This window comes from Porites lutea, chromosome 5 (assembly GCF_958299795.1).
Source record: "Porites lutea chromosome 5, jaPorLute2.1, whole genome shotgun sequence".
Classification (NCBI taxonomy): domain Eukaryota; kingdom Metazoa; phylum Cnidaria; class Anthozoa; order Scleractinia; family Poritidae; genus Porites; species Porites lutea.
Genome location: NC_133205.1, coordinates 4,286,789 through 4,348,251, shown reverse-complemented (window position 1 = coordinate 4,348,251; position 61,463 = coordinate 4,286,789). Strand labels below are relative to the sequence as shown.

At 39.5% G+C, this 61,463-nt stretch overlaps 5 protein-coding genes across 5 annotated transcripts in view; 3 read left to right on the top strand and 2 right to left on the bottom strand.

The window, feature by feature from the left end:
- Positions 1 to 1,552: 1,552 nt before the first annotated feature.
- Positions 1,553 to 9,935, bottom strand: LOC140936419 (protein mono-ADP-ribosyltransferase TIPARP-like). Its single transcript, XM_073385885.1, has 6 exons — positions 9,130 to 9,935; positions 7,296 to 7,518; positions 6,938 to 7,118; positions 5,958 to 6,175; positions 4,179 to 4,406; positions 1,553 to 2,468 (listed from the first exon to the last, which is right to left on the bottom strand). The coding sequence occupies exons 1-6, from the start codon at positions 9,878 to 9,880 to the stop codon at positions 2,048 to 2,050; spliced, it is 2,022 nt and encodes a 673-aa protein (XP_073241986.1). The 5' UTR covers positions 9,881 to 9,935; the 3' UTR covers positions 1,553 to 2,047.
- A 3,942-nt stretch (positions 9,936 to 13,877) lies between these two features.
- Positions 13,878 to 36,271, top strand: LOC140936870 (uncharacterized). Its single transcript, XM_073386376.1, has 8 exons — positions 13,878 to 15,966; positions 17,121 to 18,009; positions 23,154 to 24,801; positions 25,344 to 25,599; positions 29,756 to 29,909; positions 30,633 to 30,838; positions 31,645 to 31,875; positions 34,172 to 36,271. The coding sequence occupies exons 1-8, from the start codon at positions 14,006 to 14,008 to the stop codon at positions 35,889 to 35,891; spliced, it is 7,065 nt and encodes a 2,354-aa protein (XP_073242477.1). The 5' UTR covers positions 13,878 to 14,005; the 3' UTR covers positions 35,892 to 36,271.
- A 7,492-nt stretch (positions 36,272 to 43,763) lies between these two features.
- Positions 43,764 to 54,332, top strand: LOC140936415 (uncharacterized). Its single transcript, XM_073385882.1, has 6 exons — positions 43,764 to 46,937; positions 47,527 to 47,779; positions 48,465 to 48,678; positions 49,370 to 49,575; positions 50,194 to 50,424; positions 52,714 to 54,332. The coding sequence occupies exons 1-6, from the start codon at positions 43,829 to 43,831 to the stop codon at positions 53,522 to 53,524; spliced, it is 4,824 nt and encodes a 1,607-aa protein (XP_073241983.1). The 5' UTR covers positions 43,764 to 43,828; the 3' UTR covers positions 53,525 to 54,332.
- A 581-nt stretch (positions 54,333 to 54,913) lies between these two features.
- On the top strand, positions 54,914 to 56,936 carry LOC140936421 (transmembrane protein 163a-like). Its single transcript, XM_073385887.1, has one exon. The coding sequence runs from the start codon at positions 55,059 to 55,061 to the stop codon at positions 55,962 to 55,964; it is 906 nt and encodes a 301-aa protein (XP_073241988.1). The 5' UTR covers positions 54,914 to 55,058; the 3' UTR covers positions 55,965 to 56,936.
- Positions 56,937 to 60,207: 3,271 nt separating this feature from the next.
- Positions 60,208 to 61,463, bottom strand: part of LOC140936416 (uncharacterized) — a 12,013-nt gene continuing 10,757 nt past the window's right edge. The window contains exon 6 of the mRNA XM_073385883.1: positions 60,208 to 61,463. This exon is cut by the window's right edge and continues 469 nt beyond it. The gene's annotated coding sequence lies outside the window, so the exon portion shown is untranslated.

Genomic DNA, 61,463 nt, shown 5'->3' with positions numbered 1-61,463 from the left:
ATACCATCATGTTTCTGGACATCTGAGCCACTAAGGCTATAAAATTCTGAAGCACTTTCAGCACGGTTCTAAAGGGGTACATCACGTGAAAGTCAGCTTATCATCATAATAGAGGACATAGCCAGAGCGCTAGATAATCAAGCACAAGTCGATCTACTGGTCCTGGATTTTTTCAAGGTTTTTGACACGGTGCAACACAGGAGGTTGTTAAGGGCAGTATGGGGTTAAAGGTCAAGTTTATGACTGGATTGCTGCATGGCTAACTGCTCAGCCCCAGCCAAGGTTTCTTCTGATGTCCCGCAAGGGACCGTTCTGGGCCCTCTGATGTTCTTAATCTACATCATTGACATCGGAGATGGTATATATTCTAATTTAAGGTTATTTGCGCATGACAGCCTTCTCTATTTGGCAATTGAAACACCAAATGATGCTGCTCAGCGACAAAACAACTTCAGGACAAACTGTCACAGTGGGCAGCCAAGTGGCAGACTGTCGTTTAACCCCGATAAGTGTAAGGTATTGACAGTCAGACTAGGAAATAGAACCCAATTCAGCATCCAATACGAAATCAATAGCAAGACACTTGAAGCACTGGAAAGTCATCCGTACCTCGGTGTGGAGTTAACAAGCAGTCTCAGCTTGAACAAGCATGTCGAAAACGTAATAGTCAAGGCTGATAGATCATTTGGGTTTGTCAAGAGAAATCTAAGGCGGTGTCCAGACCGAGTGAAAGCCCAAGCATACAGCTCTCTGGTCCGTCCACATCTAGAATACGCCAGTTCTGTATGGTCGCCACATCAAAAGTACCAGATCAATAGTATAGAGGCTGTACAGCGCAAGGAGGCCCACTTCTGCAAGAACTGCTCGAATGGAAAACCGAGGACAGCGACTCTTTTGATCCAGGCACTTAACCGAGAGCCTTTACAGATGACACGAGAAACAGGAAGGCTGATGCTGTTCTTCAAGATATCCAGGGATATGATAACTATCCCAATGCCATGATATGTCCAGCCACCACATTACAGCAGAACCCGTCAGTAATATACCATCCTGCGAGATACGTTGCTGTGAACTGGCACTAACGAGTACAAAGGGATAAACTTGTGGAACAGCCTACCTCCTAAATTAATTACTCAGCCAAAACGCCGGCCTGGAAACATTTTTAAATGAATTGATTTGTTAATTTAATTTATCAATTTATTTAGCACGTTCTTGTTTATTTTGTATTTTTATTATTTTTGTTTCTTATATCCATGTGATGGCTGTGCTTTTGTGGATTATTTGAATAAATAAACGTAAAGGCCTATTGATTTTTTTTATCTTTGAAACTGCTATTTTTTCTAGGTGGACCGGGATTTGGTTCAGAACTGTGTGAACCATGAATCAATTTGTTTTCCATGGGAATTGCATACTGACTGTGTCTTCAGGGTTTTGTTTTAATTTTTTTCGTTCAATGCGACTATAAACCATGATTCTTTAGTCCTTCCAAGAAATTTTCTGGTGAGCGTTTGAAAACAAGACTATTTGTGGTGAATTCATGATCGTGACCAGTGTATAACTATGACTATCACTCTGGACCCTGGTCACTCTACTCACATAAGTTTTGCTCTTAGGTTTTTTAGTGATCATGGTGAAAAATAGTTGTCTGACTTCACCTCATATCACAGTCTTATTTTTTCGTGAAATGGCCATTTCAGTTTTCCTTCATCAACCTCGTATGCATAATGGAGTGGTTCAGTATTGAGAACCGCGAAAAACTGAACCTTGAAATGTATAAAGGCCGGCGATTGGAGCTTTGATAAAATGTATATATATGCACACCCTCTGGCCGGTTTGAACTTAACTCTCACAACGCATATAAATTCAGGTTTTTTGTCTTCTTCAGTGATAGATACCATAGAAAATAACATCTGACCAGTAATGGTAAGCTTGCAGAACCAACCGACCTATCGGAAAGTCAGAAACTTGTGTTACTTCAAAATATAGCAAGGATATATGAGACGGCAAACCAAAAGAAGTTCCATATTGTACTTGTTGGTTAAACTCTTTAAATAATGTCATATGTTATGAGATAGGCAGGATAACACTGTTCGTCATTAAAAATGACAAAAATCGATGGGCTTGATTCATTATCAACGCATGAATCATAGAGATCACTCGCGGGATTGCCAGGGTCTTTTAAAGGAGGTCGATGGAGTGATTCATCTCCTTGCTTAAACTCTCCGGTTAACACTCGAGCAAGGAACATAAATCTTGTCATTCCACTGCAGTAGTTGTTACTATATGAGGCTTTGACAGCAAAGTAGCTTCCTTTACCGTATTTTGTGCCGTTTTTGCCGTGACACCTGTGGTCAAAATTGTGCTTGCAGATGGCGTCAATGACATCTGAACTGGTGCCGTGGAAAAGGAGCCTCTCCACATTATCGTTGTCGGAGACTTTAAGTATATTCTTGATTTGGTCTCTCTTCCTGAAAATACATCCACCGTATACAATTTGTAAATGGAACGAACTCATTACAGTTAAATTCAGTTGAATTTAATGAAATTGCGGAATAAACTGTGGGGTTTTGGAGAGGACTAAGGGCTATACATATACATTTGCATGACTTTAATTGCCGCATTCAGAAATGTTTCAGGATTTATTACATTTTAGATATTCAGACACACATCAGCTAATCCAGGAACGGTTATTCGGTTGAAGTATTCCGACATTTAAGATTCCGGCTTCAAAGTTCCTGGAAACGCGTTCAAACGGTTTTTATTTCGTATTCATGCATCTGCATCTAGCAGCAAAACGAATCCAGACACCAAAAGATAGTTTAAAAAATTTAAAAAATCTTCTCTAGTGGATACCTCGTCTGGTACTCAAGGGAGACTTTCAAGGCCGAAAGACATGAAAAATAAACGTTTTGACCAAGGAAAAACTGAAATTAAGTGGTAAGAAAGTGCCTTTATAGCTTTCAAGGACCACGTGGTGGAAGTGGATTGCAACTTTTTTATTTCATAAGTAGGTTAAGTATGATTTGGATATAATCGTCAGATATGTCGCAAAGTCAGACACTGCGACATTTATTACGTATTCTACAGACTACTATCAACGACTCACTTTAGAAAGCTGGTTTCCTAACTTAGAGCAAACGCCACTGAATCGTAGTTACCAGCACCGTACAAACGACTTATTAACGGAATCAAGCAAAACTAACTTCGAGAGAACGACTGAACAACTAACGATTTGACCTACAATAAACGACTGTTTAACTGTGAAAATAGACAAACTATTTGAAACGCACCAATGGTATTACGAGTCTTCATTAATGGAGAATAACATCACGGCTTAACTGACAGACTACCAATAACATCACGACTTAATTTACCAATGAGGGGTCAATTTAATAAAACCTTTACAGTCGTAATTTACAAGTGTAGCTATTGTTTTAGGGTCCTAAAACAATAGCTAAACCAGTAAATTACACTTGTAAAAGTTTTATTAAATTGATCCCAGGTCAATAACCAAAGTTTAATACCATCAACTGACGTGATACAACTCACTTTGACTTTGAAGATGACTACCACACAGGTTGTGGAACCTGTGAAAACGTCAGTCACTGTCAACAACAACAGTCCTATTCAGGACCTTGTTCGCCTGGACAATATACTTAACCTACTTATAAAATGAATCCAGGGTTCAAACCTTTCACAACTTGTTTACTTGTTATCAAAAAGGAATTAGGCCACCATTTCAAGTTCAACTTTTGTGCCGTCGAAAAATCTCTTTTTAATTTTCTTTCAGAGTTTATAATGATAAAAAATGATGAGTGAGGATAGCTAGCTCTTATTTCAGCTCACTCTTGACCGAATTAATAAATGTGAATTGACTTTGACAATAGTCCGTACGGTAAAAGACCCAAGCTACAATTGTACGTGATAATGGACGCAACAACTCCCAACAATGTTGCGTCCCTTTTGCACGGGGCTGAAAGTTTGACCGGAGGTTTTAAACTTTGCGCAACAACTCCCAACAACACGAAACAACAGTCATGCAACAGGATGTGCAAACGGACGCAATATGTAACATTTTTGATCCAACAATGTTTAGAGTTGTTGGCCTACAATGTTGCATCCGATTGCCTGGGGCTTAAGAATATAGAACTTAAGTCTTGTTTATACATTTACTATACCTTTTGTATCTCTCATTTAAGAAAGCATTCTTTATTTTCTCGATCACAGTTATCTTTGCCTTGGTTTTTAAGACTGTTTTATGAAACTGCGTTTCCACCTTTTTGAACTCTTCACTGTCTGCTGGCAGGGGGATTCGTTTGAAGGTATTGTCATGGCCCATGAGACGTCTGCTGATGGCTTGAACAATGTTAGAGACCCTGGGAAATGAGTTAAATAGGCTGAAAAAACTGCAAAATGGAAGAAAAAAACCGCAAGGTTATTACTTTGTTTGCCTTAATTGTATCAAGCGTCAGTATTTTATAGGGTGGTCAGTTTTGGACATCGAAAAACACGAACTGCATGGGAGTTGACTACACTGGTGCCATAAAAACTGCGTGTATTCAGTCAACGGTTTCTTTTGAAAACGAGATGTCCGTCTTTTAGAGGCAATTAAAGGAGTAAAGAAAGGCAGGGACCAACTCTAGGTGTCCTTTTTGGCGACGTGTCCGTCTCATAGATAGTCACCTTAAACAACTAAACAAAGGCAGGGACCAGTTCTAGGTGCCCGTTTCATCGAGATGTCCGCCTTTATATGAGAGTCAACTAAACGGAGTAAAGAAAGGCAGGCAGTCTAGATGTCATAGCGAGATATCCGTTGAAAAAAAGTTGACTGTATCTGTCACTCTTCCAACAATCAATATGATCTGGACTATTTAATTTGGTAAAAATATGGAGGTAAAATAAAAAAAACTCATCAATTTTCAATAACCCATTTGCAGCCGTACATCAGCTAGCCTCCCACGCAGACGTTCTTAAGGTTTCGTGGGATGAGAGAAACAGACAGCTCAGGCATCATCGTAAATCGAAATTCTCAATTTAAATGATATACCATATAATAGGTAGGCTACGAGTAGTCCCCCATTTTTTTTCAGGGATAGTAGAGCAAGCGAAACGCGAGCGCGCGTGAAAATCACCCCACGCGAGAAAAGGCGACACACGGCGGCGTGTCGCCTTTTCTCGCGTGGGGTGATTTTCACGCGCGCTCGAGTTTCGCTCGCCCTACTATCCCTGAGGAAAAATGGGGGACTACTCGTAGCCTATGTAATAGGAAATTAACGATGCACGTTGACAATGTGAAGAAAATTTACGTTACACAAAATCAACGCGAATTTTCCAAAAGTTTGGTTTATATACATCAGTGAATTAACGCGAAATTTTCGAAAACGATGTGCGCCTAACTTAATTGATCAATTATTTTACGCGAATTTGCTGCAATACAAACTTCTCAACATACATATCTAAAGGAAAAAACAGCAGCATTTCCAGTCATTGTTGTCTCATTGTTATCATGTTATTTCTCCGTAATTGGATCTAGAGAGGGATTGCTCCCTTGGATCCTGGCATTTTCCTATGCCTCGGAAGGAAGAACTGTCAAATAGTGACTCCGAGGCGTTGATAGAGAAACTATTAGCAGAGGAGGTTTTGTTATTGAAAAGGTGCTGTAAAACAACAATGATGTAGAATAGTGTGATTTAAATTAACATCGACGTAAATTAAAATGCATTAAATTAACGCCATTTAAACAAAAATCGCGTTAATAAAGTGCATCGTTAATTTCCTACACTGAATAATGTAATTTCCTGGTTTGTGCTATTCCAGCGCATTCCTTACTCTCCAGCTATTGTTCTACGTGACATAGCCATACAAGCACATACCAGCAGAGCTTAACTAACGAAGTTCCGCATCCCCTTCCGGCCCATGGATTTAAAAATGGAAATAACAAACCTACGGAACCTGACCTTGTACGGGAATGATCAGGAAGCTCTGACTCAGCAACAAACTGTGGTCTTCTTCTGACACTTCTCTCGGTCCGGTAACTGGGATCCATATTCCTTTGACGCATCGACTTCTCATAGAATGTTATCATGTATTTGCGCCCGTTTATGTGGAAGAAGTAAAATCGTTCTTCGTTAAGATAGTCAGCCTCTATGTTTTCTTGTGCCATCTCACGTGAGATCTAAAAGCACAACACAAAATTTGCGTTATGATATTAAAAAGAATTTTGCGTCCAGACCTAATTTGTAAGTGTAATTCTTGACACGAATGGCGGACAGAAATAAAATCTTCCGCCAGGGGTTTTCTCTCCTTTATCCTACTTTCAAGAATATTTTTAAAAAATTTAAATAAGTGAAACGAAATAACACATTGATAAAAGGATCAGCACTATCCAAAGTCTTGTGTAAAACATGAAGTGAAATTAAACCGTTTAGCTGTTCTTTGTATGATAACTATTTTTTTGGCCACACCGATGACGATTTTAAATAGCCACCATAATAGATCCACCTTTTCCTTGAAAAATGTCAATCAAAATTTATATCGAAACAATGGAGAATATAACAATTGATTCGTGATAATGAACCCAAAATGTTACGAAATAGTTGTTGTCAATTTAATGTCAGTTTAATCCTAGAGCTTAAAAGATAGCAAACATGCCTTTTTAAAGCAGACAGGGTGCTTCCTCCTCATGACAAGGAGAAATAAACTGGGAAGAAAAATGTTATCAGATCAATTCTGGCAAGTCACGTGACCCACCTGACAAGTTAAGTGGGTAACGTTGTTACTCACCCCTTGCACTCCCAGATCTGAATACTAGATGAGATGAGAAGTAGAATAATAGAATAAGGTTGCTACTTCACACTTCATTAAATAGCAACCATGTTATTTAAACTGCCAGTTTCGTACCAACAATAGATATTGAAAAAAGTTCGACAGAACTTACTTTTCCATCGTATTCTTTCCATCCATTATCGTCTTTCCAGTACCAAATCCATTTCGTGGCCAATCTTTTACCAGGCGCCTGGATGTAAGACGGCGTGGACAGCCGGCGGAGTGAACCCGTGGCAGATTCGTACTGGATAGTCATGTTTTCAAAGTTTATTGTAACACTAACTTCTCCCTGGCTTTGATTTAAAAGAAAGTGCAAACTAAGTTTCTTGTGAAATTAAGTCAAAACGGGTCAGAAAAATCGACATTTACGGACAATGTGGGGCAAGCAAAACATCCAATTAACGCGCCTGCACTCATATTATGTGCTAACGGTTTACTATGACTGTATTCCTCAACAGACAACACCTTACCCTGGCGTGAAATCAACCAGTCGCACCTCCAGTTTTTCCACGTCACAATAATACTTTTCAATGCCAACATTAACTTCAGGACTTAGGCTTGTCCAGGCATCGGTGGTTGACTTTCGAAACTGCCAACAGTAAGGCAACGGACAGTGCTTGTACAAGCAATTGGCACGCATTGTACATTTACCAAGAGGAGCGTCGGGGCAGATTATTGTTTCCGCCTTATTTCCTTAAATGAAAAAAAAAAAGACATTTGGTTGATGGCTAAGTAGGTGTAGGTCTCCACGGTTAAATCTCTGAAGCCTCACCAATACTGAGTTTAATTCTTAACCCTTTTCGACCCTAGCTAGAAACGAGAAAAAAAAAACTCTAAAGCAATATTTTTTTATAACACTTTTTCCAAAGTGTCCACCTTAGTAATCCCGAAAGGTCTAAACCAGTTGTGGAGTTAAAAACGGTTTTGCATTAAAATCGATTGGAGCAAATAGCCTTCGCTCTCTGACGCAGGTAATAAATAAAAATTAAGGAAGTCAACTAAGGAAACTAAGTAGGTGTGCCGACGAAGTCTTTGAGCCCTACCTTCTCATGACCCTGCTTCATTTTATTTGGCACATTGAATAAAGTATTTGTCATCAAAGTATTAGGTTGTTTTAAAGAAATTAACGCATGGAGACCGAGCAGCGCCAACGTTCATACCCTGTTCGAGGTTTCTGGACTAGAAAACGCCCTAGCCAAGACATCAAAGTGTGAAATTGTACCCTATTCAATCTGTATTCAAGACTTTTTGAGGATAAATAAGGATGTGCGCCCCTTGCACCGGGTTTAGCAGTCTATTACCCAACCCTGAGCACCCAGGCAAATCTCTAGCCTCGGCCCCAGTTGATCAAAAGGTGGATAGTGCTGATTTATCCAGTGGATAGCGCAATCCAGCGTCTGAACAACTGGGGCCAGGACTTTTGCTGTGGGATCCCCTTTACTCGTTGATAGCTTCTATCAGCGCTTGCGACACCCTCCATCGCCGATCACTCGATTGAGTGATCAGAAAACGATTTTTTTTAATTATCCGCCGTGGGGCCTCAGTAGATTGGTTATGAAAGGCAAGAAAGAGCGAATGAAAAAGGATAGTATATACCAGGTCTTTAAACAAACATCTGAACCAACAAAGGGTGGTCTTATATAGCTATCAATGTTATGCCCGGGGGGGGGGGGGGGGCACGGGATCGTGCTTTCCATCTTCTTAAATTGGTTCCTTTAACAACCATCGTTCCTCTTTATTGATGTGATTGTAAACAAATACTTTCACATCAATCTGCAGCAAGAGGAACAATAATAACTTCAAGACAAGAACCAAGATCAACTTTGACACTGTCGAAATTGAAATGAAATCAGTCTCGATTCTTTGAAAATCTGGAACGCTTGTACATGTCAGAGTGGTAATATTTTCAGGTTTGTGAATTCATCACCCGAGTTCAAGTTATTAAAGAAAACAAAATCAAATTGAAGCTTGTTTTGGAGGTTTTATGAGTAAAGTAAATTTATTTAAAGAGAGGAGAGCTCGCCACTACCGTGGACCGGTGCAGCGCCAGCTATGATCCCGGGTATGATGCAAGCACATATTCTTTACCTCATTCGGATTGAAATTCCCGCTCTGTTGGGTAACTTTGAACTCAAAACCTTATTCTGAGATGGGGAACTTTGAATTGAAATCTTATCCCAAGGGTTGGGAAGTTTGACCCCAAATATTTGTTTTTGACTGATCAAAGTTCCCCACCCTATCCCGTAGTCCCCCGGCCCCTTTGCTCGGGCATAACATTGATAGCTGCAAGCATTACATACAAACCGGCTGTTAAGTTTTTGGAGTTAAATCCCAGCTTAGCCTGTTTACGACGACGCCAAGCCAGAATAACCAGAAAAAAGGACGCAGCTCCAACAATGAGTGCAATTACGCCACGTACGGGAGATTGCGAGTTGCTCCTGATGAGTGCAGAGGCAGGGAGTGAATCTGATGTGGCAACACGAAATCCATTCAGTACGGAGGAAGCACTACTGACGAACAACCAAGAGACGAAAGAAACAGCTGAACTTGCCTTTGAGGCAACCAACACAAGAAAGAGACATGTCAAGCGCACTCCAGCGAAAAAAACGGAAATCAGCCAAAAACAAAGGAAAATTAGATTGTGCATTAAGATCATCCCTTGCTTGAAAACTAGCCACAGACCAAGCCGCGTCACAGAGTAAATTATCATCATTATTCTCCAGTAGTAAGGTCGAAAGTGATAGGCGAATTCAATTGCTAACGTGGTCATCAGCAACATCACTGCAGCATTGAAGCCCACTACCAAAGCATACCCGACTGAAGAATGAGCACTCCAGCGATCCAAAACGTCTTGAATGGACTTTTTACGCTCTAAGTAACCCTTGCGGAGCGAAACAGAGGATCCATTAATCTTTTCGTAGGCAAAGTTCACAACCGCGATGACCTTGAAATATTGCTGCTTCCAAATGAACAAAATTGGAGCTGCAATTGAATGGACAATGTTTAGTGATTTCCTCCAAACGCTTAAAGTAGAGGAACTGTAATTCTTAGTCATGGCTCTGGCCGTGTGAGGGCTCAGAACTTCTTCCGCAAATGCTTTGCTTTTCTCTGTTCACCTAGCTCGGGTGCTGGATGGCCGTATGCTCGATGGCGTGACGCGAAAACTGTTTCTCAGAATTCCGGAAACGGAAATGTGCCTTGCAGAAGCGGAAGTGACAGGTTCCTGTGGAAATTCTTATTTTTAAATTGGCTTTACAACGACGCCGTTTATACAAGCGCCCCCATTCGGATTAACGCTCCCCTTTTGGCATAAAATATAAAACTAGTGATAATTGCAAATTAGGAGAGTATGTGTGATTGGGAGGGTGGGTGGGGGTAGTGGGTAGAAGTTGTTAGGGGGTGCAAAACTTGATGAGCTGGTAAGATTGAGAAATCAAAAGCAAGCATTTTTATCAGTATGAATATCAGCAGCTCTCTTTATCAGTGTTATTGCTTATCATCCTACTTTACAATTCGTTATTATTCAATTTTTCCTCAAAAATGCAAGAGCGTCCTGTATTTTTTGACACTAACTTTACTTACTGACTATGATCCAGACATTCTTTTGCACAGCAGAATGTTCAATAAAATTGGCTAAAAATTGGGCTACGGAAAATTAAAATAATCTGAAAAGTTCATCGATTAAGGTGTCAAAGCGCCGTCGTGTATGACTTTAAACCCCAGTTGCGTGACACTGCACTAACACAACCTAATTACCTACTCAGCACTGTTGTTCAAATACACTGACGCACCCGAAATTGGACTTCTTGTATAATTTTCAAAAATGGTGACCACAAAAAGCGAATACAACGCTGTAAATAGCTTTTAAAAGCGAAAAAATGTATTAAATTACAAATACAGTGTGCAGAACACATTGTTCACATAATATCTACATATCCGATTATCTTAGGATGGAGCTTTTCCTATTAAAAAAAATAAACTTTAAAATTGAAAACAGTGGGAGCAACGATCCCGAGGGGGTACTCATGGGAATTCTTGGTGGGGCTGTGCCGCCCGGTTCTCCAAATCCTAACCCTAGCTATTTCAGACCATGTAATTTTCCACACCCGTTTTCAGACCTGGCCTTTGGACAGAAATTATGTTATCATTACTTAGATTAGAGCGCAAACAAAAAATTCTTCAAATCCGGTTCCAATTCGCATATTTCTCTTTCTTTCTTACTCATTTGGAATTGAAACGATAAATACGTTCATACACTCCCGTAGTTCCCTCGAAAACCATACCCGACTCCAGACCAAAATGGGCAAAGTGTATACTCGTTTTCAGACCAAAACGGCGCAAAAACCCTACCCGATGGGACGACGCATGGGAGTAACCACCCCGGGAAAACGACAAAAAAAAACCCTGTAAAAAACACAAACTCGTCAATGTTTCATCTGTGAACGAGTGTCACAAAATAGATACCTGTTCCGTCAGTTCCTGGGCGAGAAAAACTAAACACATGCAGGAGCCCATCACATGAGATCGAGGCAAAATGAGCCAGCCAGCCAGCCAGTCCAAGATGGCACCCAAACTGTGAAATCGAATGGCATCCAGAACGCTACCCACGGGATCTCCCATGGAACTAGAATAGTAAGCGTTCTCCTTCGTCGTCGTCGAACACAATAAACACCCGCTTTAGAACTAGACGTAATCTTAGATTAGTGGTTGCGTTTACATTTTTGTTATAATAGTAGCTTAATCTGAGCTTAATACCTCCAAAAATTAAGGACGCGTGGCCAAATTCAGAATTTAAAATGCCAGTATTCATCCCCCCCCCTTTCAAGTAAGCCGCAGAAAGCTTTATTTGTTGACAAATAGAAGCTTTCACCTCTCGCGTAACTCAGCGTAACTGCGTCGACAAAGGAGACGCTTCCTAATTGAGTCGTTGGCTGTTCTGTGTGTTCGTAGGCGGCCTGTGCAGTTCCATGCGCAAGAATCGAGAAAAGAGGTTGTCGGAGTGTCGGTTCCAAATCTGCGCCATTTTGAAACGTCAAAATAGCATGTCATCCAGCATGCCGAGCGCCCCATGCGTCATTTGCTATGTTTGCGTTATAAATGAAATTTCTGCCGAAGAGGTTTCATTTGAATGGAAAAACTAGAGGATTTCTTTCAAAAGTAATTTCGTGTGAGAAACCAACTACGGCACATAACTCAGTGTAGGACGAAACGGATTAAGATGCTTTAGGGGAATCGGCGACGAACTATAATCTAGGATTACTGCGATTAAGGGTGTGTTCCTTTCGGTAAATCCAAAAACGGATTTTAGATCTAAGAACGGATTTCGCGTTCCTTTCGACAAATCCAAATCCGGATTTTTGATCTGGTGAATCCTTTTTGAAAAAGGATTCATTGGATTTGAAATCCGAAGAATCCAAATCCAGATTAACGGATTAGTGATCTACGCTGTTCCATTCACAGTGGATCCGAAATTAGTCAGATGATCCAGCGGTATTTCCAGTTGAAGTATTCCGATAGAGGCCGTAGAGTTTCCTCGTTGCTGTCATTTGCCGCAAAACATCTGAAAACACGAGACGACTGTTCCTGGTACGTTAAAATATCCATATATATACTAACCATTTGTCTCTAAAGATTGCTTGAAATCAGAAATAAGTTAAAGTAACAAATGAACTGCTATCTGACTACAAACTCGCTTGTAGACGCGACAGGCACTCGATCGTGTTACATAAAAAAATCCGAGCTACGGAACTGGATCAAACTGGCCGACATTCTTTAGATAATTTTCAATTTTAATGCGCTTCTTTCTTTGTCTGTTTTATATGTTCCATCGTCGCTATTCGAACTGTCGACCACTAAACTCTGCACAGTATAATCCCATAATTTAATATTTATTTTCGTGCGTACATCTTCAAAATCCCACGGTACGCCCCTGAGCACGTCATTTCTTGAGAGGCTGTCATGCATATTGCACGCGTTGGTGAAAGGTCACCAAGGTTACAAATCCAATTTCGGATTTCACGTTCCTTTCGACCGCAAAATCTGGCAAATCTAGGATCAAAAATCCGTTTTTGGATTCGCCGAAAGGAACACACCCTAAATCTACGATTAAACAGAGCCTTCCCGTGGCCGAGAATATGATCACATGAGATCGAGGCCAAATGTGCCAGCCAGTCCAAGATGGCGTCCAAACTGTGAAATCCAGGGGACAGGAATAGTATGCGTTTCCCTTCGTCAAACGCAATAATTATGACATAATACCAAATCTTGTCAATTCTCCTTTCTGAATATACGCCAACAGTACATTTATGCTGAAAGATAAGTTCTTCTTTTTCAGTTTTTGTTTTTAATGTTGAAGCTTTCGTTTATTTGAAACTAAGGTATCTGGTTGAGGCTGGAATTCTGAAGAATAAAATGAGCGCCCCCGTTCAACACTGCGACTAACGCTCCCGAATTAACCTATAACTCTCCCCTCCCATGTGGCAAAAAAAAATAAATTAGCGTCCTGGGTGCTACTGATTCGAGCAATTACCGTAATGAAATTTAACCCGACGGTCATCAGAACTTTGCTAACGTAATAACTAATGTTTTAGTCTTAAAAATAAATTAATGAAAACGAAATTAAGTTATCAAATCGACCCGAAATGTAAATTACATCGGAAATCAGCTGATTCTCTTCCCGAACAAATATTTAAAAAAGTGAAAAATTTTCACTTTTTCATACCACGGGAACAAAAAAGCGCCAATGCGTACCACCCCTACGTAGGCAATTGATCACCTCGGAGCAACTTGAATTTACGTTAACTGAAAAGATCGCAAAATACCGCTTGCCAATAGGCCTGTTCGATGTTTTTATTCATTGATTTTAATACACTTGCTGTAAAATGTAAAACTGAAAAAAAAAAAAAAAGAATAAATATCACCTGATGTTGACACGAACAGCACGTGCTTGGTGAGTGCAGACAAAACAAATTTTGCATTCGGAGCCGGACACGCCAAATCAAGTTACGATTGTTAGGTAAGGAGACTGGCCGACCGTTTAATACCCTTTCAGAAGGTAAAGGCTGAATTTTTTGCTGTTCATGACAACCTTTTACGAGCTTTTTCGACGTAATTCCTCTTAAGACTAAATAAATTCAGGACATTTCACAACCAAGGAAATTTTCGTTACGGCCGGGACGAGATGGCGGCGGATGTTTTGGTGGAGGACGTGTTCAACTTTATCTGCGCTAGTGGAGGTTTTGTGGAGTTATCTGTTCTTTTAAAGCAGTCCTCGCCCTTGGGAAGTAGAAAATCAAAGGTAGAAGCGAAAAACTGGCTGACGAGTCAAGATGATCCGCGTTTAATCGTCGTGAAAGATTTCAATGGCGAGATAGCAGGTGTGCGAATTGATTTAAGAAGAAAAATATGTCGACAATATCACGACAAAGGTTCTTGTCGAAGTGCTCAGGGGAAGTGTAAGTTCTGGCATATTTGTAAAGGATTCATCGAACAAAACTGCCATGGCAAATGCAATCGCTTGCACAATTTCTTTGACCCAGAAAACAACGAGAAGATATTAAAAGAATTGGGATTGGCTAAATATTCGAACGGGACTATCAAAAATATTGTTGCGTGGAGCTTACCACAGGTTTGTGAGCTGTATACAAAAGGCAAATGTACGTCGGATTCATGTCTATACCTTCATTTTTGTTCTCAAGCTGTCCGAAGTTCAGCGTGTTCTTGTTCTTTGTCACACGACCTCACGGATTCTCACAACCTGAAGATTCTCAAAGAGTATGATCTGGTACCGCATCAGTCAATGTCAACAGATTTTGTTCGTTGCAATACTTTGGTTCCGAAGGAGCAGCGAGTTCTTTACAAAGTTTGTGAATCTTCCCCCGAAGTTTGCAATGCAGATACGAAAACGTTAGATACGGCGCTGGCAGTCAAACAAGGTACTAAACCATCGCCGAAAGTTTCCGCATCACTAAAGCACGCTACAAAATCTCAGTGTGATACCGTGCAACAAAGCTCCTTCAATAATCTGCCTAATAGCTCTGTTCAAGAATGTGCACCCTCCAAAAAGGCTGTTTTCGATTGCATTGTGAAAGAATACGATGGCACGGTGTCCTTTGAACTCATTTCGAAACGACAAGATTTGTTTCCTAACATTTGTGCGGATATTGCCAAGTGGTTTGAGGCAAGAAAACAAAGCTTTTTAGTCAGAAAAAAGAAAGGAACAATTTTCCAAGTTAGTGTTCTCTGTCGAAAGGCAAGGTTTTGTTTCAAGAGAAAGTGTTCTCAAAATGATTGTCCTTACTTCCATGTATGCAGGGAATACATCGCAGGATTCTGCAGACGTGGTGGTAGATGTCAAAGAAATCACAGTTTTCAATATGACAAAGATCGAAAATTAATCTCGGAACTCAATTTGGATGGTTTGACTGAAGAACACCTCCGCAAGGTTTTTCAGCTTTCATTGCCTCAAGTATGTTTGGACTATAACAATGGATGTTGCACAAAAGGTTTGTCTTGCAGTCAGGTGCACATTTGCAAGGACTATGTCAGAGAGAGCTGTGAAGGTGAGGAAGCGGGTTGTGGCCTTCGTCACGAGAGTGCGTTTGCCAACGCTCACACCGTTTCCATACTTCAGAACTTTGGCTTAAGAATTATAAGAGGCAAAGTTGATTCAGTACGTCGAACGCTTTTGGTATGCGAGAGCATTTCGAGTGGTTTAAAAGATCTCAGGGGCAGCATCGCCGCAAAGGGCGTGACTGGTAAAGTAAGCGGGGACGATCAGGACATGAAATCTAAAGAAGGCGTTGCTGTAAGTTCTAGTGAGCCGTCCAAGGTAAAAGTCCTTGAATACCTCGCTGAACAGTATGATTGCTCTGCTTCCCTACAGGTGATTTCCAAACGAAAAGATTTGTCTCCTTATGAATTTCAGGACGTGGAGCGCGAGAGAAATGCAACAAGACTTTATATACCAGGCCACTGGTCGCAAATGCCATATATGACGCGTTATCAGCGTGTTTGCTTATCACCATATTCTGACGAATTTGAACTTGTGGAGGAGCTCTTTAGAAACTCGATCGAGCAAAGCGTGACAATCATTAGCATTGAACGAGTGCAAAACCCTTTCATGTGGGAAAAGTATCAAAGGTGCGTGAGTGCGTTTACAATAGGGTATACCCTATTAATCGCGACCCGGCATGTACGCGAATCTTTCCTGACGTCAATGTTTTCATTTTTCCTCATTAGCATACGACTTAACTCATAGAAGCCGTGGCCGTATATACGAACTAAATTCAAAAGCTGAAATAGCTAATTATTTTGAGCAATTTGTACAATTTTCAGCTCTATGCAAGCAATACTGAAGGAAATATCAGCTATAAAAAAACTGCGAAATCGCTGAGTGGCCAAAAAGTTAATGAGCCATAAATTGTTTGTAAAATTTCGAGTATTTAAAAGAGAATCTCTCTGAGATCATTCGGTCTATTGAGCTCAAATTTTCAGACTGAGATAACTGAATTTGTTATTTTCTTTGAATTATCCAGAGATTTTAGCCTTTAAGTTAATAGCTTCCTCAGATAATGATAAACATACCGTAAAATTCCGAAAATAAGCCCCTCCAAATATAAGCCCCCAAACTCTTAACCCAAAAAACCCTCAGTTAAATCGTCCCTCCAAATATAAGCCCCCCGGGGGCTTGTACTTGGAAATTGCCCTCAAATACAAAGTAAAACATAGCAAAACCGGTAAATTTCCTTCCAACTTTAAGACTAGCCCAATCGATTTTGAAACGCAAATTTCCCTCCATAGATAAGCCCCTCCAGAAATAAGCCCCGCAAAAAGAGCCTTTGGAAAATATAAGGCCAGGGACTTCTTTTCGGAATTTTACGGTATGTTAATGAGGCAAAAAATGTAAAGTAACAAAGATTCACCTATTTGTTGAAGGTATCCATAACCAGTTATAATATCGATGATACTTGAGTTTCTCAGCGTGTTATTTCCTTTCTCGTAAAATGGTGGTTTCGTCTTCATTAGGAGACGTAAAAATATATGTGGAGTCGTCAATGGTCCTTTTCGTGCTAAATACATTCAAGCAGTAGTTTTTCTGACGGTGACGTCAGTGTCATTTATACTGATTTCATCCGCCTGAACACCACACAATATACTGTCATTAAAAACAAATTAAAACAGTATACGGACGCAAAATTATGTTCTACATATAGCAGCCTGTGGCTTCAGATTCCTTAAAAGGTGTGGAAATCATAATCATTTTATTAAGAATTGTGTGCTGTATTTTGTTTTAGGAAAAAAGAAAACATGTTATCTTCTAGGACTGCGGGTTACACTACGATCCAGTCCGTGAACGAGAAGCAGTTGTTTCATGGAACCAATCCTGAGAACGTGGAAGGAATCTGCAAAGACAACTTTGATTGGCGTTTGTATGGGAAGAACGCAACGGTCTATGGAGCAGGAAGCTACTTCGCCGTAAGTGCTTCTTATAGCGACAATTACGCGGAGAGAGACTTAAAAGGGTCCAAGTTCATGTTCGTGGCCAAGGTTCTTGCTGGCTCTTACACTACTGGTCATCCCAGCTATCGACGGCCACCAGCAAAGAACCCTGTAAATCAAGCGAGCGATCTGTACGACTCTTGTGTAAATTGCGTGTCATTCCCAACCATTTTCGTGGTCTTTGATATTGATCAGTGCTACCCAGAGTACATCATCGAATACTCGACAGCTCAAGTCGGATATAGCTTTCAGCAACCTACAGCTACAAGAGGGATACCTTTTCCCACGTCTCCTTCCACTAACCGCCAAGAAGGACCTTCTTGGCCGTTAGTGGCGGGAGCCGCGGTGGCAGCAATTGCAGCGGTAGGAGCAATAGCAGTCGGAGTTTCTAAAGCGCTTGACAACAAGAACAGGTCACCAACCACACGTCGTCAGCAGAGAAGCTCGAGTGCTTGCGTATCTAGAGGTAGAGGTGGTTACCCTTCCCCATCTCGGGCATCATACAATACGTCAACTACGTCTTACCCAAACAGGCGAACCAAAGGGTCAACCGCGTACCGTGGTGGGCGTCCGTCAAGCCGTTTTTCAGGAGCCCGTTCATCGACACTGTCAACCAGTACTTCGAACAAATTCAATACTCAGCACGAGAGCTCCTCTGAAGATGAGAGCGAATGCTCAGTTATGTGATTAGTTCAGTTATTTAAGGAGAGAGAGAATTGTTATCATTGCGTCTCTGGTGAGTCAAACGGCACGAGTTAGTGCTCTCCATCAAAAGCCTTTGGGAACACAGACTGAAACAGTGTGAAGCATAGTGTGGCAAAGAGTTAAAACAATTAATATCAGTAATTCTAAGAATCAAAGATTTTGAAAGGGATTTAAGGATAAAAATAAGTGATACCAAATTAGTTGCCCGTCGCTTGGATGTCTCCCTGTTATATTGTCAAATGCAAATTGTGACAAAATTTACTGCCATTAAGCTTTTGATTTTTGGGAATGAATGAATGAATGAATGACTCTAAACACACAGTAGTAAAGCAGGAAAGCTGCTGGAGGGGTCGTGTATACTAGTCTATAATAAAACAGGAACGTATTATACATTCCAAATATCTAACTAATCTTTAAATTTAAGATAAGGAAAATATTAATTAAAAAACGTACATGAAATTCCAAAGGTTAAATTCAAAATTTAATCGTAAAAGATGAGGAAACTGAAAAAAAGAAAGCACATGAAATTCCATAAGTCAAGTTCAAAATTTAAAATCCAAAATCTCAGAGATCATGATGATAAGGTATCTTGCAATTCTTTTGAAAGTGAACAGTTAAAAAATAATTTAAATAGGTATAATTAATACAAAATTTAAAATGTAAAAGATGAGAAGACTAAAAAATCGCACATGAAATTCCAAAAGTTCAATTCAGAATTGAAAAATCTAAGATTTAACAAATTTATATTAAAAATTCAGTATCAGTTAAGAAATGCAATTTAAAATTTAAGATTTACAAATTTACATAAAATATCATTGAACTGTGAATGTTAAGTCGATAGTCTGCCATGCCTTGCAGTTAGGAATAGACAAAGCACTTCTGCTCGTTTATCGAAAATATATTTTGTATAACTTACTACTTAGAGTGATTTTACTTGAACCGTGAAACAGGTACTAACAAATAGTGTAAAATAAAGAGAGGTAAACAAAAAAAGACAATTATATATAGAATTATTACATCAGCAATGCTTAGTATTCTACTACCTGTTTGACTGTTCAAGTAAAATCACTCTTCTACAAAAACAAAACAGGAAGAGTAAGACAAAACAAAAACGAAAACAGAGACTGTAAAGAAGAATAAAACGAGATTTACATATTTTACCTCATTTCCTAGTCTAGTTTCTTAAATTATGAAGTAGACATTTGTATAGGGACATTTCTAATTTCAACGATTGATAAAAGTACCAACTGGAAAGGTTTCCTTAATTTCATTTTTAACAAAGGCCTATAGTTATGCGACAATACATGAGATAAATCTTAGCAGTAAGGTTAGCTTCATAACCCCTGGCTTTAAGACCTACGCTTTGAGAACACGTTTGATGCTAGTGAAATGCGGCGTTTACCGTAAAGCAAGTAGTCGGAATTTTCAAATTTATCCAGTCTACAGAGATTCGCTTTGCATGATCGAGAAAGGCGTTTTCACACCGAAGAAGGCCGAAAAAAGGCATGCGTTTTCAATTTCACCCAGACTGCCGGTAAAAGGGGTCTTACCTGCATTGAAACCGCCAAAGGCAGCCTCGTAGAATAAATGTATTGAGCAATCCTTGAGAGATCAGTATGTCATGTTTACTCTAATAATGATAATAATAATAATAATAATAATAATAGCAATAATGGCCTTTAATGCACATAAGATAAAGGTACATATCCTAGTTGTTACAGATTATGAATTATACATCATCGAAATAAACAGGGAGCTCACGTCACACATGTGGTTTCCAGTGGGGCCCTGCATAAATCCTAACTATCCTATACTAAAGTTATACTCATTGCAACTATTTATCTATTTACAAAGGTAGACATGAAACGCTCAGTATTAACTTTAGGACTGGCATAATGATTTTTAGTGGGGGGAGGGAGGTGGGGGCGGAGGGAGGGGAGAGAAGGGAGCCTGGAAGAGACTGTACATTGTACTCGCGAACGTGCGCATGAGTTAAAGGGGCATATAATGTTTGCGAACTGCGTCAGGTAGAATGAGATATTACCTGCTTGAGTTACAAAAACTATATTTTTGAATAAAATTTACTTATCTTACCATCTGTTGAAGTTGTGTTCCTTGTTATTTACCCAATTTCGGTTGATCTCGGCGGGCGCATCCATATTTCAGTATCATTACCAGCGATCGATTGGCTTTTACATTATGCATTATCGACCAAGCGTGAGTCTAGATGCCGTATATTGGCCAATTTATTTTTATTTTTATTTTTTGCATTTTTATGAACACACGATGCCAATGTCCAGAATCGTGACCAAACAAGGTTGATCTATGAAGGAATGTATAAAAATTGGACAAAAGAGAACTCTCTCCCGCGGGAGAGGGTGCGATCGGCCCATCTTGCTCGCTCGGGTAGCCAACAGATCAAAGGAATCGTCTCATATTGCCGCTCGCGGATTCAGCCATATATATATAATAAAATTGCCTATTATTACTTCCTTTCGACCTGGGACCTGTGGAAGCACCCTTCGTTTCTTCTCCGTGTCAGTACTATCCTCGAATAAAATTCCTTGCACAATAACATGACTTGAACAATGGTGAAAAGGATCTTTATAGCAGAGCCCCATACCCAAGAAAATTTGGTGATCCACCCATCCTAGAAATTTTGGTAATCACTTGAACATACGCCCGTCCGACCGTCCGTCCACACCAAAGACATACCAATGTAAAATAACTCAATTAACAGGTATGACACCACAGGCAATTAACTCGAGGCGTTGTTAATGTTGGCGGGAAATCGCATAACCACCCGAGGCTTTTAGAGAGAAAAAACAAGAACAAAGTCGAGTCTTTTTTGACGTTATTTTTTATGTCTACACTCACTTGGATAACAGAGAAGGAGCTAGAGCGAGTAACTGAAAACAAAGGAGACGAATTTCGTTGGAAGAAAAACATGAAAATAGCGGCGGTCAGACAAATGAGAAATGCTAGCGGCCAGCAAGGTGAAAATGAGCGGCAGTGAAAAAAATAAAAGTGAACAGGAACTCAAGCACCAAAATTATTGGTGAGCACATACGACAATTCCTCCATAAAAAATAATGTGTAACGAGGAAGTTTGACGTTTTAGTCGTGCAAAACGGCATTGCATTTGTAAAAAACAACGGCAAAGAAATGTACAAAAGAGTGTGCTACACGTGCAAATAATTTGTTTTTTTGCTGATTAGATCTATTGCTTTTGTTGCCGTTCTCATTGCCATCGCCGTTTAGCATTACACGATTTTACGTTTTTGTTTAAAGTGAACAAAAAATCTATATATCATTCAATACAACTGAAAATTTCCTTACAGGGCATTTCATCTTAATTCGGTCAGCCCTGAATTGTTGTCCCAGCCTAGTCCCTAAACGTTCTCTCTTGCCCCGTTATCCGCGCGAAGTCTCGGAAAAGGTGGGCACTGAGGCAACGCTCATGGACTGGGGAGGTGCCATCACGGTATTGCGGCAAAAACCCGCGTTGTAAGAACCTAGTGGCTTAAGAAACTGCTTGCAGAAATTTGCCAGCTTGGTATAAGGGTACCCAAAAATATAAGAACCTGTTTAGCCAAGTAAGATTAAGCAATTGCAAGTTCTTATATGTGGGTCCAGTATTAATATTATGACAGGTATTTTAACCAAGGAGTTTATTTTGACCTTGAGATTGCAAATTTCTAAAAGAAAGTACTTATTGTTCATTTATTTAATAATGCATAGTAGTGATTATTTCATATACTAATCTTTTTATGGAAACAACACTCAGTATGAATATGCATTATTATTATATAAACACCGATGAAATACCAGCTGAGCTTTCGCGCGAAAACATGATATCTTCACACGTGAAAATAACATGTTATTTTCACACGTGAAAATATCACCGTTGCTATGGCTACATAATAAATCGCGTCTTTCGCAGGAAAAAACTGTTTCAGTGAAATGGTTTGGTATTTCATTGGTGTTTATATAATAAATAGAACATTACATGGCTGCTTGGAGCTACGAAATTTCTCTCCTCGTGTTTTTCGAGTGTTTTTCAACACTCAAAGAGCAATTTCGTATCTCCGCGCGGCCATGTAATATCCTCTATTTCTGTTATCAGTCTCGTTACAAAACGACTGTGAGTAAATACTGTTCATTTAATGACCAAAACGAGATCTATTTATGCGGTGGTCTACACTGACTATATCTCCTAATTAACAACCTACTGAGCCTAATTAAGTTCCCAATAACTACCCCAAAATACAAGAGCCTTTTTTCCTTCAGTGAGAATTTAAAAAAAATTATAACTTCCTACACGTGGGTTTTTTACTTCATTGCATTTAGCCGAAATAAGCCAGACGGTATACTGCTAGCAGTCACCCTTTTTCTTCATACAGTCACGCGCGTGGTCATTTGCGTGTCTCGCTTTTTGCTCGACGGACCAAGAAAAAGGAGAGACTGCTCGTAGTCCAGCTAGCCAGACAGAAGAAAAGAAACAAAGTGACTTTTTGGAAATGAAATGTAATCTTGCCTCCTTTTATAAATTAAACAGACAGAGAAATTCAGAGCAAATGCAAATATCACTGATTTAGGTTTTCTTTTTAGCAGAGTTCACTGAGTTATTTTTTCCCCCTTTTTTACCTTAAAATTGCATTTCTCAGAGATCATGATGACAAGTTTTGTTGCAATTGTTTTGAAAGTCAATGGTCTATACAGTTACCAAAAAAAAGAGAAATGAATAAAAAGACGGTTGTCACGATCAGCTGATGTTGACGTGAGCTCTGAGTTACGTGGTTTGTGAGTGCAGACAAAACAAACTTTACATGCAAAGACACGCCATGCACATTCTACGAATGTATGGATAGGAGACAAACAGAGCGTATAGTTCCCTGATGAAGGTACAGGCTGAAGTTTTCGTAGTTCATAACAGTCTCCTACAAGTTTCTTTCGCCATATAATCCCCTCGGGACACAGTGCTATTTTTTCTCGGAATAATATTTCACTTTCTAGGAATTTTCCGGTCAGTGTAAAACGCAGACTGCGGACTATTGTTTTCAACATGCAAATGAGTAGGTGACAATAATAGTTCCATTGTTTTCTAACCCTAAAAAAAATAGTCCGCAGTCAGTCTGCAGTCTGCATTTTTCTTCGTAACAGACAAGATGGCGGATGATGTTTTGGCAGAGAAAGTGTTCAATTATATCTGCGGTAGTGGCGGTTTTGTACAATTATCTGTTCTTTTAAAGCAGTCCTCGCCCTTGGGAAGTAGGAAATCAGAGTTTGAAGCGAAAACCTGGCTGGTGAGTCAGGCTGATAAGCGTTTAGTCGTCGTGAAAGATTTCAATGGCGAGATAGCAGGTGTGCGAATTGATTTAGGAAGAAAAATATGTCGACAATATCACGACAAAGGTTCTTGTCGAAGTGCTCATGGGAAGTGTAAGTTCTGGCATATTTGTAAAGGATTCATCGAAGAAAACTGCGATGGCAAATGCAACCGTTCGCACAATTTTCTTGACGAAGAAAACCACAAGAAGACAAACGAATTGGGACTGGCCAAACATCCGAACGAGACTATAAGACGTTTTGTTTTCTGGAGCCTGCCACAGGTTTGCAAGCTGTACACAAGAGGTATATGTACGTTGGATTCATGCTTATATCTTCATCTTTGTTCTCAAGCTGTCCGAGGTTCAGCGTGTTCTTGTTCTTTGTCACACAACCTCACGGATTCTCACAACATGAAGATTCTTCAACAGTATGATCTGGTGCGTCATCAGTCGATGTCAACAGTTTTTGTTCGGTGCAATATTTTGGTTCCGAAGGAGCAGCGTGTTCTTCACAAAGCTCATGACTTTTTACCCTGTGTTTGCAACGTAGGTAAAAAATCATCTTATGAAGCGATGGGAGTCATACAAGGTACTGACACACCATCGCTGGAAGCGTCCGCACCATACAGACACGAAACTCCAAAATCTCCGTTTCAAAGGAAAGTTGTGGAGCCTACCAAAGTGAGCAAGAAAGATCAGCATATGTCATCGAAAGTGGGCGTGGCTGCAAGTGCCACTGCTCAGCCGGCTGAGGTTAAAGTCTTCGAATACCTTTGCACCGAGTACGATTGCTCTGCTTCTTTTTCGGTGATTTCCAAACGAACAGATTTGTTCCCGTCTGAATTTAAGGATGTAGAAGCTTGGTTTCGAAGCAAGAATGGGAGTTTTCTCACTACAGAAGACGATCACGGAAAGATAACCCAAGTGGACGCTTACTCTACCAAAGCACGTTTATGTCTCAGTTACAATAACTCTTATTATGGGGAGTGCAATAGAAGGAACTGTTCCTACTTGCACGTCTGTAGAGAGTACATAACCGATTCCTGTAGCAACGGAGCAACGTGCCCGCGGAATCATCACTTCCAAGATGACAGAGAAAGAGCTCTGTTGTCGAAGATTAGGCTTGATAAATTAACAGATGAGCAACTTAGGAAGCTCGTGCTTTTATCTACTCCCCAAATCTGTGTAGAGTACAACAATGGTTGGTGTGATCTTGGTGAGTCGTGTTCTAAAATACACATGTGTAGAGAACATTTGAAAAAGTGTTTTAGAAGGGAATATGGCTGTAACTTACTTCATGAAGAAGCCATGAACACTGAACACACCCAAGCAATTCTTGAACGTTTTCAGCTAGGACACCATAAATCAGACCTGGTAAAGAAAATTATTCTTGTTTGTGATGAGCGCGAGAAATCCGCGTGTTCAAAAGAAAAAACTACAGGTAAGTAATGTAAAATTCTGTCATCCCTACGATATCTCTAATTTTCGATTTAACAAGCATTTTCCGTGGTTCCAACGTATAATGCTAAAAGCGTAGTAGTCTACAAGGTCCACAGTTAGGTAGTTTAATGCTGCGATTTTCGAAACCCGGGGTACAAGAAGCTTTACTTTTACTCAAAACAGTAAGCTTGAACATCATGATTTTAGCGGAAAGGGAAAATTTAGCTTTAGATATAACACAATGAAAGTGTTTAAAAGAGGGAAGCTGCCGATGGAAGACGGAGAGCTAAGACGGGTGTTGAAAAATTTCTACCCTGGCCGAAGGTTTAGAAAGTAAGATTTTCCGTGACCGTTTTGATCGAGAACGGTAAGACGGAAAACCAGTCTGACAAAAAATAACAAAATGAAAATGAATGAATATAAATACAAATAAAAATTGTTATCATATATATAAATACTGCATGATAATGCCTCAATCAGTCAGTGGAACAAATCTTAATCATTACTGAACGAGCGACCATTTCTCTCTCTTTTTTACTTAAGGCTTTCTGACAAGACACATTCTCGTAAACAGGCCAGATGCAACCATTTGCGCAGAGTTTATTCTTAGCAAATGTAAGAATGGTTCTAAGTGTACAGGCCATCACTGCTTTTTGCCTTACCATTGGCAATATAGGGATGCGGGTGAATGGAAGAGTTTTAATGAGAAAGACAACGAGAGGATAGAAAAACTGTATTGCGACGTGACAATGGATGTCATTGAATGTTATGCTGAAGGGATGCAAATATCATTTGAAAGGTATGTTATAGTAATTATGTACTGAGAATCTTGTCAAATTAATGGATTTTCACTCATTTACAGTTACAATAACTAGACACCAGAGGGTGTATACTGGGCTGCCATAAAACCTAGACTAGATAGCAATTATGTATTGTATGAAAACGAGAATTTTACTACAACAGACAGCTGACAGCGTATGAAAGGAAGAAGTAACCCTGCTAAACCCATTCCCATACCGGACGCCACCCCAACCCACGGGTCTCATTAAACTGTTTGAACTGAAACTTTTAATAAATTAATGAAAATGATAATTGATGGTTGATACAAAGCAAGCTAGGTGGGTGTACCGTGTGGCACGAAATTTTTGCGGCTGTTTATTTTTGCGGATTGGGCATTTTTTCTGTTTCGCTTAAACTAATTTTTGCGACTAGGTGTTATGAAGCAAGAGTGGTGTAGCGTGATTGTGAGATGGCGTGATTTTACTCCTTTTAAACTTTGTTCCTAGTAATAGTTTCCCTCGTCTGTCAGATTTTACTGATTGCGGGGTTAAACATTCGAAATATTCACTTAATTAACAACATAACTGAACGAAAGAGAACTTGCTCACAGATCGGATTAAAAACTAAAGCTTATAGATTCAAGAAAGTCACGATTTCCGGTAATGTGTGAGCGAGCCATTGTACTGTGAGGATTGAAGCTGTGAAGTAGACCCTGTTTTTTCCTAAAACTGTGAACGGCTGTACGGCCGTACGACACTCACGGCACTAGGACACATCGGTTTTTCTTGCTGAGAATTAATTTTCAAAAAGTACCCAGTACCCAGCATTGATAATATTTTCGTTTTTGTTAAGTACGTGCAATCAGGGTGTAATAAAAATACAGATTTTCAAACAGTACTACGGTATGCGTACATTATGTAAAATCAATTCATTGTATACCGTTTTGTTTCTGAATTGAAGAGGCGAGTTGTAATTGAACAGACACGATTTCTTAGTGCTGTATATTTGTGTAGTAAATTTTAGTCAGAATATATTTAATACTCTGGAGTAAAGTTTTGCAGGAAAAATGTTTTCGTTAATTTGGCGGGGGGGGGGGGAGGGGGTGGGGGGAATTATTTTAGCGGATCGCTGGAAAAAACGCGAAAATCGTAAAAATTAAAACCCGCAAATATTTCGTGCCAAACGGTATCTCTAGTTTATCTGAACTTTTTTTGTTTTGTCGACAGCTTGTCTTTATATTTGAGGAAGACAATAAAAAAAATCGTCCGTTCGTAGGGGATCAAGCTTCAGCGCATCTGAAATATTCTTTAATCGCGTGCAATCACCCATTGAGCTATAGTTAGAGCGGCGCAGAGAGTTAAATAGTCTAAACTGAACCAAACTCGTTCGACATGGACAGAGTTTTTAAGCGAAGAAAAGTTTTTTTTTAGTTTATCAGTAGTATTTTTATAGACTGCGAACCGACTGGATGAAAATGAACTCATTCAATTTTTTGAACTATCACAGAAGGGACGTCTGTACACAGGCTAGCGTGTGCATAAGATAAGAGTGTTCATTCCGGAGGTCATATATGGCGCCAGGAATGGGCTCCTGATGGTGCTTTTTTTCCCGGGGGGTACTCCACATAATGAGCTATATGGAGCGGAGGCTCCGCGCGAAAGGGGTACCTTTTTTAGGCTTCAGGTATTCAACAAAATAGAGATTTCACTAGCTGAAGTATATGAAAGGGTAGGAAAATACGTCATTTCGGTCAGTAAAAAGGCCCAAAAGGACTAGGCTCACGATCACGTTGTTTATGTTTCCTAGGAAGAAAACATACTTTGCATAGCAAGATCTTATATCTTCTTTCACCATTGTTGTTACCTCGGAACCGTTGCAAACATTTCCGGTCAATTGATTTGTTTTACATATATTGAAATAACAACAGCTTCTGTATAAATATCTACATACGGCATTAGAAGTTCGATCACTAAATACGCGATTTCAATAATTGAATAAATGATAATAAAAACAACTTGAAAGATAAAATCAATGAAATCAATACAAAAACTAAATGTAAAAGCAAGGATATTGTTACCTAAAAGCTGGCTTTTGAGGTACTGAATTTTTCCATAAGGCTGTTGTGTTGATCAAAAACACTGTTGAATTTCACTGATCCAGTTGCTCGTAATGTTTACGTAAGGAATAGTTTGAGTTTAACAGTTAATTCGAGGGATTCTTTTAGCGCTTCTAACTCAGTAGGTAGCTCACTTACTGTACAAGGTTTCCTGATAAAGACACACTCGGAAAAGTTCGCTTGTAAATGGGTCTGTCGCATAGTATAGTTCATGAACTATACCGCTTCCAAAATGTACTCTTGTTGCCATCTTTCAGACTGTGGGCTAACCATCAACAGCGTTTACATTCGTATGTCTGTTTTGTATGCTTCCACCGAAGATAGATTGCTAATAGCTTTGAGTCCCTTCGAGCTCCTCGGAATGTACTCTGCTGAAGTCTGCTGATCTATTCTACGCATTCTACGCGTACACTTATATCTTGCGCACGCGTTGAACACGCCATAGTGCGATTTGTGCCAGGAAAAACCAAGCCCAATTTATAATTGGTTGTGCCACAGGCAGCCCAGTAATAATGCGAAGTAAGTAGACATACTTCAGTCCAAATATGATGTCTGAGAAAGATAAAGGAGCATGGCCAAATGCAAGGGCTTAAGACGAATGAAGCAGAACATTAGGATTTTATAGTATGATTCATTTTTTTAAACATGAATTATAGACCTTTTTCATAATAGCGGCCTATTACCATGAAACTTACAAAACCTTGAACACCAGAAATATTTATGGAATGTTATCGTGTTGTGAGGAACTGTAGCCAATAAAGCGCCAGATAAATAACACGCAAACAGTAATTAGTTTGTGGTATTAAGGTTTGCTTGCGTATTCCTGAACTTTACTGTAATTGGCCAGTACCAGAAACTCATAAGAGGTTGAAACGTGTAACTCGCATATGTTTGCTTTGTCCGATGCTCGTGATTATTCATTTTCGAAATTTCCATATTTGGAACGATGAGAAGAGATAACTGAAACCAGGAATCTTATCGAAATACTGACAGGATATTATTGCCTTAACACCCGGGCCAAACGTAACATTGTGAAACCCATTGACGTCCTCGCAACTTCTTGAAATTGTCACTTCAAAAACCGATGCCTCGTTGACCCTCTACACAGTAAACTAAAAACTGCAAATAGGCTTTTAAAATTCTTATATTACTAGTCTAGAATAAACAGTAAAAAATATTTTCGAATAAAATTCATCAGCTGCGTATCAGTGTCGAAAACCTGAACCTGCCATCTTCGCAAAAAGTGATGCGTGTAATGAATGTGAGAACCATTTAACCTTCAATTCTGCTTGGATGTTGTAGTCACGATCGTGTGTTGAGCTAATTTTATGAATGAACAAAGTCAACACAATAGACAGAGAAGCCGTTTCTTGAAAATTTTTACTCAAAATCCAAAAGGTTAATCCTTTAAAGCAATTCGGAAAACACTGTCTGGATCGTGGATCCGTTCACGTAAGTGAAATCGGCTGAGCACATGGCAAAATTCAACACAAAATCGATCTCAAATCGGGGTACATTTTGAAATTTTTCTTTAGCGCCGAAGCGAAAAATTTATAAAGCGTCTATGAAACATTTAAAAATACATAAATTCCGTTTCAAAAACGTAATTGTCTTAGCGATAGAGTGCAAAATGTACCTGAAATCCATTTTGTTGAAAATGGCTATCCTTCACTAAGGTTTCCAAATATGGTAAAAGTGAATATTCACGACATTGAACGCGAGTTACACGTTTCAACCCCTTATGAGTTTCTGCCAGTACACAATCAACATTCCTCGAATTTTTCTGGTGTTCACGGTTTTCGGAGTTTGACAGTAATATATTCTTGTAATAGTTTAAGCCATTCTCGCCTCGTTAGCATGTGAAAAATACAAATGAATTTTAACTTTCAAACGAGGTCAGAAAGGTTAATTATAATAAAAATAAAAGAATATATTGATAAGCCGCCATTTTGAAAGAGATCTATAGCTTGACATAATAATCATTTTAATATTCATATTTTAGCGATGAATTTTCATTTCTTGACGAGATGTATGATGTCGATATTTTACTCGATAATAGGATGCTGCTTAGGAGTTACTATTTTGGATACACGCCAGTACGACGCCTATCTACGGAGTCTGACGTCAACTCAAGCAACCCTCTAGCTATGGAGTGGATATGGTACTGGCAGGACGAAAATGGACTCTGGAGGATGTATGACCAAGACTACACTGTGAGTAAATAGGGGGAGAAATCATTATAACTCAGTTGTAAGTAGCCTTACAGTCCTTCAAGGAAAGCGGTGCGAGGGGTGAGGGGTTGATTCTGTTTAAAGGTTCTGCAAGAATTGAAGGTTTAATGAATAGCTTGTGGTGAGCCCCTCAAGATGATTTAAGCATTATGGGATATGGAAAGTTGCTCTAGGGGATCTGTAAACAATACACTTCGTTTGGGGGAATGAAGAAAGTCGGGAAATCTCTTGTCCCGCGGTAGACAAAAAAGGGAGAAACCTTTTGTACGTCTACGGAAGTTATTGCGTACTTATTGTGCTGAGAGACAAGTGATTTCTCCAAACCATTATGAGATTTCAAAGAGTTTTTTCGTGAAAAGCCTGAGGTAAGCTTGTTAACTCTTTAAGTCAAATCAAAACTTTAAATATGATTGACTTAGTCTGAAAAGTATTGAAAAGCGAATGAAAACACCTGTGAGAGGTTTCATTTATATGGTCACATGCCCAACAGGATATGGGGGTGAAATCTTTACTATAACATCGTATATGGCTGTAGTCGTAGAGTAATCGGGCAGAATCCCCCATTAAGAGTTGGACTTGCTGGATATGTGACTGGTATATTAGGCCACACAACAATTATTCCAAGTAGTGTAAGGAACGCGAGTAAAATTCTGTATAGACTAGTGTATGGTTTTTTGTCTCAACAAGTTACCTTGTTATTCATAGGGAAAAGATCTTCAAGAATCCTTAGAAAAAGCCTTCTTGAACAAGAAAAACGATTTCAAGTTTGGGATTGCAGACCAGGATTACATTTTAAGTTTTAACCCATTAAGTGACATGAGACAGACAAACGTCAAGTACGGCACGACGAAAAAAGTGAGAAGAAGGCCTAGAAAGTTTGTGTCCAAGGATGACATTTCCCAACTTAAAAGGTATCCTTAGTTGTAGAATTAATAAATGGCACGAACTTTATCCCTTCCGACCGATATGATGGGCCAATTTCTTTCTTTCAAATTAATGAGCATAAAATCTCACACCTTCTTTTCACTGTCAACTCAAGGTGGCCAAAAGAAATGTTTTAGTGAAGCTCTATTTATTGGGGTAAAAACTACTGTAGGTACCCAGCATGGCATTAATTTATGTTAAATATAACCACAGGTGTGGTCGCTTATTTACATTATTATTATACATTGTACTCATTAACTGTCTTCTCATTGGCTAAGAGCCTACAGCTAATTTTGGAAATCAGCGCAACCTACAGATTAGTTAGTTATCTGCTAGCAGATAATTGACTAATCTGTAGGTTGCGCGCGAAATGCATGATTTCCACTAACAATATCAATTCCGGTTCCCGTCACGGTGTGTTTGTCATTATTTTCTTCAAAACAATGTATAATAAAACAACTATAAGATTCAGTTTTTGTGATATCCTAAATAATCAAGGTCTCGGCAAGTGTTACCATGGAAGCTGATCATTGATACCGAGGTGTGTGTCGTGAAAATGACTTCAATGTGTTTTTACCGTTTGGGTCAATTATGGAGCCAATAGCCCCTTTGGGCTAACCTGGTGGTTCTTTTAAGGAAACCTTATGATGTTAGCATTCAAGTGAAACGTCGGGTAATAATTCTCAGCTATTACTTACTATAAATTCACTGAATTATGCTATAATAAATGGAGCATTCGTAGGAAATTAACCTGGATAACGATGTACCACTTCGTTGCCATCTTCTTTTTTAGGTCTCAGAATGCAGTGCGCATTCAGCAAGGGAGAAATGCAAGAGCCACCAATATGCCAAGTCACTGGTCTTCCATGCCACCTAAGAGGGAATATCAACGTGTTCCGTTATCACGACGTTCTGACGAATTTAAAAAAGTGGAAAAACTCTTCAAAAAGTCCATCAAATGGAATGTGGTAATTGTTGGTATTGAACGAGTGCAAAACCCTTTCATGTGGGAAAAGTACCAAAGGTACTACTGAACAAATGCATTAAACCTAAGGTATTAAATGTTACGTCACCAATAAACGTTTCCGTCGCTTATTACAAACTTAGAGGTTAGAAGAACTCTAATTGTCCCCAAACATGACAAAAGACAATATCAAAACATAAGGATCACGAAGCTTTAATTAAGTGCCCCACCGAATTTCGCGAGGGTTTGTGAGGCACGTTTTTCTTGTATGGGCTAGTCATTTGTGATAAATAGTGTCTTTCAATACAGTCTCAATACAATGTGTTCTGATGGGAGATGGGGGAGGGGGTTGGGGTTATTTAAAAGGCGCGGGCTTACTAGATTGTTTATGGTACTTAATTACCTTCATATACTTTAACTGCACCGTTCATAGTCTTATCAGAAGCATATAACCCCGGAGCGTATAACTTTGTCGCAATGCTGGGGTTTTTGTAGGGAACCAATCAGAATTTACTTCTTAATATGGAATTACTGATAAGCGAGGTTGTCGCGCGAGTGCTCTATAGGAAAACTTTTATCGCGATGTAAATGATGCAGTGCAAAAAGCATTTACTATTTTACGAGGTAATATTTAACGAAAAACGGAATAAATGACCAGTACTGAGTTAGTTCCTCCTAACAAGACAAAGTCGACTACCAATGACATGCACCATAAGAGAAGCGATTTCTTAAAGTTGTTAGAATACTTCAAAAACGGTTTTTGTGGACCATTAGCGCAAATAACCTTTTAAAAATCACTTACTATGTATCTAAAATAACTAGTAACACATATTTTCAAATAAAATTCACTAGTTGCTGAACTCGATAGTAAAAATTGTATAAAATTCGCTGACATCTTCGTAGAAGTGATGCGTGTAAAAAGAAGAATGAAACGCAAGTTAGTAAGACTTTGATGCCGGCGATCATATTTTCAACTAATGTTATGAATGAACAAACAGAAAACCATAAACAGACAAATTGTTTCTTGAAACGTTTTACTCGAAAACCCATAAGTTTACCGTTAAAAGAAATTCACGTAACACTGACTGGATCGTGGATCCATTCCCACATCGGCTGAGCACATGACAAAAATTAACACTAAAAGTGTCTGTCGCATTTCCCAATTTTTCTTGAAAAAACTATCAAAAATATACAAAGCGTTCATGAAACATTTATAAATACATAAATTTCCTTTCAAGAACGTACTTGGCTTGAGCATAATGTGTAAAATGCGCTCCGCCGTGAAGGAAACAAGGTCGAAGTCCTCGAGGGTAAATTTCGAAGGTTAAAACTTTTCTTTGTCCCCCAAAAGAAAACAAACTTTTGCATGTCACACGTCCAATCAAAACTGCTATACATGTGTTCGCTTACGTTTCTGAATGAATAAAAAAATGTACACTCAGAAAAAAAAAAGATTCCGTTCCGACTTCATCGGCGCCTTGTACAACGCCTCTGTTGCTGTTCTGCAAAACTTGCCATATCATTCTTTTTGTAGTCGCCATGCTGGTTTTGCTGAATGAGAACAGAAGTTGCAGATAACTGGTTTGCTCTGGTAGATAGGTTTGCAGCTAGTAGCCTGAGGATGATCTTTGTCGGTCAAACAGGCTGCAGATGCAAGTGCTGATTTCGGCTAGAGGGTTTGCGATATCGTGAAGAAATGTAAACGTCCTTGTCTTACTTCGTCCCTGGTCGATGTTTTCAAGCCATACCGCTTATGACTTTGTGGCTCTTTATGTTTTCCCAGGGTTGCCTTTTATAGAAGCATAATAACTTTATCTTTTATGCCACGAAACGATTTCTTTCGGTCGTAGACATACATGTATAATAAACGTTGCAAGCTCAAAATTTTAGCCTTAAATTCTCTGATTCCATGTTTGGGCAAAATAATTTTCCGTGCTTCTGATTGGACGGCAGCGTCGACTAAACAAACCCAGCATGGTTCTAAACAGACTCTTTGGGGTTATACTGCTTCTGTTTTTTTTACTCGGGTTGCTCGAGGCTCTTTCTCTCTTCCACTCGTTTCTTACAGTAATCTCCTTTCCATCCCTCTCTTTCCCTTCTCAAGGACACTTGAGGGGCCGAGGGGTTGGATTTGAGGAAGAGATAGCCACAAATCAGGTTGAAATTTATGACATCAGTGCGCGTATTTTGGTTATTGAAAAACCCAGATGCGCGATCTTCAGGTGTTAATCCTCTTTTATAGTTATTTATTATAAAATCATTTATATTATAAGCGTGATTCAATATTAAAGTGAATAATAGGATTTCAAGGCCAAAAATAAAAGACGTCTTTGATTACTGACTGTATTTTATTCAGGAAAAAGGAAAACATGGCAGCAGCGAGGACTGGCTCTATCCAGGGACGGTTTGTTAACGAGAGGCAATTGTTTCATGGAACCAACCCTGAAATTGTAGAAGCTATCTGTAAACAGAACTTTGACTGGCGTCTTCATGGGAAGAACGCAACTGTTTACGGGGAAGGAAGCTATTTTGCATTAAACTCCTCGTACAGCGATAGTTACGCTAAGGAAGATTCCAAAGGGTCTAAGTTCATGTTCGTGGCCAAGGTCCTCGTTGGGTCTTATACTACTGGCCATTCCAGTTATCGAAGGCCACCGTCAAAGGAGCCCTCGAACCCCGCAAGTGATCTGTACGATTCCTGTGTTGATGACAGGTCATTTCCAACCATTTACGTCGTTTTTGATACTGATCAGTTCTACCCGGAATACATAATAGAGTACTACACAACTCGAGACGGTCATCAGCAGCCTGCTGGACCTGTGACAAGAGCACCTGCTCCAAGACCAAGACGCTTACCGGCAGCAATGGGAGTGGCAGCTACAGCGCATTACAACGCTAGCAGCCTATCCACCAGTTATCAGACGACCACAAGCTCGAGTGTGCTTTCGCCTGTTCAAGCGCTTTATTCAAGCTCCTTATTAAGTCTAGGCGGTTACACTTCCACATCCAGCACAACGTATAATTCGTCATCTGCAAATTATTATCATGATTCGCCCATAGCAGGAGTGACCCCTTTTACCAGCTCGAATGTGCTTTCGCCTGTTCAAGTGCCTTATTCAAGCTCCTTATTAAGTCTAGGCGGTTACACTTCCACATCCAGCACAACGTATAATTCGCCATCTGCAAATTATTATCATGATTCGCCCATAGCAGGAGTGACCCCTTTTACCAGCTCGAGTGTGCTTTCGTCTGTTCAAGCGCCTTATTCAAGCTCCTTATTAGGTCTAGGCGGTTTTTACACTTCCACATCCAGCACAACGTATAATTCGTCATCTGCAAATTATTATCATGATTCGCCCATAGCAGGAGTGACCCCTTTTACCAGCTCGAGTGTGCTTTCGCCTGTTCAAGTGCCTTATTCAAGCTCCTTATTAAGTCTAGGCGGTTACACTTCCACATCCAGCACAACGTATAATTCGTCATCTGCAAATTATTATCATGATTCGCCCATAGCAGGAGTGACCCCTTTTACGAGCTCGAGTGTGCTTTCGCCTGTTCAAGTGCCTTATTCAAGCTCCTTATTAAGTCTAGGCGGTTACACTTCCACATCCAGCACAACGTATAATTCGCCATCTGCAAATTATTATCATGATTCGCCCATAGCAGGAGTGACCCCTTTTACCAGCTCGAGTGTGCTTTCGTCTGTTCAAGCGCCTTATTCAAGCTCCTTAACAGGTCTAGGCGGTTTTTACACTTCCACATCCAGCACAACGTATAATCCGTCATCTGCAAATTATTATCATTTGCCCATAGCAGGAGGGAGTCCATTTACCAGCACCTCAAGCCATTATCAGTATCCTCCTACTGCTTCAACTACTACTTCATACCGGTACTCTGGCGCGTCAGGTAATCAGTCGGTTTCACCTTCTTCATCTTGGTCATCCAGTCCAGCCTACAAGCCCCAAAAACCCAGGGATTCTTCTAAAGATAAATGTGTAGTTTATTTATATATTTTTTGTATTTCAATGAATTTTTTTGTTGTTATGTATGCCATTTTTTTACACACTGACTTATGAACACGTAGGAAAAATACCAAAAAAGAAAAGAAAACTATACATATATACATCACAGACTCATACACAATTACATTCTGATCTAAAAGAAAGAAAGAAATACACCCCAGTACCTTCTTCTCATCTTACATGAAAAAATTAATAAAAATTAGTAGTAAATGAAGTAGGCAGCGAAAGGATCGTATGCTAATCAGATTTATATTTGCTCCATTTCATATTGTGGGTCTCCAACTTATTGTTTGACTTAGCGATCATTGTCTCGATTAAGAAAACAGTATTAATTTTGGAATTAAGAACTCAAATGGAGGGAGAATATCTGTTCTGTGTACCATAGTATACATATTGTTTTGCCAGTAATAATATATGATTCACAAATATCTCGTCCTCACATCCAATAATACCAAACAGTATATCTTTGTTTGAAAATTTTTCAATCTTGACCTTATCATCAACAAACCATATATTTTATAATTAACCTCAGACCAGAAATTCTTAGTATAATGACAAGACAGGAAATTAAAAAAGATGTTCGAGGGATTCATCCGATTCACTACACGTAAGGAGCAGGCTGGAGATGGTATAATACCAGTTTTGCATAAGAAGGTATTTGTCACAAGGCATCTGTTTAGTAATTTATAGTGATATTCGCGAGTCTTTGTGTCCAAGGCAACATGTACACGATGTGGCAAGCTATAAATTTTTTTCCAATTCAAAGTGTCATTAACAAAATGAGCACTAAACTTTAGTTTAGCTGTTGCTGGAGTGACGATTCTGTTTCGAAGTTCTTTATAAACAATTTTCGAATACGCTGTTTACAGCGGTCTTGCCCAAGCGACTATGTAAGACACATACACCATGCATTCATTATCATCTTCGAGACAAGACACACAGGTCTCATCATGGCCTCATTAAACGTCCTCGTCAAACTCTTTCCCTCCTCAGCCTTTCGCCTTTCCCCTTGTTTCTTCATTGGCATTCACCGCTTCCTTTCTGCCTCCTGTTTTTATTTCTATCTTCTCAATTTATTTGGCTATGCTCGCGGTAAGTATCTCGGTTTGCAGCCTAGATTTTATATGTTGCCACGTGTTCGATATTCGGTCCGGTCACATATATTTTCAAGGTCAGTATTCTCTGTACTTTTTCACTTTGTTTGCAGTATTTTCTTAGTTATATTCTTTGCTTTGGTCGTTTTTGTTTTCAATGCCTTCCTTTCTATTATTTTCTAGACCTGCAGCCGCTCCCGGGATTTCAGTCTTACAAGGGGGTCAAATTCCCTGTCGGATTATTGGCGCGTAAGACTGCTATCCCTCGAGCCGCGTCTTTTCCTATATTGTCCTCACTGTGCCACTTTATCTTTGAGGTTGCAATTCCCTAGCTTAAGCATTTCTTTCCGATTGGTCTTGTGAGTGGCACATTCGCTGGCTTCAGTCTTCTCCAATTTTATTGAGCGGCTCTAGCAGTGGGATGTAGTCAGTTCTTGTTCATCCAGTTCTTGCACTATGTCCGCGGTTTCTTATTTCCGCATGCCTATTTTGTCCCATGCTGTTTAGTCTTCGTGCTTCCTAGTTTTATTCATGCAGAGTCAGTGCATGCTGCTATTCCCGTTGGGTTTTGAAGGTACGTTTTATTATAAGTTGCTGCATTCTCATGTCTGAGCTATATTGTTTGGCTTATGCTCTCGTTGTTGTTTTTAGCAAAAGCCACAGGTTTTTTGTTCTAAATAAATGTGTTTTGTGGCTCCAGAGCAGAAATTGTTTTAAGGGAACTTTTTGTTACCCTACTCTGTCGAGCGTGTGTTAGAACCAAGGGCTTAATTTAGCGAAAATTTTCACGCCCTAGTCTTGTTTACACTGAGGTTTGTGGCTCCAGAGTAGAAGTTGTTTTACTGCAATTTTTTGTTATCTGACTCTTTCGAGCGTGTGTTAGAACCAGGGGCTTAATTTCGCTAATTAAAATTTTCACGCCCTGGCCCGGGTTGTTCAAACGTTGGATAGCGCTATCCGTCGGATAAATCACTATCCTGAGTGGATAAGTTTCAGGGAAAACAACTGCACTATCCACTGGATAGAGATTTATCCGCTGAATAGCGCTACCCACCTTTTGAACAACTGGGACCTGGTCTTGTTTACACTGTGTTTTGTGGCTCCAGAGCAGAAGTTGTTTTACGGCCAGTTTTTGTTACCTGACTCTGTCGAGCGTGTATTGGAACCAGGGGGTTAATTTCGCTAAAATTTTCACACCCTGGTCTTGTTTTCACTATTTACAGCGGTCTTGCCCAAGCGACTATATAACACACATACACCATGCATTCATTAACATCTTCGAGACAACACACACAGGTTGCACACAAATTGTTGTTATGCGGCCATGCACCTCGCCTTGCCCGCTCTCCACGTCATGGCACGTCTTTCGGGTGGTTTGTTTTTGTCTCTTCCCACCCCATCCCAGCCCATAGCATTTCGGGCCTGTATCCTTCATCCGGAAGAGGCCGCCAGATTCTCCATCACTTAGCATAGGAGCCCGGGCAAGATTGATGTAAATAGGATACTTTTTCAAGTAAAACAATTTGACCACTTCAGCGTAGCTTATTCTCATCACTCAAATTGAATGGTGTGTCACCTGTAGAGATGCAGGTTTCCAACGATTCACGCCATTGAGTTGGTAGAGCGTCTATTAAAGAAAACAGCCTAAAGCCATCCAACAGCGAAAGGTGCAAGACTCTAAACTCGCTTTCGATTATAAGTTCATTTTTATTCGAGATTAAATCACCCACTCGCATAAATTTGTTGTTCCATAAGATAACTTTTGACAAGTCTTTTCCATATAAATCCTGTATATTTAAATTATTTACCGCAGAGCACTTTGCAAAAAAAAAAAATTAAGCATTCTTCATAAAAGACTGGTAATTTGATACGCAATTTCTTCAAATCAAAGTCACAACATAAGACTAATTTACCACTAACAGGTTACAGATAATGCAAAGGGATTGTTTTCCATCCACTCGGTTGATCATTTGCCAATTTCTTGCAGCAAAGTACTCTTTGTGTTTCAATTATGGAATTTAAATGTGGGGCTTTTTAAATGTGATCCCTTTAAAGGACTTAAAAGTCCTCCATCTTCGATGTCACTAATAAGTGCAGAGCGTTTAACTTTATTCTTTCCAGATAAAATCAAAGATAATTTTGTCTGCTTGTTTCACAAATTCTTTATCCAGTGATATCAAGCTCGTGCGATATAAGAAGATAGGGATAATAAAGGGTTTGACAATTTGAATTCTCCCTATGACAGTCAGATCCCTCCACCTCCAGACTCGTAGCTTGAGTTGAATGGAGCTGATTAATTCATTGATGTTCAACTTTTGTTTTGCGCGAATGTCGTAGGTAAAATGTACTCCTAAGATTTTAACTGATCGTTTAATTTTTATATTGTGCAGAGCGGTTTCTTGTACGGAACAGGCCAGGTTACCTAGCAGCAAAGGCTCTGTCTTTTCGTGGTTAACCTTTAGGCCAGAACAAGTTCCATAATCTTCTATAAGTTTAAGAAAGTTTGTTTGAGAGAGATCATCCTTTAAAAAACCGGTCGGGTCATCTGCGAAAAGACTTACTTCGATCTCTTCATTATCAACTTTAATACCACGAATGTCATTATTAACACTTAGTATATATGTTGTGGTTCAAATTTTTCCTTGGTTTAAAATGTTTCAAACCAGTTTAATTTTTACTTTCCTTCGTCTAAAATCAATTACCATAATCAGAGACAAAGAAAAACAAAAATTAAACTGGTTTGAAAAATTTTAAACCAAGGAAAAATTTAAACCACAACATATACACACTCAGTGATCTTGGTAATTCAAGCAATCTGATTGGTTAGCTATCTCGGACTATGACGTTATGTTCACCGCGCAGAACAAAATCGCTGTCGTGAACTGGGTGTTTTGCCAAAGTTTCATTGTAAAGCCTTTTTGAAAATACACGAATATCCAAGTGCTGATGACTTTGAAGGCAAAAAGAGACTTCATGGTGTTTAAACAGCGTTATTTATTGTGAAGTGGTTTACTGTAGCTGACTTTTTGTGCGCTCGAAGCTATGTTTACCGCTACAGAGGAAAACGAGGTCGCTTTGTCACTGTTTTGTGATTTCGGGATTTTCTCGCACCAATTTTGCCTATAAATAGAAGTTAATTTATGGAGAAAAGAGGAAGACAAATGTTTGCGAAAATTGTACCCATGGTTTGAGTTTTGTTATAAAAGGTTCTAACAAATTTGATTGCCTAATTAAGGAGACGCTCTTTATAAGAAAACTCAAACCATCCCTAAACGTGCAGGGGGACTCGATTCGCGCAAAGGTATTCACTTGAAGAACTTGTGATCCTTTGTTATTATGCTAATTTGTAGAGACCATAGAAATCGAATCTTCGCATTATTTATTCATTTTGCGGTGCGAATGGTGTCATGATGATACCGAAACGTCGGCTTTTAACGTTAATATTCGCTTAATAATAATAATAATAATAATAATAATAATAATAATAATAACAATAATAATGGTCTTTAATGCACGTAAGATCGTAGAATAAATGTATTGAGGAATCCTTGAGAGATCAGTATGTCAAGTTTACTCTAATAATGATAATAATAATAATAATAATAATAATAATAATAACTGCATAATAATAATAATAATAATGATAATAATAACAATAATGGTCTTAAATGCACATAAGATAAAGGTACATATCCTAGTTGTTACACGGATTATGAATTATACATCATCGAAATAAACAGGAAGCTTACGTCACACATGTGGTTTCCAGTGGGGCCCTGCATAAATCCTAACTATCCTATACTAAAGTTATACTCATTGCAACTGTTTATCTATTTACAAAGGTAGACATGAAACGCCCAGTATTAACTTTAGGACTGGCATAATGATTTTTAGTGGGGGGGGGGGGGAGGTGGGGGCGGAGGGAGGGGAGAGAAGGGAGCCTGGAAGAGACTGTACATTGTACTCGCGAACGTGCGCATGAGTTAAAGGGGCATATAATGTTTGCGAACTGCGTCAGGTAGAATGAGATATCACCTGCTTGAGTTACAAAAACTATATTTTTGAATAAAATTTACTTATCTTACCATCTGTCGAAGTTGTGTTCCTTGTTATTTATCCAATTTTGGTCGATCTCGGCGGGCGCATCCCTATTTCGGTATCGTTACCAGCGATCGATTGGCTTTTACATTATGCATTATTGACCAAGCGTGAGTCTAGATGCCGTATATTGGCCAAGTTTGTTTGTTTTTTTTGCTTTTTTTATGAACACACGATGCCAATGTCCAGAATCTTGACCAAACAAGGTAAACACGAGTAAAGGAATGTATAAAAAGTGGACAAAAGAGAACTTTCTCCCGCGGGACTTTATCTTTAACGCGGAAAATCCCGAGTGGGTACGATCGGGCCATCTTGCCCACTCGGGTAGCCAATCAGAACAAAGGAATCGTTTCATATTGCGCCCTCGCGGATTCAGCCATATTTATAATAAAATTGCCTATTATTACTTCCTTTCGACCTGGGACCTGTGGAAGCACCCTTCGTTTCTTCCCCGTGTCAGTACTATCCTCGGATAAATTTCTTGCGCCATGACATGACTTGAACAATGGTGAAAAGGACCTTTATAGCGGAGCCCCATAGAAATTTTGGTGATCACTTGACCATACGCCAGTCTGACCGACCGTCCACACCAAAGACATGCCAATGTAAAATAACTCAATAAACAGGTATGACACCACAGGCAATTAACTCGAGGTTTTTTTAATTCTCAAACAGTAACCACCCAAGGCTTTTAGAGAGAAAAACCAACAAACAAAGTCGAGTCTTTTTCGACGTTATTTTTTATGTCTAAACTCACGTGGATAACAGAGAAGGAGCCAGAGCGAGTAATTAAAAACAAAGGAGAAAAACATGAAAATTTCATACCGGCGGTGAGACAAATGAGAAATGCTAGCAGCCAGCAAGGAGAAAATGAGCGGCAATGAAAAAAATAAGGGCCTGTTTACATGGAGGTGGGGGACCCCAAATAGGTGAGGTAACATTTGGCGGGTCACCCCACCTATCATGTAAACGTGATCAAATTAAAATGAGAGATTATATGGACAGGCGAGTTACCCCACCTAAGCGGGTTACCTCACCTACCTGGGGTCCCCCACCTCCATGTAAACAGGCCCTAAAAGTGAACAGGAACTCAAGTACCAAAATTTTTGGTGAGCACATACGACAATTCCTCCATAAAAAATAATGTGTAACGAGGAAGTTTGACGTTTTAGTCGTGCAAAACGGCATTGTCTGCATTGTATTTGTAAAAAAACAATGGCAAAGAAATGTACAAAAGAGTGTGCTGCACGTGCAAATAATTTGTTTTTTTTGCTGATTAGATCTATTGATTTTGTTGCCGTTTTCATTGCCATCGCCGTTTAGCATTACACGATTTTACGTTTTTTTTTTATAAGTACCTAGTTAATAAAAGCTTCACTTTTAGTCCTGGCTAAATCTATATATCATCCAATACAACTTAACTGAAAATTTCCTCACAGGGAATTTCATCTTAATTCGGTCAGCTCTGAACTGCTGTCCCAGCCTCGTCCCTAGGCGTTCTCTCTTGTCCCGTTATCCGCGCGAAGTCTTGGAAAAGGTGGGCACTAAGGCAACGCCCATGGACCGGGGAGGTGCCATCAACCTAGTGGCTTAAGAAACTGATTGCAGAAATTTGCCATCTTGGTATACCCAAAAATATAAGAACCTGTTTAGCCAAGTAAGATTAAGCAAGTTCTTGCATGTGGGTTCCAGTATTAGAATATTATGATTGGCATTTTAATAAGGAGCTTATTTTGACCTTGAGATTGCAAATTTCATATTATAAGAAAGTACTTTTTATCAAGTAATTGTATCATATTTTATAGTAGTAATTTTTTCATATACTAATCTTTTTATGAAAAAAAAACACTCAGTATAAATATGCATTATTCTGTAATCAGTTTCCTTAGAAAACGACTGTGAGTAAGTACTGTATATTTTAGGACCAAAACCAAATTTATTTTATTTTTTTGGTCTACAACTATATCTCCTTCATTGAAATTAACTACCTAATTAACAAACTACTGAGCCTAAGTTGCCAATAACTACCCCAAAATACAAGAGTCTTTTTTTCTTCAGTGAGAGTTTTAAAAAAATTGTTACTTCCTACACGTAGGTTTTTTACTACATTGCATTTAGCCGAAGTAAGCCAGATGGTATACTGCTAGCAGTCTCCCCTTTTCCTCGTAAAGTCACGCGTGTGGTCATTTGCGTGTCACGCGCGTTTTGCTCGACGGACCAAGAAAAAGGAGAGACTGCTCGTACTAGTAATCTTGCATCCTTTTATAAATTAAACAGACCGAGAACTTCAAAGCAAATGCAAATATCACTGATTTAGGTTTTCTTTTTAGCTGAGTTCACTGAGATATTAGACTGATATTTTCCCCCCTTTTACCTTAAAATTGCATTTCTCAGAGATCATGATGACATGTTTTGTTGCAGTTTTTTTGAAGGTCAACAGTCTACACAGCCGACCAAAAAAACGAGAAATGAATGCGTGACAAACGAACCCCAAAGGACGTCTGCGGGGAGGCTAGATCAGCTGATGTTGACGTCAGCACTGAGCCACGTGGTTTGTGAATGCAGACAAAACAAACTTTACATGCAAAGACACGCCATGCATATTCTACGAATGTATGGATAGGAGGCAAACAGAGCGTATAATACCCTGTTGAAGGTACAGGCTGAAGGTTTCGTAGTTCATAACAGTCTCCTACAAGTTTCTTTCGCCATATAATCCCCTCGGGAGACAGGGCTATTTTTTCTCGGAATAATATTCAGACATTTTTCACTTTCTAGGAAATCTTCGTGACAGACAAGATGGCGGATGATGTTTTGGCAGAGAAAATGTTCAATTATATCTGCGGTAGCGGCGGTTTTGTACAATTATCTGTTCTTTTAAAGCAGTCCTCGCCCTTGGGAAGTAGGAAATCAGAGTTTGAACCGAAAACCTGGCTGTTGAGTCAAGCTGATAAGCGTTTAGTGGTCCTGAAAGATTTCAATGGCGAGATAGCAGGTGTGCGAATTGATTTAAGAAGAAAAATATGTCGACAATATCACGACAAAGGTTCTTGTCGAAGAGCTCAGGGGAAGTGTAAGTTCTGGCATATTTGTAAAGGATTCATCGAAGAAAATTGCGATGGCAAATGCAACCGCTCGCACAACTTTTTTGACCCAGAAAACAACGAGAAAACAAAAGAATTGGGGCTGGCTAAATATCAGAACGGGACTTTAAAACATATTGTTGCGTGGAGCCTGCCACAGGTTTGTGAGCTGTATACAAGAGGTATATGTACGTCGGATTCATGCTTATACCTTCATCTTTGTTCTCAAGCTGTCCGAAGTTCAGCGTGTTCTTGTTCCGCTTTGTCACACAACCTCACGGATTCTCACAACATGAAGATTCTCAAACAGTATGATCTGGTGCCTCATCAGTCGATGTCAACAGATTTTGTTCGGTGCAATATCTTGGTTCCGAAGGAACAGCGTGTTCTTCACAAAGCTCATGATTTTTTACCCAGTGTTTGCAACGCCGGTGAAAATTCCTCTAAGGAAGCGATGGGAGTCATACAAGGTACTAAAAAACAATCGCCGGAAGTGTCTGCACCATCCAGACTCGAAACTACAACATCTCCGTTCAATACGAAACAAAGCTCTTACGATAATATTAAAGAATCCGATGCTGCATGCAGTTTTCAAGATCGAGCTGAATTTGAGAAGAAGAATTGCCCGTCAAATCTTTTGCAAGAGAAGACAAACAAGTCGGGAGCACCAATCTGTAAGCAAACCGATCGTATTAACAATTTAACGAGTAATGCAGTATCACCTTCTGAGAGTATGCTTGAGTTTTCAAATATTCAAACTGGAGACGATTCTGATACCTCCTTTGATGAAAACAAGCCTGCAAATAGAAACACCACAGCCGTTGGATGTAAATATGATAAGAAAAATTCGGTTGATGCCATGAAAGTTGTTGGTTTAAAACAGAATCCTATAAACATGATGAAAAACGAATTGGATGGAAATGATTCGATGAAATGGGAGCAAGGATCTTTGATTGACAGTTCAAGAAAGGATCCAAATATTGACCGATCGCAAAAGAAGAAAAGCAGAAATTCTGTGACTAAAGAGCAACAAACCAAGGCAAAGACTCAAGAGGTGGGAAAAAATGCAGCCTGTATGAAGGCGTTGAGTACACAACAACCGAAAAGTTTGGATGTGTCACGTGACACAAAAGACAGTCAACGCCAACATGAATCCAACAGAGCCTCGGAAAGTGCCAATAAAGAGCGGTTTGTGGAGGCCTGGTTGACAAGCCGCGATTTCGTTGTTGAGTCTACTTTCAGTTGCACTGATTCGCACAGGCTACCAACCTCACAAGAGGTGGAATCTGGGCGTCAACGAAAGCTGTCTGTTTCCAGTTCTTGCAGCTCTGTTCAAGACTCGCGTAAATTTTCACCCTCCAAAAAGGCTGTTTTCGATTGCATTGTGAAAGAATACAATGGCACGGTGTCCTTTGATGTCATTTCAAAACGACAAGATTTGTTTCCCAACGGTTGTGGGGACATTGCCAAGTGGTTTAGAGCAAGATCAAAAGAAAGCTTTTTAATCAGAGAAAAGGAAGGAATCATTTACGAGGTTAGTGCCTTCTGTCGAAAGGCAAGGTTTTGTTTCAAGGAAAAGTGTTCTCAGAAGGATTGTCAGTACTTCCACGTGTGTAGGGAGTACATCGCTGGCTTCTGCAGGCGTGGTATTGAATGCCAAAGAAATCACTGTTTTCAGTACGATCAAGATAGAAAGTTAATTTCCAAACACAAGTTGGATGGTTTGACAGAAGAACAACTCCGCAACGTGTTTCAGCTTTCTACGCCTCAAGTATGTCTGGATTATAACAATGGACGTTGCACCAACGGTTTGTCTTGCGCCCAAGTACACATTTGCAAAGATTTTATCAAGAAGAGGTGCGACGATGAGGAAGACTGTGGTCTTCGACACGAAAGCGCGTTTGCCGAAGCTCACACCACTGATGTACTTCAGAAATATGGCATGAGAGTCATTGGAGGCAACTTCAGTTCAGTGCTTCGCACGCTTTTGGTATGCCAGGAGAACATTTCCAGTGGTTTGAAAGACCCCAAGGGCAATATTACTGCAAAGGGCGTGACCACTAAAGGGAGCAAGGGAGTTCAGCACATGTCATCGAAAGTGGGCGTGACTGCAAGTGCCCCTGCTCAGCCGGCTGAGGTTAAAGTCTTCGAATACCTTTGCAACGAATACGATTGTTCTGCTTCTCTTTCCGTGATTTCCAAACGAACAGATTTGTTCCCGTCTGAATTTAAGGATGTAGAAGCTTGGTTTCGAAACAAGAAAGGGAGTTTTCTCATTACAGAAGACGATCACAGAAAGATAACCCAAGTGGACGCTTTCTCTACAAAAGCACGTTTATGTCTAAGTTACAACAACTCTCATAATGGGGAGTGCACTAGAGGTAACTGTTCCTACTTACACGTCTGTAGAGAGTACATAACCGATTCCTGTAGCAACGGAGCAACATGCCCGCGGAATCATCACTTCCAAGACGAGAGAGAAAGAGCTCTATTGTCGAAGATTAAGCTTGACAAGTTAACAGATGAGCAACTTAGGAAGCTCGTTCTTTCATCTACTCCCCAAATCTGTGTAGAGTACAACAATGGTTTATGTGATCTTGCTGAGTCGTGTTCTAAAATACACATGTGTAGAGAACATTTGAAAAAGTGTTTTAGAAGGGGATATGGCTGTGACTTACTTCATGAAGAAGCCATGAACACTGAACACACCCAAGCAATTCTTGAACGTTTTCAGCTGGGACACCATAAATCAGACCTGGTAAAGAAAATTATTCTTGTTTGTGATCAGCGCGAGAAATCCGCATGTTCAAAAGAAAAAACTTCAGGTACGTAATGTAAAATTTTGTCGTCCCTATGACATCTCTATTTAGGTATACTGAATTTTCGTTTTAATACGCATTTTCCGTGGTTATGAAAAAGAGTCGCTTCCTACGTAGGACGCTAAAAACGTAGTAGTCTTCAAGGTCCACATAAAGGTAGCTTAATGCTGCGGTTTTCGATCGAGAAACCCGGGGTACAATAAGCCTTACTTATTAAATTACATTGTCAGACAGTAAGATTGAACATCATGATTTTAGGGAAAAGGGAAAAGTTAGCTTTATATGACACAATGAAAGTGTTTAAAAGAGGGAAGCTGCCAATTAAAGACGGAGAGCTAAGACGGGTGTTAAGAAATTTCTACCCTGGCCGAAGGTTTAGAAAAGTTAGATTTTCCGTGACCGTTTTGATCGTGAACGTTATAAGACGGAAAACCAGTCTGACAAAATGTAACAAAATAGAAATGAATGAGTATCAATGTAAATAAAAAGTTGTTATCATATATATAAATACTGCATGATAATGCCTCAATAGTCAGTGGGACAAATTTTAGTTATTACTGAACGAGCCGTCATTTCTCTCTCTTTTTCACTCAAGGCATTCTGACAGGACATATTCTCGTAAACGAGCCAGATGCACCCATTTGCCCAGCGTTTATTCTTAGCAATTGTAAGAATGGTTCTAAGTGTACAGGCCATCACTGCTTTTTGCCTTACCATTGGCAATATAGCGCGGATGCAGGTGAATGGAAGAGTTTTAATGAGAAAGACAACGAGAAGCTAGAAAAACTGTATTGTGACGTGACACTTGAGGAATGTTCTGCTACAGGCATGCAAATATCATTTGAAAGGTATGTTATAGTAATTGTACACTGAGTATCTTGTGAAATTAATGGATTTTCTCTCATTTACAGTTATAATAATAATGCGAAGTAAGTAGACATACTTCAGCCCAAATCTAATGTATGAGAAAAGATTACGGAGTATGGCCAAATACAAGGGCTAAAGGCGAATGAAGCAGAACATTGGGATTTTATCTTATGATGCATCTTTTTAAACATGAATTATAGACCTCATTCATAACGGCGGCCTATTACTGTGAAACTCACAAAACCGTGAACACCAGAAATATTTATGAAATGTTATTGTGTTACGAGGAATTAGCCAATAAGGCGCGAGATAAATAACATGCAAACAACAACGGTAATTAGTTTGTGGTTTTGAGGTTTGCTTGCGTATTCCTGAACTTTACTGTAATTGGCCAGTACACAATCAACTTTCCACGGTTTTCGGAGTTTGACAGTAATATACTAGAAATACGTATCTCGCAATGAGTTTGACAGTAATATATTATTGTATATGTATGATAATTAGCCATTCTGGCTTTGTTAGCATGTGAAAAATACAAAAGAATTTTAACTTTCAAACGAGTTCAGAAAGGCTAATCATCATAAATATAAAACAAAATTAGTAAGCCGCCATTTTGAATAAGGTCTATAGCTTGACATAATTATCATTTTAATATTCATATTTTAGCAATGGATTTTTATTCCTTGACGAGATGTATGATGTCGATATTTTGCTCGATAATAAGCTGCTGATTACACAGAAAGATTTTGAGAGGTTCACGCAACTACGACGCCTATCTACGGAGTCTGACGTAAACTCAAGTAACCCTCTAGCTACAGAGTGGATATGGTACTGGCAGGACGAAAATGGACTCTGGAGGATGTATGACCAAGACCACACTGTGAGTAAATAGTGGGAGAAATCATGATAACTCAGTTGTAAGTAGCCTTACAGTCCTTCAAGGAAAGCGGTGCAAGGGGTGAGGGGTTGATTCTGTTTAAAGGTTCTGGTGAGCCCCTCAAGGTGATTTAAGCATTATGGGATATGGAAAGCTGCTCTAGGGGATCTGTAAACAATTCAGTTCGTTTGGGGGAATGAAGAAAGTCGGGAAATCTCTTGTCGCACGGCAGACAAAAAAGGGAGAAACCTTTTGTACGTCTACGGAAGTTATTGCGTACTTACTGTACTGAAACTGAGAGGCAAATGATTTCTCCAAACCAGTAAGAGATTTCAAAGAGTTTTATCGTGGAAAGCCTGAGGTAATCGAAATCTTAAATATGATTGACTTAGTCATAAAAGCGAATGAAAACACCTGTGAGAGGTTTCATTTATATGGTCACATGCCCGATAGGATGAAAAGTATGTTGTCAGAGTTTTCCATGGGTGTGAAATCTTTACTATAACATCGTATATGGCTGTCGTCTCAGAGTAATCGGGCAGAACCCCCGATTAAGAGTTGGACTTGCTGGATATGTGACTTGTATATTAGGCCAACCCGACAATTATTCCAAGCAATATATGGAGCGCGAGTAAAATTCTATATAGAGCAGTGTATGGTTCCTTGTCTCCACAACTTACCTTGTTATTAATAGGGCAAAGATCTTCAAGAATCCTTAGAAAAAGCCTTCTTGAACAAGAAAAACGATTTCAAGTTTCGGATTGCAGACCAGGATTACATTTTAAGTTTTAACCCATCAACTGACATGAGCCAGACAAACGTCAAGTACGGCACGACAAAAAAAGTAAGAAGAAGACCTAGAAAATTTGTGTCCAAGGATGACATTTCCCAACTTAAAAGGTATTCTGTGATGTAGAATTAATTAATGGCACGAACTTTATCCCTTCCGACCGATATGATGGGCCAATTTCTTTCTGTCGAAGTAATGAGCATAAAATCTCACACCTTCTTAGGGTGGCCAAAAGAAGTGTTTTAGTAAAGCTCTGTTTATAAGGATAAAAACTACTGTAGGTACCCAGCAAGGCACTAATTTATGTAAAATATAACCACGGGTGTGGTCGCTTATTTATGATCAGTCACAAAAATATGTCACGTCAGATGGGCCTTAGCCTCCTGCGTAGCCGCTCGGGCCGGAGTCACGCAATGCTCCCGTCTCCCTCTTGATGTGTTGTTTAATCTGTTGGAAGCTGGTCACTTATAGGCGAAGTGTGTGTCGTTAAAATGACTTCAATGTGATTTTACCGTTTGGGTCAATTATGGAGCCAATAGCCCCTTTGGGCTAACCTGGTGGTTCTGTTAAGGAAACCTTATGATGTTAGCATTCAAGTGAAACGTCGGGTCATAATTCTCAGTTGCTCAGTTACTTACTATAAATTCACTGAATTATGCTATATGGAGCATTCTTAGGAGATAAACCTGGATAACGATGTGTCACTGCGTTACCATCTTCTTTTTTAGGTCTCAGAATGCAGTGAGCATTCAGCAAGGGAGAAATGCACGAGCCACCAATATGCCAAGTCACTGGTCTTCCATGCCACCTAAGAGGCAATATCAACGTGTTCCGTTATCACGATTTTCTGACGAATTTAAAGAAGTGGAAAAACTCTTCAAAAAGTCCATCGAACGGAGTGTGTTAATTGTTGGCATTGAACGAGTGCAAAACCCTTTCATGTGGGAAAAGTACCAAAGGTACTACTGAACAAATGCATTTAACGTATACTAAGGTGTTAAATGTTACGTCACCAATGAACGTTTGCGTCGCTTATTACAACCTTAGAGGTGTGAAGACACTCTAATTGTCCCCAAAACATGACAAAAGACGATATCAAAACATAAGGATCACGAGGGCTTTAACTGAGTGCCCCACCGAATTTCGCGAGGGTTTGCGAGGCACTTTTTTCTAGTATGGGCTGGTCATTTGTGATAAATAGTGTTTTTCAATACAGTCTTCAATACAAAGTGTACTGATGAGAGATGGGGGAGGGGGTTGGGCTTATTTAAAAGGCACGGGCTTACTAGATTATTTATGGTACATAATTACCCTCATATACTTTAACTGCACCGTTCATAGTGTTATCAGAAGCATATAACCCCGGAGCGTATAACTTTGTCGCAATGCTGGGGTTTCTGTAGGGAACCAATCAGAATGTACTTCCTAATATGGAATTACTGATAAGCGGGGTTGTCGCTCGAGTGCTCTATAGGAAAACTTGTATCGCGATGTAAATAATGCGGTGCAAAAAGCATTTACTGTTTTACGAGGTAATATTTGACGAAAATCGGAATAAATGACCAGAACTGAGTTAGTTCCTCCTAACATGACAAAGTGGACTACCAATGACACGTACCGTAAGAGACGCGATTTCTTAAAGTTGTTACTTCAAAAACTGTTTTGCGTGACGATTAGCGCAAATAACCTTTAAAAAATCACTTACTATCTATCTAAAATAACTAGTAACACCTATTTTCAAATAAAATTCACTAGATGCTGTACTCGAAAGTAACAATTGTAGAAGTGATGCGTGTAATAAGAAGAATGAAACGCAAGTTAGTAACTGACTTAGATGCCGGCGATCATGTTTTCAACTAATTTTATGAATGAACAAAACAGAAAGCAATGAACAGGCAAATTGTTTCTTGAAAAAATTTTTACTCGAAAACCCATAAGTTAACACTGACTGGATCGTGGATCCGTTGCCACAAATACAATCGGTTGAGCAAATGGCAAAAATTAGCACTAAAATTATCTGTCGCATTTCCCAATTTTTCTTGAAAACTCTATCAAAAATATATAAAACGTCTATGAAACATTTATAAATACATAAATTTCCTTTCCATAACGTACTTTCCTTGAGCATAATGTGTAAAATGTAAGTTTACCTGAAAATTCTTTGAAAAGGTTGTTAAGTTGGTCGCAGTTCAGAAAAGGATCGAAGCGCTCCGCCGTGAAGGAAACAATTAAGGTCGAAGTCCTCGAAGGTAAATTTCGCAGGTTAAAACTTTTCTTTGAAAAAATTCTTTCAAAAATCAAAAATTTACACTCAGAAAGAAAAGATTCCGTCCGACTTCATCGGCGCCTTGTACAACGCTTCTTCTGTTCTGCAAAGCTTGCCATATCATTTATTTTTTGTAGTCGCCATGCCGCTTTTGCTGAATGAGACCAGAAGTTGCAGATACCTGCTTTGTTGTGGTAGGTAGGTTTGCAGCTAGTAGCCTGAGGATGATCTTTGTCGGTCAAACAGGTTGCAGATATATTTTGCTGATTTCGGCGAGAGGCTTTGCGATGTGGTGGAGAAATGTGCGCATTCTTGTCTTACTTCGTGACTGGTCGATGTTTTCAAGCCATACCGCTTGCTTATAACTTTGTGGCTCTTCATGTTTTCCCAGGGTTGCATTTTATATCAGCATAATTACTTTATCTTTTATCCCACGAAACGATTTCTTTCGGTCGTAGACATACATGTATAATAAGCGTTGCAAGCTCAAAATTTTAACCTTAAATTCTCTGATTCCATATTTGGGCAAAATAATCTTCTATGCTTCTGATTGGACGGTTGCGTCGACTAAAAACCCCCAGCATGGTTCTAAACAGATAAGGAGAAGTTAGACGCTTCGGGGTTATATGCTTCTGGTCTTGTTAACTCGGGTTGCTCTAGGCTCTTTCTTACTTCCACTCGTTTCTTACAGTAAGCTCCTTTCCATCCCAGCCTCTCTTTCCCTTCTCAAGGACACTTGAGGGGCCGAGGGATTGGATTTGAGGAGGAGATAGCCACAAATTAGGTTGAAATTTATGACATCGGTGCGTGTATTTTCGTTATTGAAAAACCCAGATGCGCGCGCGATCTTCAGGTGTTAATCCTCTTCTACAGTCATTTATTATCATTTATATTATAAGCATGATTCAATATTAAAGCGAATAATAGGATTTCAAGGCCAAAAATAAAAGTTGACTTTGATTATTAACTGTATTTTATTCAGGAAAAAGGAAAACATGGCAGCAGCGAGGATTGGCTCTACCAAGGGACGGTTTGTTAACGAGAGGCAATTGTTTCATGGAACTAACCCTGAAATTGTAGAAGCTATCTGTAAACAGAACTTTGACTGGCGTCTTCATGGGAAAAACGCAACTGTTTACGGTGAAGGAAGCTATTTTGCATTAAACTCCTCGTACAGCGATAGTTACGCTAAGGAAGATACCAAAGGGTCTAAGTTCATGTTCGTGGCCAAGGTCCTCGTTGGGTCTTACACAAAGGGCCAGTCTAGTTATCGAAGGCCACCGTCAAAGGAGCCCTCGAACCCCGCAAGTGATCTGTACGATTCCTGTGTTGATGACAGGTCATTTCCAACCATTTTCGTCGTTTTCGATACTGATCAGTTCTACCCGGAATACATAATCGAGTACTCCACACCTCGACGCTCACCGGCAGCAATGGGATTAGCAGCTAGAGCGCATTACAACGCTGGCAGCCCATCCACCAGTTATCAGTCGACCACAAGCTCGAGTGTGCGTTCGCGCGTTCAAGCGCCTTATTCAGGTGTAACCAGTGGTATAGGCGGTTACACTTCCACATCCAGCACAACGTATAATTCTTCATCTGCAAATTATTATCATTCACCCATAGCAGGAATGAGCCCATATACCAGTGCCTCAAGCCAATATCAGTCTCCTCCAATGGCGTCAACAACTACTTCACACGCGTACTCTGGCGCGTCACGCAATCATTCGGTTTCACCTTCTTCATCTCGGTCATCCAGTTCTTCTAACAATAACAAATGTTTAGTCATGTGATTTCCTCCATCGTTTTTGTTGGTTTTGTGACGTTGAAAGAAGAAGAAAGTTTTACAAACTATCTCAAAACGTTAAATCGTAACACCCAAAACTATTTCTTGAACGCAGGGTTGTAGACTAGCGAAATGTTTGGGCATTCAATTAATAAGCTCACACTCTATGAACGTTCTAAATTAGAAAATGCAAGGGACTTTGTTACATATCTTGAAAAGCAGGAACGTATTCTTTTAAGGTTGAGGTACGAAACCAAGTTAATTGAGAAGTATTTAGGAGTGAAGGGGTAAATTTACTTTAAATGACTTTAATGCTAATGCCCTAACTACAAAAAGCTTGTTTCTATCGCAATGAAAATTAAGTAAAAAATTTATTTACAATATGAATTTAAGTTGTTAAAAAGTAATCATGAAGTATCTAAATTGACTTTTAATTAGTATTCTGTTGCGCGCAGACAAAAGAAAGTGATTTACTGCGTAATATAACTTGGGCCTTTGGCCCGTGTGCGTCTTTACCTTTATTTATAACGTATTTGATTTGTTGTATTAAAGATTAAGTAGTTGTCAGTAGACCTTGATCTTTGAGGGCAAAAGAATGCCAGCTTTTCTTTCCACGCACATTAATCAGTGTTACTGACTCTATAGAAACTATTTTGCGAGACTAACCACATGTAGCCGCACCCTCCTCCCGACAAAGAAAAAACGGAGAGAGGTAGCTCCCTGCCTCCCTTAAATGGCATAAAAATGTGTACAGATTACCCACTAAAGTGTGTGTTTCTCGACTTAGAATGCACGTACAACAACAAAAACAACAACAACAAAACTTTATTGATAAGAAGAAGATATAACACCGCCTGCAGCTATCAAGACTAGGTCGGACATTGCGTGCAAAAAAAGAATTTAAGGCTAACTAAGGAACGTTACAGTTCAGAGATAAATGAAATAAAAAACGAAATATTGTTAAGGACTAGGTAACGAGATAGAGAAGAAAGATTTAAAAAAATTGTAAACTGTAAAAGTAGAAACGAGTAAGCAAAGAATATATTTTTCGACATTTTTGGCTGGTTTTTAAGCTTATTAATTCATGTGGGCGTATCAATATAGTCATGATCTTTTGAATTCAAAATATTAATTTTTAGAACAGAACCTTTGTCTTCATGCAATATCAAGCAATGAAGTGAAACCCTTCAAGGCCATAGTGTTGAATTTAAAAATGGTTTTTATAGATGTTTTTAAAGTTCCGTTGACTTTTTTTTATACCTAATTGATCAAGCACTGAAGTTCCAATCGTTGTTAATAGTTTTAGCGCCTTCCTCAGCTTTGCACTCCCTAATTCCTTTGTTCACTAATCGGACTCTCTTATATTTGCTTGGGCTGAAATCACTCGAGCCTAAAATTTTGAATAACAAACATGTAACCAAAATGAATATTTAACTGAAAATAATGTTTAAAACAGTTAATGAACTGAAGACACGCTTCGATAAAGAGAGTTTGGCGATGTACTTATCAGTGCTTATGCTGTGACCAAAACAGAATCTACAATGAATCCGCCCCCCTGGCGACGAAATGGAAGTCTAAAAGAGATTTTAGACAACGAAGATCATTTTATGGATTTAAAAGAGAGTTTGAATTATCTTCTGCAAAGTGAATTAACGCCTAAAGGTGGCAGGCGTAACTTTACATTCGTAGCGGAATTCTCTTTGGACGAGAATGAACTAAAGAAAGAAAAGGAGGGCAACACTCCTTGCGTATCAGTAATGGACGAAAAGATATCAAAAGATCGGACTAAGAGGAATCTACCTGAAGGAACTCGAAAGAGATGGACGAAGGCCGCTGTGTGGGTGACAGTGATTTGCATTTTGCTTTCTTTTAGCTTCGCAATCGCTTCCTTCGTGTCTTCTGGAGAGTACGACAGCTCTTCAGCTCTTGCATTGGCCTTCGATGCTGCAAACGCTCTTTTGTGTTCTCTTGTTTTACTCTGGAGACTTCACGGCACCGAAAATGGCAGTTTGGGACAGATGAGAGAAAGAATAACCTGTTTAACCTTTGCCGCGTCGTTTATATTGTGCGGAATGTTGACAACTGGTTTGTCGCTTAAAAGAATTATCGCAAGGCTCCATCCAAAAAAATCCTTTTGCCTAGCCGCCATTTTGTCAACTGGTTGTACGCTGTATTTCTTGCTGTCAGCACTGCAGTTTTGGATAGCTAAAAAACTGCGCAGTTCAGCAATGCTGGGGAGTTCAATTGACTCAGGATTGTCTGCTGCTCTCATGTTTGGACTCCTTATAAGTGACTGTACATACGTTTTTGCCCATACGGACCTCTGGTATCTGGATCATTCTATGGCGATTATAATGTCACTGGTATCTGTGTTAGCTGGAATACAGATTCTTGTAGAGGTTTTAGTTTATAAAGCTCTTCCTTTAGATGTGTTTAGCAAACGGTAAATAGAAACATAATGTATGCAATCTTCTCTACGAGTTTAGTGATAAAGTTTTAAAGCAAAGGCTACATTGACTTAGACCCGAGTCCGCATATCTCCATAACCGCAAATAGAGAAACTAATTAAAAAGGCCTAGTACGATCGCAGGCTGCCTCAGTATTTTGAACAACATAATTATTTGCAAAATTATGTGTCTCAGACTTTGGTCCAATCCTGACCAAAGTAGCCGAATACTTTTGTAATTTAGAGCAAATGCGTTCGCAATCAGACCAACATTGTTTTTTAGAGAATTAAGCGGTTAGAACATAAATTAGAATGCATTTTACAATTGAGTTTAAAGGAGTCTTAAAAATAAGTGAGTTCACGGTTTTACGAGGATTAGTAAAGTTAAAAAATACTTAATCTTTTCAAATTGTTTTCAAAATAACGCGCTCTTTAGCCGTTTCTTAACTCTAATTAATTGAATAATATAATATAAGAACTATCACTTCGTTCATACTATTATTTAAGTACTTTGAGAGAGGGCGTTTTTTTGACTATTTTATTTTTTGGCAGATGGAAACCCCAAGACCGCCTTTCCAGGCAGTATTTGACATTTGAACATAATTATGACAATCAATGATAATGATAATAATTGATGTCTACTCGCGTTCTGATTGGTTAGAAACTCCTTTGTTTGCTATACCTGTAAACTTTGTACAGGAAACACAAAGACAACACGTCAAAGCCCGAGTCACAGGAAACGGTTTGCATCATAATACATTAAGTAAGACTGAAGTTGAACTTGTCAAGAATAAGCAACTGGAGCTGGCAAGTACCATTGACCCTTTTAAAAACCACTGACATCCGCTTTGGTCGTTTTTGGTTCATATGGACCCATGCATATATTATGACCGACAATCCTTCCTGGGTTAGCTTGCCATTTAAGCTATTTAGATGGCAATCAGCAAACTTGGCGTGGATAGATCTTTCCACTGGTACCTCATTTAGGAAATTTTGACCAATCCCGACAGAGTTACAGACAAAAACTAAGCAACATTTGGGGAAGAATCGACTGACAATTTGGCTATTTACCTACTACTCTTTGCATTTGTAGAGTAAATGTGTCCCATTCTTGGAAGAAAATCTAGCCAAAATTCTATGCGAAAGAGAGACAACAAAATGAGCAACAAAACTGGCTATAAAAAGAAAGGCAAATGGAAAAAGAAGAAAGCGAGAAAAAAGTCCAAATTTGGCTTATGCGCATGCGCGAAAAACAAAAAACGGTGCTTCCTTTTGCTTCCTTAACGTTGGAAATCTGTTACTAAGCCATCCCCATGCTAAGACTGCTAAGGCCCGTTTCAGAGGCCGATATTTTCATGAACCGAACTTATTTCGAATTTAGGCCGACCAAAATCATTTAGACCGGCTGAATTGATTCAGACGGCGATCTTAATTGCCGCTGAACTAAGTTCAGCACGCGAAAAATGCTCATTTCGGTCAAACTGCTTACAAAATACGTTATTATAATTTATGCATTAGGTTCGGTTCATGAAAAGTTCGGTGTCTGAATCAAAGGCGTTCCAAAGTTGCTCCAATTCAAAGGCGAAATTCACGGCTAGGCTATGCGAAAAGAACGACTAAGCCGTTCCAAATTGAAACAGGCGTTCCTAACTGATTCAGACGGCGAACTTTTCATGTACTTAATTCAATGTATTAGGTTCGGGTCATGAAAAGTTCGGCGTCTGAACCGGGCCTAACTGTAAAAAAAGGATCGCGGCCTCTGGGGACGAGATTGCCACAATTCTCCCCCCAATTCTTTGTGGTAGCGGCTTCAGTGACTGGGCCGCCTGTTTTGTGTCGAACTCAGACTATAGGACTGTTTTGAAGACGATTCCCGTGCAACTTCGTGATAGCCAATAAAAGAAGCGACAGCTTCCCCAAAACAGACCCATATTGCAATCCGACAAAACACCGAACATTCTAAAGCCACTACGTGCAAACGGACGCAACATCTCCCAACATTTTTAGGCCAACAATGGGGCCAGGTGTTAACTAGCACGACACATACCAGATGCCAGTGCTGGACCCAGACCTTGAGATGGGGGGGAGGGGGTGGCGGTCATCCAGACCCTGAGATAAGGGGGGAGCCCAGTCTTAAAATAACGAGGGGATGGCCCCCCCGGCCCCTTCCCTGGATCCGCCACCGCATTCACACAACAAAGAAATTCAAGCCAGTCCCTTTCCAGTTTCATTAATTTATTTTAATTTAATTCCAACAAACTGCGCCTCTACGCTAATAACAGTTTCACGTATTACTAAGAATTATTCCGGTGAATTCTATTCTTAACATTAACAATAATTTAACATGTTTTTGAACCCTCAATAAATAACTAACAGATTAAATTGTGGAAATAGTGCGGTTTTCAGTTGCAAGGCAAAACACTTTCAATCGCAAAGCTTTATGACTGGTTGAAGAATTCTTGCGCCACTTTCTCAGCCAATCAGAAGCAATTAAAGCTCAGTAAAGCCAACGGCGGCTCGTTTGATTGTGTTTTCCCGCTCTCAGTGGCTGGTTACTGGACTCATATCGTGCCAATTGGTTTATTCAATTTTCTTTGCCTCCGTTGATTGGCCAGTGGAGTCTCCTAAAAACCGCTCTATCTTTTGGCGTAATAACTTCAAGACTCTTTCATTAGGGTTTCAAACTCTTCAACTTCACATTCAACTTCGAAGACGCAATTTCTATTAATGAGCCTTAACAAAATCAAATCAAAGTTTGATGTAGTTTAGTCACCTTCGAGACCAAAAGTTTTCCAGCTCTTTTTTTTTACCCGCCGTCTGCTTGCAGGCTCTTCATGGAAGTCAACGGGATAAATAACAAACCCGCACAATATCATTATCGCGCATTTGCTTCTACAATTCCCACATTTATTTTGTAAGTGTATACAGAGAAATCCCTCTATGATTAACGCCTACGAGCTTACGATTTGGTATTCGTAACTTACAGCCTAAGAAGGGTTTCTTGTCAATGGAAACAACAGAAAAAGGCCAGATCTTTAACTGTCACTCCAAGAACTGACCACAATATCACGCCTGCCTCTCTGTCCATTTAGAGCAATATATCATAAATAAAAATGACTCAAAAACTCTTCTTTACCTATGCTGTTCCAGGCATTGACGGAGAGAGGCGGGGCGAGTGGATGGGGAAGGGGGTTCAGCGAAAGAAAGAACAGTTTCCTGGTTTCAAACGGGATGCTTGAGGGGACACTCCCTACCAACTCCCACCAATATTAAGTGGATCGATCGTAATAGTTTCTTTCGCACTCTGCTGTTTTGACTTTGCTGGCCCACGGTTTGAACGCACGAAAGCACTCTTATTCATAACTTCCGTAGTACTGAACTTTGTTTACAACTCACTGGTCCTAAACGGTTCAGGATCAGTACGAGATCATATTTCTGATCTGCGGCGCGACGGAATAAATCTAACCAGTAACGTTCCGCTAGCTACTATTCCACAAAAGAACGAGAAATATTTCAGTTCATAACTATGTTGTTAGTTCCGATATATCTCTGACTTCTCGTCCTCGAGCGAGACAATATTAATGAACTCTCCGTAAACTTGAAACTGAGAACGGCACAAACAAAACAATTTTTAGTGTACATCTTCGCTGCCGTAACAGCCACTTGTCTATTTTTGAACGAGAATTCAAAACGTACCTTAATTCGCAATCACAGCAAAATTTTAAAATACACTGAACTTTAGTGATCCCAGGACGTCCAAGCTCAATCTGTATTTTGCTTGCTAGTCAGGCTAGTTTGTTCGCTTGTTTGTTTGTTTATGATGTTCCCTCAAATCAGACCAAAATCAATCAAAAATTTTATTAGTGTGTCAAAGCTTCTAGCGCACCACAAGTGGTTCACTAATCGGGGACTCAAAGACCCTTCGGTGATTAAGTTTCTCAGCCTGAGTAAAGAAAACCGTTCTGTCAGCCCCGGTTCACCCACGTAAGCACTCAACGCCGACCTTTATCGTAGGAACGACATTATATAAATGAACTCAATTGGTTGATACATTCCAAAATTTTTTCACGAGCGTAGAAAAAATTGGGAGGGCTATTTAGCTGCTGTTACGCCGGATCTTACTGACGGTCCGCCGAAGATCAAGGAAGTCCACTTACGACACTATAGTGGACGTTAGGAATCCAAAAGTATCCGACTAAATTCAAGCATGCCAGAACCGGTAATGTAAAGACCCTCCGGCTGCCTGTTTTTTTTTCTTTTTGTTTTTTCGTTTGTTTGTGTTTTTGTTCTGTTCATTAAAGTTAATGGTTTGATCCATAAATGACCCGATATTCTATAATATCAGCATTCATGCCAACTACGACTGACCGGATCATTCGGAGATCAATACGATCCGAAATACGACGATTCTATATTGCCAACGAACACCAAACAGCCGCAAATATAAAGTTGGTCATCGGGCAATGACTGACTAACTGAACTGTGGTCGGACATGATGACTGGACGAAATCTTTGCAGAAGGACAAAATATACCTTGAGCACATGCGAAATGTTGTACCAACTAATTAACCTTGTTACAGAGATATATTGAAGTTATCAGCCTGGCTGCAAATCCCGAACCTAAAATGTTTAATTTGCGTCAAAGGGGCATAATTTGTCCTTAACCGACCACGTATTTGTATCGTCCGACAAAATAGTGACTCGTGCACTACCATTAGTCATTTGAACAAGAGAGAAAAAATATTGGGAGCTTTAACAACTGTGACTTTATGACCACTACTCAAATAGTGTTCAGGGGAAAAACCTGTAAGAGCAGGCTTAAAATAAGGGGGTCGCTTATTTGCACTAAGTCAGACGAAACCACTTTTAGAGTTTAACCTGGCAACCATTAGCAATACCATGACGCTAACAGTGTTAAGCAAAATTAAGTTCCCTTAAATATAAGATTATTTTTCTCTCTAATCCCAACCTTCAACATTTCAACCTAGTAGAGGCTATTAAAGTGACATTTATAGCACTTGAAGTTAGAAGAAAACGCCTTCTACCGTGATAATTTACTTTCTTACTTTTTCCTACCATCAAGCACACTACACAGAGGGTTTTTTAAAACTAGGATGGGCGGTTAGGTTCATCAAGCGTATCTCATATCTTTTTATCTCAAAATCACGTGAACCACGTAACCGCCATTTTTGAAAGGATCTAGTCCCGATTTCTCGAACCGTCTCCTTTTAAAGAGGTTCCGATAACTCGAACTATAAAACCTAACTTCCCTTCACCAGTCAAACACTTAATTTTACCTTCGATTTTTCAAACCTCTCGGTAAATTTGGTACTGTATACACCTATTTCAATAAAGGTTGCTTTGGGAATCGTGCTTTTGTCTTTGAAAGCCATTGTTTGGTGTCCACTCAAGCAAAGCATTGCATTGTATTCTGAGTTTCCATGACCAAAATCCCAAAGCAAACTTTATTGAAATAGGTGTATTACTCATCAGTTTTGCA

Coding starts and splice junctions, on each gene's coding strand:
- LOC140936421 (XM_073385887.1), top strand. CDS start 55,059: ATGAATCCGCCCCCCTGGCGACGAAATGGAAGTCTAAAAGAGATTTTA.
- LOC140936870 (XM_073386376.1), top strand. CDS start 14,006: ATGGCGGCGGATGTTTTGGTGGAGGACGTGTTCAACTTTATCTGCGCT. Junction 24,802..25,343: donor TTCAAAAGAAAAAACTACAG/GTAAGTAATGTA, acceptor TTTTTACTTAAG/GCTTTCTGACAAGACACATT. Junction 31,876..34,171: donor ATGTGGGAAAAGTACCAAAG/GTACTACTGAAC, acceptor TATTTTATTCAG/GAAAAAGGAAAACATGGCAG.
- LOC140936419 (XM_073385885.1), bottom strand. CDS start 9,880: ATGACTAAGAATTACAGTTCCTCTACTTTAAGCGTTTGGAGGAAATCA. Junction 7,519..9,129: donor CTCCAAAAACTTAACAGCCG/GTTTGTATGTAA, acceptor TTTTCATTTAAG/GAAATAAGGCGGAAACAATA. Junction 2,469..4,178: donor TTAAATGAGAGATACAAAAG/GTATAGTAAATG, acceptor ATGTATTTTCAG/GAAGAGAGACCAAATCAAGA.
- LOC140936415 (XM_073385882.1), top strand. CDS start 43,829: ATGGCGGATGATGTTTTGGCAGAGAAAATGTTCAATTATATCTGCGGT. Junction 48,679..49,369: donor TGTATGACCAAGACCACACT/GTGAGTAAATAG, acceptor TGTTATTAATAG/GGCAAAGATCTTCAAGAATC. Junction 49,576..50,193: donor GACATTTCCCAACTTAAAAG/GTATTCTGTGAT, acceptor CTTCTTTTTTAG/GTCTCAGAATGCAGTGAGCA.